Source organism: Squalius cephalus (genome assembly GCF_949319135.1).
Source record: "Squalius cephalus genome assembly, chromosome: 1".
Classification (NCBI taxonomy): domain Eukaryota; kingdom Metazoa; phylum Chordata; class Actinopteri; order Cypriniformes; family Leuciscidae; genus Squalius; species Squalius cephalus.
The window spans coordinates 69429293-69501381 of NC_137122.1; positions in this window are offsets into that span (position 1 = coordinate 69429293).

Below are 72089 nucleotides of genomic sequence, written 5' to 3' on the forward strand. Positions count from 1 at the left end.
TAAACAGAGATGCCGCGACCTGGTGTGGTGGCCAGGCATAGACAAAGACATTGAGGCCCTTGTTAAAGAATGCCCAGCATGTCTTGTAAGTGGAAAGCCACCCCTGCAACCCCTGGCCTGGCCCTCAAAACCATGGGAGCATCTGCAATTAGACATATGTGGCGAGATCCACGGTGCCCCCACTATCAGCGGTTCTTGGTCGTATGGTCTTGGTCTTGGTCTCTCTTCTCCCGCTGGGGCCTTCCACAGACCATTACCACCGACAATGGTCCACAGTTTGTATCTGTGGAGTTTACTTCATACCTGGAGAACAGGGGGATTCGACACATCCATACAGCCCTGTATCACCCACAGGCAAACGGCGGGGTGGAACGCTTCCCTCAATCCCTAAAAAATGGCATCAGAGCACATCAGGCCCAGGGCTGTTCCTTTAAACAAGCCATACGTCTAACACTGCTACACTACCGTGCTACCCAGCATTCAACCACAGAGGTTTCCCCAGCCTCGCTCATGCTTGGTATGGAGTTACACCTACCACTGGACAGGCTCCGCCCCACCGCAGTCCAGAACACACTCACACCAGTCAAAGCCTCAGTCACCCGCTGTCAGAAGCGTATGAAACAGTGTTTTGACAAGAAAAAGAGGGTCAGGATACCAGATATCGCTGTGGCAGACTGGGTGAGAGCTCGCCGACCGCACAGGGAAAACAAGATGGCATCATTTTGGTCCACTCCACAGCAAGTGGTCCGCCGACTGGGACCAGCCACATACCTCCTAGATGATGGTACCCGCTGGCACGCCAGCTGCCTTCAGAAGGTGCCAGCACCTCCTGCAATGTTAACTCAGAACAGCGGGGACATAATGCCACCCAGAGCGGAGCAGGAGGACCACAAGCAGCCGCACAGCCTGAAGATACTCCCTCGTTGTCACACCCAGTGCCCCCATCATCATTGTCGCTGCCCCTTTCCCCAGCCTCCACACCACTGTTCGCCTCACCTTCAGCTGTGTGTTCTCCACGGCCAGTGCGCGCCAGGGCACGGCCCGATTACCTTAGGGACTTTGTGTCTACTTTTCATAGTTGAACCCCCCAGAGAGGGGAAAATGTTATGTCCGCTCAGGACGAATTAATCTGTGTTCGTTTGGTAACGCCTCGCTGCATGTTTAGGTTGCAGCTGTTTTGGTCTGAAATGCTATACGTCTTCACAGGAGAAGACGTTACAAGTACCTTTAGAGGCAAAGGGAAGGTTGGGCCTCTGAAAAAGCTGCAGAGTAATCCAAAGTACCATGCAGCCTTCAAGTGAGTATTTTTAGTCAGTTATTCTGTAGCATGTAATGGCAATTAATGCTGAACATAGGTATTGATATATTGTGACTTTGTAATACTATAATTATTTATGTCCTCAGAAAACTTGGTGATCTGTGGTCTGTGGAGCCAGATGTGGTGGAGGACATCGAGGTATTTACATGTGTAATGTATGGCCAGGCCCGCGAAAAATCTGTGAACAACGTGCGCAGCATCATGCTGAAAAAAATGATTGGAGAGGATGAGACGCTTACCACCAGATTCAAGGTGGATCTGTCCCGGCTCCCGCCCTGCAGAGACAACCTGGTCCCGCACATCAACCGTGTCAACCACCGTCTGGCCAACTACTAAGAGGAGATGGATGGAGATGGTGAAGAAGACGAGGAGCAAGAGATCGATAATAAAGACCTGCTGTATGATGAATAGACATCATTGCCCTTGACCTTTTGACCTTTGATTAGAATCACTTTTTTCTATTTCAGTTTATTCTAATGGGGATTTGTTATACCCTATATATACACATATTTGACTATATGAGTGGTTTTCTGTTTTGTTTCAATAAATATAATACCAATATAACGGTTTGAATAGTAACTCCTTATTATGGGAGATGTTCATTTGGACCAACATGTGACAATATTTCAAGTAGGGATCATCAACATTTGCTTATTAGACATCATAAAGACTATAAAAATACAAAAGTTAGAAAACATATATCAATAGGGTCTATAGGGGAGGAGTTCCAGTGATCCAATGTCACAGATTTTTTAATTTTTTTTGCATTTATTTGAGTTTTAATGCACCATACATCATCTAATCATGACAGTCCTCATATCTATCAATTCCTCATGCAAAGACGAAGAGAAAATGGGGTGGATTGTGTCTGTAGGATGTATTGTTCAGATTCTATGTAGATTTAAAGTTTTAATTTTTCACAGCCGAAAATCAAGCACGGACACAAAAGATGATACAAAAAATCACATATGGGACAATAATTTGCGTGGGGAACATCAAAATTCCTTTTCTAGACACCTTAAGGATTACAAAAAACTAGGTTAAAAAAATATACCTTTCGGGTGCAGGTGAACCCCCCCCTTCCTACCAGACTATAAGTTGCGACTTCACTTCATGCATTCTATCAGCACTGCTTCCTACTGTTTCCTTCCTTTTTCTGCTGTGTAACAACAAAAGGGATATGCGCCACCCAATGGTCAAAGTTGACACAATGAACCTTAGATGGCACGAGCAGAAAAAATATATATTGTTACAACCCTGCAACTAAAAAGGGAGACTTCATGCAACAATTATAAATTAAACATTTATTTTAATGACATATGCGCATGAGCTCAAACGTTAAAATTTTTTGTATTTATTCGTTGCAATAGGAGAGGAAGAATTGTCTAAACTTGTTAAATCATCTAAATCAACAACACGTATGTTAGACCCTATGCCAAATAAGCTACTGAAAGAGATGCTTCCTGAGGTCATAGATCCTCTCCTTAATATCATTAATTCCTCTTTGTCACTAGGATATGTACCGAAAACATTTTAGCTGGCTATTATTAAAGGTGGGATCAGTCAGTCTGTCATCCGGTGACCGCTACCTATTGGAAGGGGGATCCTCGTCTCCCCTCTAAGGCCTGTAAGTTTTCGTCCGTTTAAATCAATTTGACTTCCGGTGGCGCTGCTCTGTAGCGACCCGGTCGAGTGCTGTTGTTGGTTTTAAGTGTTTGTAGTGTTTTGTTTTTAATTTGCGTCTTAAGTGTTTTGTGCTTGGGACTATATGTTGGAGCTGACAACTGCAAGCTTGCAGGATAGCGGGATTGTCAGTGGTCCAAAAAGAACTTAAACAACTCCTCACTAATGCGAGGGAAAAACACAGGCAAACAATGGAACAAAACTTCCAAACATTAAATACTAAAAAAACTTTGGGACACAATGAAATCAGTGACTGTTATCTGGAAGTGGAACCATTTAGCATCCAATGACTTTTCAGCAAAGTACATACGGGCACGGCCACGGGCCCCGATGGCCTCCCAGCCTTTCTGCTCAAAAGTTGTGCAGAAGAACTAACAATGGCATGGTGCCCTATTTTCCAACAGTTGTTATGTACTCACACTGTCCCAGCTCTGTGGAAGAAATCAGTTATAACTCCACTGCCTAAAAAAACAGGCGCCTCAGAGAATAATGACTTTCGTTCCATAGCTCTAACCTTGATTGTAATGAAATGTTTTGAAAAATTTCTTGTGTCTATACTCATTTTGGATGTAGAGTCAAAGCTAGATGTGTACTAGTTCGCCTATAAGCAAGAACGCAGCACTGATGACGCAATCCTTTGCATCTCGCACTTTATTTCTAAGCACCTTGAAAATATAAGAGCTTATGCTAGAATCTTTTTTGTCGATTTTAGTTCAGCCTTTAATACAGTGCAAACTCATGTGCTTTTAGAGAAGCTTAAAAACATGAATGTTAATAATTTCTTAAATGAAGTTTTATGTAACAAAGTTCGGGAGGAGCATGTTCAGGTAATCATCCAATCAGCACAAGAAGAAGCCAGTATAAATAAAGCCTTCACTTACCTCCTGTCTCATGACAATTTCTCAGCATCGGACTCCGCCTTCGTGCCGTCATGTCCGAGTTAGAGCTCTTCCCCTCCGACAATGAGTCTTTCATCACGGAGGTGTCTCCATCGCAAACCGCCAATCCAGCGACCTTTTCCTCTCCAGCAGCCAACAACAACACTGAGCCTCCATCCTCAAACAGGGGACGCCGGCCCTCCAGATCCTCTCCGCATTCTCCAAGACGCCGAAGACTCCCCTCACCACCGCCAGTGAGGAACTCATCATCTTCCTCATCGTCTTCCTCCGCGCCTTCCCACCTTTCAGCTCACCCAAACATCCCTCCCATAGGGAAGTGGACAGTTAAGGGGCTGAGACAAGCCTTAATTAATTCCGATGCAAATTTTTCCCACAGGATGAAAAAAGCAGAATTGTTTAATTTATATGTCACTTTACAATCTACTCACCCTTCTGTTTCAGCTCCAATCCCATCGGCTCGAATGAGCAAGGCCCGCCGGGCGTTAACCGCCTTTTCCAGGTCAACTCCTCTCCTCAGCCCCTCCCGCCGTGGTACCTCACGCTCCAGATCTCTGCAATTCCACTTTCACACACGATCCTCAAATGTTTTTCTTCCCTTCTACTTCTTTCAGTTTTCCTCCTTTCCAGGCGCCAGGTGCTCACCCTAACGTGAGGATGCCTCCGTTAGCCGGTCAATCGGCGGCGCATTTCCTTCCCCTTCCCCTTCCACACTGTGCTCATCCTATTCCTCCTCCACCTATCCCGGGGGCCGATCTCTGCGCGAGGATGCCTCAGCAAATGGCCACAGCCCCGACTTTCCCTCCCTTTAACCCTCTCCAAGTGTGATCTCCTTTCTCTCTCTTCTCAGCCACTCCTCAACCAGCCCCTCTGAACGCAGTTGCCGCAGAACCTCCTCCAGTGACGAACAACATCAGAGCTCAAATCCTCACAGGTGCAGATGTAGATTTGGGTTCTCTCCTGTCCTTGTTTCCCCCAGCTGAGTCCAATCGCCAAGTGGACTGCGGTGATATATCAGTTACTCTAAAAAATAACTCACAGGTTTCATCACGTACATTGTCACTGTCACATTGCCTTCAGCCGCTATACAGAAATCAAATGCTCGACTTTCCCCCATAGATGGCGCGAGCTGAACGATTATCTTGCTATCATAGCAGAACTCGCGTTGTCTTATGGGGGTAGTCATTTTTATATGTACCACAAGTTGTTTTCCGCAAAATGCGCCGTCCGCATTTCTCAATGGAATCAGTGTCCCTATTGGGGAGCGTTGGACACTTAATCGCATCCAATTTTAATACGTACACTGTATTAACAAAGGTCGTTCTCGCTCACCTGCGCTAATGCCACTCCTCAGACGCCTCACCTGGATCTCCGCATGTGACCAGTTCTTAATAACTGCAAAACACATCCCAGGGGCTCAAAATCAAATCTTGCCCCTGCAATAAATAACTCCCAAACGTCCCTTCTAATTAAGGGAATCCAAAGAACCCGCCCCACTCGCCCAGATACCAGACAACAGATCACAATCGATATACTCACCAGATGCATTTCATCACTCCGTCTTGGATACCACTCCACCAACACCGCCTATACATTAGAAGCAATGTTCATTCTAGCATTCTTCGGTTTCCTCCACTGCTCCAAACTGATCATCACTTCCTTATTCGACCCAAATATTCATCCTACAATTTCAGACTTACAGATCGTAGATAATGAAACCATATCATTCTTCATTAAACAAATTAAAACTGGCAGAGCTAAAAAAGGTCACTTCGTATATATTTTCAATATAAAAACTCCCATCCAACCGTACCATGCTCTTTTTAACTACCTGCAGTACAAATGTTCCACGTCCAAATCCCCACTCGACCCACTAGAGTTGAGGTACTCGAACTCGGACTCGACAATGGTGGACTCGGACCCAACACTACGACCCACTCTTCACTAACGACTCCAATCATCCAGCTACGAGATTCTGGTTCCAAAAGCACCTTAAAGCAGTCCTTAACAAATCCAGCGTCTCAGCAGATAAATTCTCTAGCCACTCATTCCGTATCGGAGCAGCTACCACAGCCGCACAAAAAGGTCTCTCCCAACAACAAATCAAAACCCTCGGTCGCTGGTCATCGAATGCCTTCAAAACCTATATCAGATCCAGCCGTTTTCACATCAGAAATGCTCACCAAGCCCTAACTAATTAGTTTGTTTATCTCTATCACCTGCTGCGCTTCATTTTTAGTTACATCCGTTACACCAAACCATTTCAGATTGCATCTGGGCTCGCCGCTTGCACGCTCGCTTAAAATTCATAGGAATCGTTTTTACAATCATATGCAGACTCCCCCATTTGCACGCTGCGATGGCTCACTCGTTCGAAGGCCGGGCTCCGTCCCCCTTCCGAAGCGCTGGTCGAGCCCTCCCGTTCGAATTGCAGTGAGAGCCTGCACGTCTTAGTCGTTGCCGGACGGCCGCGCTCGTGTCCCTAGGTGGGCTCCCCATTCGTCGGGCCGCGAGGGGTCTATTCCCTTGCCCCAGCCCCGTCGAAGCGCCGGTCAAGCCCTCCCGACTGAGTTCAGCGGGCGCCCTCCGTTCAACCTGGCGAGGCTTACCCGTCCGATGCCGTGAGCATATAAGTTCCCGTCGGACGCTGCGAGAGCCCTCCTGAGTGAACGGTTAAACTCGTTCACAAATTCACGCTTGCATAATTCTTGCGTCATCGAGTTGTCAGTTCAACTGCAGAACGGGCTCATCTGTCCGATGCTGTGAGCATCCAAGTTCCCGTTGGACGTTGCGAGAGCCTTCCCAGTCGAATAGGCAAGCTCGTTCCTTGGTAAATACATACCCTTCACTTTTGGGTGAGATAAATTCTACGCTTGCTGTCCTGCATTCATCTGGCCTTTTTGGGGGGAGTACTCTGGGGTCGGGCCAAATTCCGATCTCGGAGCCCTCCCCCCGAACAGCAAAGCCAAATATGCATTATAATATTACATCAGATTTCATTAACATGTGAAAATATCACATGTTGGTTTTTTTTTGTGTGTTTTTTTTTTTTTTTCTTGTGAAGTACAATATGTCGATGCTTCACAGGTTCTTGTCGATGTGTTTTGTGATTTGTGATGTCTTTTGTGATGTTTTTTATGAAGCAACTCTGCACTGTGCCCAAGCAGAATTTCCCCTTGGGGACAATAAAGTTAACCTACCTACCTACCTCACGGGCAAGACTTACAAAGCCTGTGGGCAAGCCACTTCCTCCCTGCATGCCATGGCGTTGCTGCAGGCCCACCAGGCCAAGGCACTCATGGACATGCACGAGGGTAGCCCAGACCGTGAGCTCATGGGTGAGCTCCGCACAGCAACCGACTGAGAGATATTTGTAGAGCTGCAGGGCGGCACCAAACACTTTCGCTAGATTCTATAGCCTACGTGTCAAGCCGGTAGCTTCCCGTGTGTTCTCTTCGCATAGAAGCCAGTCAACACTGTAAGCCCTGCTTGATGTGTCGGCTTGATTCCCCTCCTATGGACTGGATATGTGCACCATTCCTGCTCCAGTAGAGCTCCTCTTTAGCCGAACCCTGTTGAGTTCCTCCACACCCTTTGGCAACGGATGTGGCGGAGCATCCAATGCCAGGCCTAACACTCGTATGCACTGGTGGAACCTGTGCTAGGCTGAGTCCCATATGTTGTGACTCCTACGGTGATCCCATATGTGTATTCCTCCATGGTACGGCTCCCTGCGGCGAGCCTGTGCCTTTCCCTTGGCAGAGCCCACTCCACCTTCGCTGACCAGTATCCCCCCTGTTATAGGCTAGAGCCACCTCAGTGACATTTCATATGTTGTACTGCTCGGTAACGCCCAGTCCATATGTGTACGTCCACATGTTACCTCCCCACGGGCAGGGTGTGGCCTCCGCAAGCGTCTCCCTTTCCACCGAAATAGCACGCTTTCCCAGTGTTATCCAAGTCTGACTGAGTGGGTCTTGCGGAACAGCACTGACTTCCCTGGCCTGAGCCCTGTCCCATGTCCGCCTCAATAATGCTGGGGAATCAGGATGCTTTTGTCTAGGCACTGGAAGGTAGCAGTAGCACTAGCTGGCATTTTAATTGGGATTCCAATCAGTACACTACATCCGACTACATTGAACGTGACCGAACTGAAAAGGAATGTCTCGGTTACAAATGTAACCATCGTTCCCTGAAGGAGGGAACGGAGACGTAGACCCATCGCCACATTAGCTGGACCACCGCTGACTCCGGGCTCAGCTCAGCTCCACAGCGAAAAACAAATGGTGCGTCCATCCACTTCATATTTATACCCGCGCCGCAGGTCGGAGTGTGAGATGCAAATCTTGTTTTATCAATACTCAAAGATGACAGGCTCCCTAAGCGTGATACCAATCAGTATGGTACATCCAACTACATCTCTGCTCCCTCCTTCAGGGAACGAGGGTTACATACCCAACAGAGAGGTTCTTACCAGAACCAGGAAATATGATCATATTAACACTGCATTGGCTCCCTATTAAACATCGTATAAATTTGAAAATATTGCTGATTACTTACAAAGCACTAAATGGTTTAGCGCCCCAGTACATGAGCGAGCTCTTAACCCTCTGGAGTCTGAGCGGTTTTCTGGGCCCTGGAGGTGTTCTGACATGCTCTGACATTTGTGCTTTTTTCAGTTATTTATAAACATGTTAATGGCAAAGGTGTAAATTCACTCTATATAGCACAAACAGGGCTACCAAAATATGTGATCACCATGCATGTATATTTTTGAATTTTTAAGAGAATAATGTTTATGCGTGGTTATTGAAAAAAATAAAAATGAAAGTTGCTGAAATAAGACCACTAAACTCATAATAAACATGTGTCAATAAGACTTTTGACTAATGGATGTTGTCGCTTCGAGTTCTGGCTTCAAAATTATGTGAAAATAGTCTTGCTTTATCGTTCACATAAAACAATACATTGATTTAAATTGATGTAAAACAGGTTTTGCTTGAAAAGCCAATATGCGAGGGGGCGTGAACGAGGAGTGGTTTACACCTTAGAATACAATGTCCCACCCACTCTGCATAATCAGCCATTCATTCAGGTGTGACACTGACTGAGCCACAATGCAAGGACAAAAGATGTATTTAGAAGACTTATATTGACCATTTAAGATTTTGCTTACATCTATCTTGTAAATATGTTTTGCTATTTTATTAAAAAGGTTACAATTACAACAATAATTACAATTTCAACAATATTTCAAGTGTACTCTTTCTTTGTAAAAAAAAAAAAGATTATAGGCCTACATTTTATCTATGTATTCATTAGTTTGAATATAGCCAACATTGGAACAGCTAACATCTTAGTTGATGACTTTATTTTTGACAAAAATAGTATTTTATATAGAAATTGCTAAACAAAAGCTTATTTGATGTGGCAGTATATTCTACAGTAAAAACTGTACCCAAATCTAGTCAACAAAATGTTGTCTTTCATATTTCGCCTGACTGTAACGTTGTTTTTATGAAATATTAGGGCATAAATGTTCATTTGCAGTTTAATACGTTGCTTATACAAATAGCCTACATTTTATTTCAACATATTTCAGTCGATTTTTACTCATCTCAGTATAGCAATACAGTTTGCTAAAACATCATCATTCATTCACACACGCGATTTAAATTTAAACTGTCTTTTTGTGAGCTGTGGTAAACAGCGCGCATCTCTGCCGTTCATTCATTCATAAACAGAAACCTGATTCATGTGAGAAGGAAAAAAACTTACTACAGTATTCCTCAGCTCGCTCCTCGATATACCCGCACTTCTGAGGTACATTTTCCATTATTATTATTCCTCACAGCGCTGCGAGACAGTGTATACAAGTAATGATCTGAATAAACTTGTGTTTTCTCGAGCTGATATGGGGGCGTTAACAGGTTCTCTTACGAGAGGTTCTCTCGTATTGCTTAAGTAAGCTTACGCTACGGGTAAAGTCATCTTTTCTCGAGATATGAAGCCAAAAAATTATCCTTAATTTTGTATTTATTGTCAACGCAGTGCAGCAGCAAGCAGAGCTAGAGCGGGCTATCTTCTAGAATGGGAGGTGGCTTAGCGTATATAAGGAAGGCTCGGAGGCTAAATCTCTGATTTCCGTCTCTTCAGCGAAGCTCTTCGCATCGCTGCACTCTGAGAGAAGCCGCCGCCGTTGAATCCAGCGCCAGCAAGCTTAGGACAGCGCCTGAGGAAGCCGGACGAATCTTCGCCGCCTTCAGCCTGCCGTGCCTGCTTCGCTATCCGGCGACCATATCCTTTTATTGCTTCTTGGTGTGTTTGTGTGTGTTCGCTTCGTGACACTTTCTAAAAGAGGAGAGGCGTTTGTTGCAAAATGCCTCGTACTTCCTGCGGCTCGTGCCGCTCTCCTCTCAGCGACAGGGACCGCCACGTGATCTGCGCTCTCTGCCTGGGACGTGACCATGCAGCCACCGCCTTGTCTTCGGGCGGCTGCGAATTCTGTGAGGAACTGCCGATGTCGACCCTGCGGGCTCGACTCACCTTGTTCACCGTAGACACCGCTCCTTCTGTCCCTGGGCTGCGAAAGAAGAAACGCCGCTCGCAGAGACCACCGGAGCCCGAGACACAAGCCAGGTTTTCGCCGGAGCCTCTCCCGCGAACCTCGCTCTCTCCCTCTCCACCCCCGCTTCCCGACGCGCAGCCGCCGGCTACCGCCCGCGATGCTGTCGCCTCAGGGGATGAAGCGGATGACGACGCCATCCTGGACAGCTGTTCTCTACTGGCGTCAGACAGTGAAGAGTGGTCCGGTTCTCTCCGCTCCGCCTCTTCTTCAACGCGGGAGTCTGGCAGGACCCACACCAGTGTGGACGCCGAGTTTCTCCGCCTCCTCACCATGGCAGTCGAACACCTGGGCCTCGAATGGTCACCGCCTAAGGTGCCCGCACCGAACAGGCTCGACGGGTGTTTCCTGCCCAGCCGCCGTCAAACGCCAGCGTCCAGGCCAGCACCCTTTCTGCCCGAGCTCCACGCTGAACTTTCCAAGTCGTGGAACGCTCCTGTCTCCGCCAGACTCCGCTCCCCAGCCCCGTCGACTCTTTCTCATGTGGACGGAGCCGCGGAAAAGGGATATAACCATATCCCCCCGGTAGAACAGGCGGTCGCAGCTCACCTTTGCCCCCCATCCGCGAGATGGCGCTCAAAGTCTGCCCTCCCGTCTAAAGCCTGCAGGACTACCTCAGCTTTCGTCAGCCGCGCTTCTCCGCCGCTGGACAAGCTGCTTCCGCCCTGCACACAATGGCGGTTCTCCAGATTCTCCAGGCCGATCTCCTCCGCCAGCTGGACGAGAAAGGCCCGAGTCAAACCGCTCTGACAGACCTGTGCAGCGCGACAGATCTCTCCCTTTGCGCTACCAAGATCGCAGCTCAAGCTATCGGACGATCCATGGCCTCGCTTACGGTTACCGAGCGCCACCTATGGCTAACGCTAACGGACATGGGTGAATCCGAGCGGTTCGTCTTCCTCAACGCCCCGCTCTCCCCCACCGGCCTCTTCGGTCCAGCTGTGAGTGGCCTCGTGGATCGTTTCTCGGAGGTACAGAAAGCATCGCAGGCCATGAATCTCTTCCTGCCTCGCCGCTCGAGTTCCGCTGCAGGCCGCTCTCACACACAGCCTCCTGCACGCAGCTCTACTCAGCGCTCTTCTCGTCCTCTGCCTTCGCAGCAGCATCAGCGTGGCCGCCCCAGGTCGCGCTCATCCAGCCAGCACAGGCCGCTTCCCCCGCAGGGCCCCCGGCCTAAGGTCTCGTTGAAACCCGAGCCTGTGAAGTCCTCCAAGCACGCGCAGGGAGGAAAAGACGGCTGAGTCCCGCTGCGGCCGGACCACCGTCAAAGCGCACTTGTTTTCCTCTGCCAGTCCCCTTGGAAAAGGCTACTGCAGTAGTGTACACCGCAGCCAACGAGCCAGTAATTCAACTCGCTCACCTGCACTCAAACGCCGTTTTTACAGCGACCCAGAGAAATCTCAAAAAGAGCATAAAGTCTGGTTATACGGCTCACGCCGACAGTGTTATGAGTGTAGTAAACATGCCCACGCCCCAGTGTTCATTTCTACACACAAGCACGATCTCCCCTGTGTATCCCACAGAGCACACTCACTTAAAGCGTGCACACGCCGCTCGAGTGTCAGATGTAGGAAATGTGCCCACTTCCCAGTGCCCACGCCTACACATTGCCCGCTCTGTCTCACATATTCGGGGATTAGATCTCATAAGACCCCCTGCCTCCGGCCATGTTGTGAAAAAGAGTCCCGTGCCCGCTTACGAGCGCTCACACTCGCTAGTAAACACTTTCACGCCCACGCCGCCTTCACACCACGGGCTACTCATGACGAAACGCGCTCAGTCCCGAGGGACCATGTTTTCGAGCGCTGTTCAGCCGGTTGTCGCTATCAGCGAGCCCCCGTTCCCCAGCATCGACAGCGCGCGCACCGCGCTTACGCCGCCACAAGTCCCCTGTCCCGCGCAGTTCAGCGGACGGGACCGAGAGGCTATTCGACCCCTAGCCATGAGTGCAAGAGCATGGGAGGCTATTCCGGGCGTGTCGAAATGGGTGCTGGATACTGTAATACGGGGCTATTCGCTACAGTTCGCTCGCCGTCCTCTGCGCTTTCGGGCTCGGACCAAAATGAAAGTGAATGCAGAAGCAGCCCATCTGCTGCATACAGAGATAGCGAAACTGTTACGCAAAAGGGCGATAGAACGAGTTCACCCTTCCTTGACTGAGGCAGGCTTTTACATCCGTTATTTCCTCTTTCCCAAGAAGGACGGAGCGCTCAGACCTATTTTAGATCTGAGATATTTGAACAAAGCTCTCATGAGACGGCCGTTCAAAATGCTCACAACCAGACAAATCCTCGTGCAAATTCACCCGAGGGACTGGTTTATTTCTCTCGATCTGAAAGACGCATACTTTCAGATTCAGATTATACCCCGTCACAGGCCATTCTTGAGATTCGCCTTCGACGGCCAGGTATACCAATACACCGTCCTTCCGTTTGGCCTGTCTCTAGCACCCCGTACGTTTACGAAGTGCATGGACTCGGCCCTCGCTCCCCTGAGAACACAGGGGATGCAAATTCTGAACTATTTGGACGATTGGCTCATTCTAGCGCAATCAGAGGAGGAACTCATCTCCCACAGACTAGCGCTTCTCAGTCATCTGGAAAGCCTGGGTCTTTCGGTGAACTGGGCCAAGAGCTCATTAATCCCCAGCCAGTCGATCTCCTTTCTGGGAATAGAACTGGACTCGGTGGCTATGACGGCCAGACTGTCAACACAACGTGCGCGCCGTGTTCGACACCTCGCTGCGTCCTTTCAGAAAGGCAGGTGTTTCCCCCTGAAAACATTTCAGAAGTTGTTGGGCCACATGGCATCAGCTGCAGCAGTTTGTACATGCGTGGGAAATCAACGGTTACTCGATGATTTGCCAGAAGGGGTCGTTAACACGATAGCGCAGTCCAGAGCCCCCTCCACGAGGCGGCTCTACGCGTCTAAATGGACTGTGTTTAACAAATGGTGCGCGGGAAAAAATCGAAACCCTCAGTCATGTGGGGTCCCGCGGGTTTTGGGCTTCCTTCAAGAGCTGCTGGCTATTCGCCGATTCGGCACGCGGCCGCGCATTAGGAAGGAATGAACTCATTACCCGCTTCCTCCGAGGAGCCAGGAGGTTAAATCCTCCGCGGCCCCCCTCGGTCCCTATCTGGGATTTGTCTTTGGTCCTAGAGGCCCTAAAAGCTTATCCCTTTGAACCTTTGAACTCTGTGGAGCTGAAATACCTCACGTTCAAAACCGTTTTTCTGATAGCTCTGGCTTCAGTGAAACGCGTGGGTGACTTACATGCGCTATCAGTTAGCGCAGCGTGTCTTGAGTTTGGACCTAATGACTCCTTAGTCATTCTCAAACCGAAGCACGGTTACGTCCCCAAGGTATTGGGCACTCCTTTCAGAGCTCAAGTCATTTCCCTCTCAGCCCTGCCGACTTCTGGCTGATAGTAACCTCCTTTGCCCTGTTAGGGCTTTGAGGTGTTACGTCACGCGCTCCTCCGCCTTCAGGCACTCGTAGCAGCTTTTTGTTTCATTTGGAGGGCGCACCAAGGGCCTCGCCGCCTCGAAACACAGTCTGTCCAGATGGATAGTGGACGCTATTGCAGCAGCTTATGCGTCCAAAAACCTGCAGTGCCCTTTGGGCATCCGGGCTCATTCCACCAGAGGCATGGCCTCATCGTGGGCGTGGTCCAGTGGAATTTCCATTCACGACATTTGTACAGCGGCGGGCTGGGCCTCCCCGTCTACATTTGTCAGGTTCTATAACCTGGAAGTTCCCGCCCTGCAGGCTAAACTTCTATCAGTCTAAGTCGTGTTTTTGCCCTGCTCAGACTTCTGCGCGCAGGCCAGTTACTCGATTTAGCTCTCCTGGTTGAGCTGCACCAGCAAGGGTTGTGTCAGTAGATGTGTAGACCGGCAGTGCCGCCCTACTCCCCTTATGTGTGCTTATGAACATGTGTGGGCCCGCTCTGCTGGCCACCCTTTTTCCCACCTTTCAGTGCTCCCCGGGCTTCCCCGGTGGTTATGTGTGGATGCTAGGCGCGCACGGCGTGGACAAAGAGTTCCCGTAGTGTAAGCTTACTTACACAATACGAGAGAACCTCTCGTAAGAGAACGTTACTGGTTACTGAACGTAACCTCGGTTCTCTCTAGAAGAGGGAACGAGTATTGCGTAACCTGCCGTGCTCGCGCCACGAGCTCATGTCGCTTCAGTCGACGGAAACCAGAGATTTAGCCTCCGAGCCTTCCTTATATACGCTCTGACACCGCCCATTCTGGAGGGCTGTGACGCGTGAGGGCACGACGTCACGCCGAGGCTCACTGGTAGGCTAAAGCAGTTGCCGCGCAGCAACCAATGAGCGCGCAAGATAGCCCGCTCTAGCTCTGCTTGCTGCTGCACTGCGTTGACAATAAATACAAAATTAAGGATAATTTTTTGGCTTCATATCTCGAGAAAAGATGACTTTACCCGTAGCGTAAGCTTACTTACGCAATACTCGTTCCCTCTTCTAGAGAGAACCGAGGTTACGTTCAGTAACCAGTAACGTTTGCGTGGATTGCCTCAATCATCTGCATTTGAATAGCGCGCGCTCTCCGTGGGCGGGTCACATTACATTTGAATGAGCTGTAATGAGCTCGACTGGAATCGCTCTCTTTTAATACAGATTTCACAAGATGAGAATATTTGTTTTTTATATAAATTACTTCATTTAAAAGAAGAGAATTCAAGCTTCATGCCTGTGTGTCTGTATGCCTGTTTGACTGAGTATTCGCTGAGTTATTGTTCATTTTCGGACGCGTTTCAGAATGGACTTCACTGGCAGAGAGAAGGCAGAACTCGCTTCGTGTTTATTTTTCTTTATTTGGCAAAAAGCACAACACTTTGATTTTATTGTGAGTATACACAAAAATAATACACATTTAACAGAATCGATTGATGTATGAAACTCCTATGGAAAATCAAAGTCAACAGAGTATTTATGAGTTTCTTTTACACTGATAAAAAAAAAAGCGAGCTGGTATCGCCGGCGATACAGCCGACCTCAGGGGGTTAACTTAACATTATAGTCCTTCACCTCTATTGTAATCTCAAAGTTATGGCTAGTTGATAATACCTAGAATATCAAAAACGGTAGATCCTTTTTTTATTTAGCACCTAAACTCTGGAACGGTCTTCCTAACATTGTCCGGGAAGCTGAAACACTCTGTCAGTTTAAATCTAGACTAAAAACACATCTCTTTAACCTGGCATACACATAGAGCATTATACATTCCTATTATTCAAATCAGTTAAATGATTATTAGGCTGCATATCGTCGTTGTCGGGCGGAATCTTCGTATCTCCAAAACCATTATTTAGGAAATTATTTAATAGGAAATTTAAAAAACGGCATATTTTTTTGAGTTATTAAACATTGTTTTGTTAAAGTTGGTATTATACCTTATATTGCTTTCATATACTGTTGTATACCAACATTAACACAACATTTCCCCCAAATCATGTTTAATCGGAGATACAAGATTTATGACTTGGGAGCAGGGAGATACGAGGTTACGCTGTCATTGATAAGAACAGTACGGACACAGACGTTGCTGCTGCCAGCAATGTTCATCAAAGTCTGCGGTCGCATTGAGCCTTTTGACAAGAGATAAGGCTTTAAGAGCTATTCAAATCTAATGATTGTGGTTACATACATCTCCCTAAACTCCATTTTAAACGTTTAAGAGATATGAGTAACCTCAGATGACTTATTATCAGGAGTAAATGAGACACTTGCCATTGCATGTTTGACCAAAGAAATAGAAAAGTGACCAATCCTAAGTCACAACTTCACTTCATGCATTCTACTAGTGCTGCTTCCTACTGTTTCCTTCCTTTTTCTGCTGTGTAACAACAAAAGGGATATGGTCAAATTGCCACCCAATGGTCAAAGTTGACACAATGAACCTTAGATGGCACGAGCAGAAAAAACATATATATTTTTGTCCATATAATGGATGTCATTGGGAACTGAAATCTTTTATAACACATATATTAAATTCAATAGCTTTTTCACTGTAAAGTAAAAAAATTATTTCAGCATTTTTGATAATGTGTTCTGTATATGGGACAGTTATTGCCCACTTATTACATTGCAATAGTTATTTTACAGGGTAAACTGGGAGGATTATGGACAGCTCAAGCATTCTTGAGTTCCAATGGATGACATAACCCCTCTATTTCTGGACCCCATTCCTAATTCACAGAAATCATCTTAACCTCACCAAGGGACCCCTCAGATGAGTTCCAGGAGCTGCTCAAAGGAAGGGTGATCTACAGTGGCTGATTACTGATAAGAAATGAAGCAAAAAAAAAAAAAAAAAAAAAAAAAAAAAATTCCATTACGTTTTGAACAGTGTAAGAGATTTCTAATCTGGACTGAAGAAATTAATTGCATTTCATAGCTAATGTTCAACAAGAAAAAGATTTAAAATAAGAAATAATTAATAAATAAATAAAAACGTTTGTGTGTTACATCATCAGTGGGCAGTAGATGGGTGGGCCGTCTGATCCAGACACTGTATAAATTATATGACAATAAAGAGAGCAGAACAAACTCCTAACATGAGGAGACTCACTCATGGCCTATGAGACAGAGGATCATGAGACTCTTTACTGCTTTCCTGCCGTCAACTCATCATGTATCAAGACCTTTGAATTCTCTAGACATGAATCCATTATTATGTATGTGTTTTTTTCATTGCTGTCAGCATGGACTGTGTTTCTGAACCTGGTGGTGATCATCTCTATCTCTCACTTCAAGAAGCTTCACACTCCAACAAACCTGATTATTCTCTCTCTGGCTGTGGCCGACATGCTTATTGGACTTATTGTGATACCCATACAGGCCATCACACAGATTGAGGCTCAATGTTGGTACTTTGGAGAAACTTTCTGTAGACTGTATATTATAGTCTTTATATTGCTCACCACAGCAGCTCTCAGTAGTTTAGTTTTAATTGCTGTCGATCGTTATGTGGCTGTGTGTCACCCTTTACACTACCCACAGAAAATAACCACAACTAAAACTTTAATAGGCATCTGTCTGAGCTGGGCTTTTTCATTATCTTATGCTCTTTCAATTGTAATTGTGTATAAATATTTAAACATTAATTCATCCACAGTCGACGTGTGTTATGGAGATTGTACTTTTAGTGCGGGAATTCTCGTGTTTATCGCTGATGCGTTTATTACTTTTATTTTTCCATTTACCATATGCCTAACTTTATATATGAGGATTTTCTATGTAGTACTTCAGCATGTGAAAGTTATAAACTCTCTGATGAAGGGTGGTAAATGTGTAACAGAAGGTTCATTGAAGAGGAAATCTGAGAGTAAAGCTGCTCTGATATTAGGAATCATTGTGGTAGTTTATATGATTGGCTATGTTCCATACTATACCTGTTATCTATGGGTAAACTCTGAGATAGCCAAAGCTATTGTAGGATGGATGTGGTACATAAACCCATCTCTGAATCCTCTGATCTATGCTATATTTTATCCCTGGTTTAAAAAGACAGTTAAACTCATCTTAACTCTGAAAATATTTCAGCCAGCATCCTCTCTGGTCGATATGTTTACAGAATAGAATAGAATAGAATAGAATGAGGCATTTATATAGCACTTTCATATGTACTACTGTACACCCAAAGCACTTTACAATCAAATCAGGGGATCTCTCCTCAACCACTTGGATGATGTGACAGTGACAACAGCCACAGTACAACGGTGCCAGTGCGCTCACCACACACCAGCTATAGTGGAGAGGAGAGAGTGATAGAGCCAATTCAATTACAGAGCATCAATTGTAATAAAACTGGTAAAGCTGTCACTCATAAAGGATATGATTATCTTTGTAGAATTTATATTTGTAATTTACACTACATGTATCTTTGTTTTATTTCAGAGAGTATGTTTTCTGCTTTTGATGTTCAATTTGAACAATTAATTAAACTGAAATTAGTTCATAAATTGTATTAAATTAGCTCATTAAATAAACTAAATGGTAAATGTAGATATTATGTGCTTTATGTTTAATCACTTTCATCAGTCATGTTGCATCTGTGTTATCAAAAACATAATGACAAAAAAGGGTACAGTCATACAGAACTAAACTCGGTCAAACTTTCAACTGCTTTTATTTCCAGAAAATGTCTTATAGGTATGAACATAAAAAGATTCAACAACATAAACATAAAATAAACAAGTTCTGCAGACATTTTTATGAAAAGAAATGGAACAATGAGTCACTTAACAATATGAAAATAAGCAGTCATATGTGGTGTAGCCAGGAGCTGCTGTAAGTCCCACAGATCATCCTCATGGACTGTAGCAGACTGGCCTTTTCTTACTGTGAGATGTTACCCCACTCTTCCACCAGGGCTCTCAAAGTTCTCAAACATGGCTCCTGGATTAGAAATCACAGTTTGTGTGTGTGTGTGTGTGTGTGTGTGTGTGTGTGTGTGTGTGTGTGTGTGTGTGTGTCCTGGTAAACCCAAATGTCCCCACAAAGGTAGTAATATCAGAAATGTCTGACCTTGAGGAAACTTTTTTTTCACTGTAACTATAAACAATAATTTATTTTAATAATTATTTTAACAATAATATACTGTTATTACTATGGTAAATACATTTTTCAGATATATAACAAGGACACTGTAAAATAAAGTGTTACGAAATTTTGCAATGTTAATATGTTGAATATGGTGCATATTTCTATAGTAAGCATTCATAGAAAAATCTAAAGATAAAACTATAGAAGATTGGCAACTACCAATGTAGGAGTGAAATATAACATCAGATCTGTCATTTCACTCATTATTACAACAGAGGAAATAAATATTCTCTCAGTCTATGACTGAAGCTACAATGTGTTTGTGCTTTACCAACCTTAATATAAATTGAACACACAAAGCGAGTGACAAAATGACAACCAGTCAAGATTTTGACCAGAAAGGTTGCTTTGCTGAAATATCATATAGTGGGAAATCGGTGTGCGGCCACTAACACGACGCCATTTTAACAGAAGCAGAATCACTGAAGGAAAGAAGAGAACAGAAAAAGAGACAAACGGGACAAACAGGAGTGAGCCGCCAAAGAGCCATCATTCCACGCTGCATGAGGGCCAGATCATCATTCCACATGCCAGATGTGGGCTGGATCTGGGACGTCAAAACGTTGCTATGTGGGTGGTTACCAATTAGGGGTGTAAATCGGACAGTTCATCACGATACGATACGATATCGATTCTCTCAGCCAGCGATACGATATTTTCCGATCCTTTAAAAAAATTCCACGATACGATTCGATTCGATTCGATTCAGGGCTGTATCGATCGATTAATCGATATTTAGATATTATGTTCACACAACCAGTTACGTTTTTATTAACTCACAAATGCAATCAAAATATATAACATGAACGTTTAATTAAACTCTTTGAAAATTGCACACCCTCTCCCAATTGGGACATTTATAACAGAAGTGGTCATTTGCAAGTACTCCGTTCTTGTTCATTTTCATAAATCATGTTTTTTATTATTATTGTGCATCCAAGTAATATCAATCAAACTGCAGCTGGGTTGTTTTAATTAATAATAATACTAACTTAAAAAATACAGGTAAATTACAAAATTAAAGTTAATTGAAAGTATGCTTTAATATGTTAAAAGTTTTTTTTCTTTTTTTAGCAGAGATACATTTACATTTCATCTTTCTGAGTCAAACAAAACCAAGTAATTGCTATGATAAATAATACAACACTCGGTTAATCTTCATAACGTTAATCTCCTCAGCTGACATAGACGCCTGACAAACTTTGTTGTTGTGATAACGTACACGCAGTACAGTGAGCTTTTCCCTCACCACTAAACGAGCTGCTTTAGTAAGGTTCCGTGAAAATGTTTCAGCTTTTATTTTCCTTTTACGCCCTGAAGAAGATATCACGAGTTCATTGAAGTTATCCATCCTCGATCACTTTTAGTCAGCTTTGACGAAACTCCTCTTAGCCAGCGCGTCTTTTCAAAGTGACATCTGACCTGAATACTGCGCGCTGAGTCGCTAAAACGGATTTATCGTGTTGTGTTCACCAACAAGGGTGCGAGTGCTTGTCTGTTTCTGCTGTAAAACATGAACTCGCGATGCCTTGACAGCGGACAATACCGACTTTTGTGAAAAAAACTTGTTTAGGGTTTAGTCAGTCTTGTCAGGCGTCTTTTTCAGATGAGGAGATTAACGTTACACACCGGCAGGCGGTTGGTGAGTAAACGAGTGTGCGCTTTGGCGGAAGGATGTTACGTGAGAATGTGGAGAGTGTCAAAATAAAGGTGTATATCGATATTTTAAGTGTGGAATCGATGCATCGTATCGTTAGACGTTATATCGATGCATCGATCCATATCGATGTATCGTTACACCCCTATTACCAATGCAATAAAACTTTCAAACTGAGTAAAGTTGTAGAGCTGGATGAAAAAAATACAGCTAGATTCAAATTCAGGTAGTTACAGATGGAAGATGGGTCAGGCAATCAAAGACAAAATCTTGACTGTAATTGTTGGTGTGTTTGATATTGACATTTAGTCATTTAGCAGACGCTTTTGTCCAAAGCGACTTACAAATTAGGACTAAATTAAGCAAGTCATTGTGAAGAGGCATGAAACAACGCAAGACGTGCTCAAAATACGAAGTTCAGGCATTGTTCAGAGTAGCATAAGCCAGATAAGCGAGGATTTAAAGGAAGGAACCCCTTTTTTTAAGCGGTTAAGTGCTCACGGAAGAGATGAGATTTCAGCTGTCTTTTGAATGTTGCTTGCCAGGATTTCTGCATTCCGGATGAGGGTGGGGAGAGCGTTCCACCAGCATGGAACTGTGAATGAGAATGTTCTGGAAAGTGATTTTGTGGCTCTCTGTGATGGAACCACGAGACATCGCTCGTTGGCCGATCATAGGCTTCTGGTAGGGATGTAGACTTGTAGGAGTGAGTGTGTGTGTGTGTGAGAGAGTGAGGCTACTGGCAGGGATGTAGACTCGTAGGAGTGAGTGAAAGTAGGAGGGAGCTGAGCCTGTGGTAGATCTGTAAGTAAGCGTCAACGCCTTGAACTTGATGCGAGCAGCGAGAGGTAGCCAGTGCAGAGAGATGAACAGAGGAGTGACGTGGGCTCTTTTGGGCTTGTTGAAGACTGAATCATTTGTAGAGGTTTAGTTGCACATGATGAAAGTCCAGCCAGAAGAGCATTGCAGTAGTCAAGCCTAGAAATGACCAGGGCCTGGACTAGGCATACAGCCCTCCTATTTAATGTCCTTGAATGAACTACTGACTTGTTGAAACAATTTACTTTGGTAGACAGCAGGAAAAGTGATGTGTGGGAAATCAAAGCAGGCCAACAAGTTGGATGAATAAGGTGTAGAAATTGCTGTGTGCAGGCATTGATGGCTCTTCAAAGGTTGGCATTGGTCTTGATAAATTGCAGTTAAAAATATTTGTAGATGATGATGATCTGAAGCCTTCAGTGTGCAATGTGCTCTCTACTTATTTCTTTTTTCCAAAAGGTCTGAATATGTATAGAAGACAAATCTTTGCCTATACAATGTTTCTCCAAAAAGAGTTCCAGAGTGCTATACCTGGAGAAGGTGTCAGAGGCCCTGACTCATCTTCAACCTCTTCAGAAAATGAGACATTGCTTGTATCTGATGGTGCCAAACAGGGGCGGATCTAGAAAAATATTTATGGGGTGGCGAGAGGGGGGCAGGAATTTTTGAGGGGTGGCAACATATGGCAGACGTATATATACTGAATTTAACCCTCTGAGGTCGGCAAACGCGCGGGCGCGTTTTGGTGGATTTTCTTCACATTGTAGCACTTTAAACTTAAATTACTCCTTCATTTATGGTCATACAGAAAAAAGAAATATAAAAAAAGAATCTGTGATATTTCTACTTTTGTATGTGTCCACTTACAATCAAATCAAAACACTGTGCTTTTGTAAAATAAAGAAAATAAACAGGGTGTGCGTTCTGCCTCTCCGTTGCGGTGAACTTTTTTTTCTTGAGCACGTCTATAAACTGAAACAAAACTCAGCGAATACTTGTCACAGATTTATGAGCCATATACCTTTATAAACATTTAAGTGTGTACTTTTAAATGATCGGATTCAAACTGAAAACAAATATTCTCTGTTTAAGTAATTTGTATAAAACCAACAAGATGCCCAGCTTCTCAAACGCTTCCTAATTAGTTTTAATTTGAACACGCCTACTCGCGCAAAAGATATTCACATGCAAATCTCCACATGGAACGTGTCGTGAACGCGCTCATTACCTCAACAACAAAACACCAAAACACTTCACCAGTCTCTGCTTTTCGTCGAGATTGAAAGACGCGCCGTGAGCTTACATTGGCTTTACCCCAGAAGAAGAAGAACGCGATTTGAAGACAAGAAAGATGTAAGGTAAGAAATTCTTACATATTAGTTTGTTATTGTTGCATAAATTTCACATTGCAGTTGAACTGTTGCTAGATATATGGTGAATATTGTAATATTTAGACCGTGTTTACTGTTACTGTGTTTGTGGATATCTGCTCGAAGTAGATATGTATATGGTAACCATAATGTTTCATATTTGAGCGCGATCGCGTTTGATTGTATCATATTTTGGAAAAGCAAAACGCTCCAAACGGCTTCATGTTTTTACTATTATCTCATTTCATATCATCATAACGCATGGAAACATTTGAAGTAACATGATAATCAATATATTTTTCTCTAGCTTAGTTGTTACTGAAATCTTTTAGAAGATTTATAGGCTGCTATATTGTTATTATTTTATGCAGCACTGCGCATAGCCTATACCTACAAGGCACAACAAACCTGGTGTTCATTATATAATATATTGTTGGAAACATTTGTGTGAGTGTGTGTGTATTCTGTGAATTTTAAAAAGCAATTTTAACCAGAAAAATCTAAAATGTATTCCCAAAATCGTGCAGGCCTTTCTCTTGATATCAGTATGTTCACTTTTTTTTTTTTTTTCAGGGCCCAGATGCCACTCCTACTGACTTCAACATTCACATGAGTCTCTGTACATGAACATGGTAAAGTGAAAATCAAACACCTTGGAAATGAAAGGTATGTACATTGTACAATGTTTTTAGGAATGGCACAAAGGTCTCTGTCTTGGGATCATTGGTTATCTTTGGATTATGTTGTGTTGTAAATAAATCAAACAATCTAAAAGCCATTCTTTTTTAAATCTCCTCATTCTTTGTGAAAGGTTGCTCAGAATGATAGGCCCTGATAGCTCCTAATAGGGCCGTTAGGGGAGGGTCTTTGTCTTTCTCAGGTGTGGAAAGCTTACATATTAATGAGCTCCCGCATAAAGCTTTGTGGCACAAAACACGTCGTAAAATTTTTAAATCAGTATATTGTCTTCTCTGAATGAGCAGTCAGGGTGATTTTCACATCGTTTTAGAGCAAATATTCTAGGCTACGTCATACAATTTTCAAAAGTCTTGTGAAGAAATAATCAGTATGGGTTTCATGACCTTATTTCAGTGACAATTTTTTTTGTATTTTCACAAACCACGCATAAATGTCATTATCTAAAAACTACAAACTTTTACACACATGCTGCTGATATATTATTGTAGCAGAGTTTGTGCTGAATACAATGAAATCAGACTTTAGCCATTAAAATGTCACAAGTAACAGAAATAAGCACAAATGTCAGAGCATGTCAGAACACCTCCAGACCCCAGAAAACAGCTCAGACCCCAGAGGGTTAATCACAGTTAAATTGGCCATAACTTTTAATTCGTTGCTGCCAATAGGGATGGGTATCGTTAAGGTACTACTCTTACTGATACTCCTTATCAATCCGGTACGTCAACGATATTCTTATCGGTTCTTTTTGTTATATTAAAAAAAGGAAAAAAATAATTTAGAACATAATTAATATTGCTTTATATTTTGAAATGTAAAATAAATATCTATAGCAAAAGAAAAAGCAATGCTTTAACAAAACAAATAAAACATGTATGTTATGCCTTCTGCAGGCTTTTGTGTTTTATATACAGAAGACATAGGACACCAAAAACAAAGTACAAACACATGGTCAAACAAAAAAAGTATACAATTAAACCATTAAACAAATTATAGACCCAGTGCTTTAATTTCAGTAATGTCTGACATTAGCCTACTGTTCAGGAGTAATATGGGCTAAAAAGACATCTAATAAAGTCATATTTAAAATAACACTGCATAGTTTATCATAGATAGGTTAAAGCTTATAAAAGCCAAAATTATTCATTCAAGAGCTGCGACTGATTTTCTCTTTGCCTTTTGTTGTTTGATTCACATTAATGGAGCAATCGTCAGCAGGTTTATTAGACTGCTGCCTCTTTAAGACCAAATGCAGATCTAATCATTATTACGCATCATATTTTCTCCCAACTATTAACGCCCATTTAAGACATAAACTGTATTTAAATAAATAAACTGTTTAAGTGAATCTCCAAGACAGCCATTTTGACATATTTGATCGTTTAGATGCACACACGATGCCCAAAATATACGTTGCTTGTCTCGTTGCGGTGCGTTGCGGTGCTAGCCAGACTGAGCGAACGCCGCTCTGCACATTTGAATCAGGGACGTAGCTAAGTATTTGAGGGGCAGGGGGGAGGGGCTAATAATAAATTTAAAATTTAAAATTAAATTGTTCACTTTTGGTAAATGTATTGTTTATTTCACTGTTTTGAGAAGCTTGTGAACATAGTTACAAGTACAGTTTTTGGATCATCAAAGTTAGCGGGGCAGCTGGGGGGGGGGGGGGCAAGGCTCTGGAGTGATTGCCCCCCTGTAGATCCACCCGTAATGCCAAAGCCCACAATACAAAATGTGAGGTGATGCTTCACCCTCACCCAAAACGCCCGCGCGTTTTGCTCGTTTTTTTTTTTTAGCAATGAAAATTAAACACTAAATGCTCTGTTAATTTTGATCTTTCATTTTCGTGTAATACATCAATCGATCCTGTTCAGTTTCTATTTTTTTTCTGTATACTCACAATAAAAATAAAGTGTTTTGCTTTTTGACAAATAAAGAAAAATTAACATGATGTGATTTCTGCTCTCTCTCTGTCAGTAAACTCCCATTTGAAACGCGTTCGAAAATGATCTATAACTCCGCGAAAATTCAGTCAAACAGGCAAACAGACCCACGGGCATAAAGCTTGAGATCGCATCTTTTAAATGAAGTAATCTATATAAAAAACAAATATTCTTAGCTTCTGTAATCTGTATAAAAAGAGAGCGACTCCAGTCGAGCTAATTACGAGCTCATTCAAAAGTAATGTAACCACTCCCCGAAGAGCGCGTGCAATTCAAATGCAAATTCTGAGAACCATTTCAGACCTGTGAAACGCCCACATCAGCTGTAAACAAAGCGTCGCGACTGAGACATAAGATTCCTCAGAACAGTGCTGATATGAAGAGCAATATCTCCTGATATGAGGAGCAGATCCCGCTGAGAAGTGAGGTAGGCTGTTATCTTTTGTGAAATAACGTTATGGAATAACGTTAGTGTAGGCCTATGTAAACCGCAAAAAAAACGCGTTTCTATATTATGACTCGCCTTTCTGTGAGATGAATGAAGGGTACATATTTGTAAAGACTGTTTAGCCTAAATATGAATCGCGTCTGTGTGTGAAAGAATAAACTGCTTTGCTATAGCCTACTGAGATGAGTAAAAATCGTCTGGAATATGTTGAAATAAAATGTATTTGTATAAGCAACGTTTTAAACTGCAAATTAGCATTTATATGCCCTAATATTTCATAAAAACAACGTTACAGTCAGGCGAAGTATGAAAGACAACATTTTGTTGACTAGATTTGGGTACAGTTTTTAGGCTACTGTAGAATATACTGCCACATCAAATAAGCTTTTGTTTAGCAATTTCTGCTCTGTCAAAAATAAATTCATAGACTAAGATGTTAGATGTTGTTCCAATGTTGGCTATATTCAAACTAATGAATACATATGATAAAATGTAGGCCTATAATCTTTTTCTTTTTTTTTTTAACAAAGAAAGAGTACACTTGAAACATTGTTGAAATTGTAATTATTGTTGTAATTGTAACATTTTTAATAAAATAGCAAAACATATTTACAAGAGAGATGTAAGCGAAATCTTAAATGGTCAATATAAGTCTCCTTCTAAATACATCTTTTGTCCTTGCATTGTGGCTCAGTCAGTGTCACACCTGAATGAATGGCTCATTATGTAGAGTCATTATGCAGAGTGGGTGGGACAAGGTGTAAACTGCTCCTCCCCCTCGCATATTGGCTTTCCAAGCAAAACCTGTTTTACACCATTTAAATCAATGTATTTTTTTTTTTGTGAACGATAAAGCAAGACTATTTTCACATAATTTTGAAGCTAGAACTCGAAGAGAAAACATCCATTAGTCAAAAGTCTTGTGGACACATATTTAATATGTGTTTTGTGGTCTTAATTCAGCAACTTTCATTTTTATTTTTTCCAATAACCACGCATAAACATTATTCTCTTAAAAATACAAACATCTACATACACGTTGCTTGCATATTATGGTAGCCCTGTTTGTGCTATATAGAGTGAATTTACACATTAGCCATTAACATGTTTATAAATAACTGAAAAAAGCACAAATGTCAAGGCATGTCAGAACATCTCAAGGACCCCAAAAACAGCTTGGTCCCCAGAGGGTTAACCCTCTGAGGTCGGCAAACGCGCCGGTGCATTTTTCTGGATTTTCTTCACATAGTAGCACAATAGACTTAAATTTCTCCGTCATTTATGGTCATATAGAAAAAAGAAATATGAAAAAAGAATCTGTGAGATGTCTACTACTGTATGTGTCCACTTACAATCAAATAAAAACATTGTGCTTTTGTAAAATAAAGAGAATGAACAGGGTGTGCTTTCTGCCTTTCCGTCTCTGTGAACTTTTTTTTCTTGAGCACGTCTATAAACTGAAACAAAACTCAGCGAATACTTGTCACACATTTATGAGCCATATACCTTTATAAACATTTAAGTGTGTACTTTTAAATGATCGGATTCAAACTGAAAACAAATATTCTCTGTTTAAGTAATTTGTATAAAACCAACAAGATGTCCAGTTCTCTTACGAGAGGTTCGGGTAAAGTCATCTTTTATCGAGATATGAAGCCAAAAATTATCCTAATTTTAATATCTTGTCAACGCAGTGCGGCAGCAAGCAGACCTAGAGCAGGCATTCTAGCGTGCTCATTGGCTGCCCTGCGGCAACAGCAGTGAGCCTATCACCGAGCCCTGGGCGACGTCACGCCCAATGAGCGCGCTCGGCGCGCTTCACGCGTCACGGCCCGAAGAAGGGGCGTGGCTAGCGTATAAAGGAAGGCTCGGAGGCTGCTAACTCTGATTTTTGTCTCTTCAGCGAAGCTCTCCGCATCGCTGGACTCTGAGGAAGCCGCCGTCGAATCAAGCGACCTGCAAGCCGAGGATTCTGCCTGAGGAAGCCAGCCGTCTTCGCCGCATTCAGCCATCCCTGCCTGCTTCGCTATCCGGCGATTATATCCTTTCAATTCTCTGCTTTTCAGGTACAAAATGCCTTGCATTTCCTGCAAAGCTCCGCTCAGCGACAGGGACCGCCATGTGATTTGTGCTCTCTGCCTGGGCCCGGACCACGCAGCCCTCGCCCTCTCTTCGGGCGGCTGCGAACTGTGCGAAGAACTGCCGATGTCGACCCTACGGGCTCGACTCGCCTTGTTCGATGCTCCCGCTGTCTCTCCGTCTGCCTCCACCGAGCCGCGTAAGAAGAAACGCCGCTCTCAGAGGCCACCGGAACCCGTAGCAGCAGCTGAGCGCTCGCCGGAGCCCCTCCCGCGAGCCTCGCTATCTCCTTCTCCTCCCCCCTTTCCCGACGCGCAGCGGCCGTCCTTCGCCCGCACTGCCGTCGCCCCAGGGGATGATGCGGACGACGCTGCTATCTCAGACAGCTGCTCTCTCATGGCCTCGGACAGTGAGGAGTGGTCTGGATCTCACCGCTCCGCCTCCTCTACACAGGAGTCTAGCCGGTCCCGCGCTGGTGTCGACGCGGAACTTCTACGCCTCCTCACCAAAGCGGTCGACCAACTGGGTCTTGACTGGTCCCCACCGAAGGCGCCCGCATCCAACAGGCTCGACGGGTGTTTTCTGCCTAGCCGCCGCCAAGCGCCTGCCTCTAGGTCAGCACCCTTCCTGCCTGAGCTCCACTCTGAGCTCTCAAAGTCGTGGAACACACCGTTCTCTGCAAGACTCCGCTCACCGGTCTCCTCGACTCTCTCCCAAGTTGACGGGGCCGCCGAGAAGGGTTATACACAAATCCCCCCGGTTGAGGAAGCCGTGGCAACGCACCTTTGCCCGCCATCCGCCAGATGGCGCTCAAAGTCTGCCCTGCCGTCCAAGGCCTGCAGGACCACATCAGCGCTCGTCGGCCGCGCCTTCTCTGCCGCCGGCCAGGCTGCTTCCGCCCTGCATTCCATGGCTGTGCTCCAGATCCTCCAAGCCGATCTCCTCCGCGAGATGTACGAGAAAGGCCCGGATCGAGCCGTACTGACGGACCTGCGCAGCGCGACGGACCTCTCGCTTTGCGCCACAAAGTCCGCTGCACAAGCCATCGGAAGATCCATGGCCTCACTCACCGTCACCGAAAGGCACCTTTTTGGTTGACGCTGGCGGATATGAGTGAAACTGAGCGTTCTGTTTTCCTCAACGCCCCGCTCTCCCCCACCGGTCTGTTTGGCCCAGCGGTGAGCAGGATTGTGGATCGTTTTTTCGGAGGTACAGAAGGCGTCGCAGGCTATGAACCTCTTCCTGCCCCGACGCTCGAGCTCTTCTGCAGGCCGCTCTCAGAATCAGCCTCCTTCACGCAGCTCGTCACAGCGCTCTGCTCGGCCTCCGTCTTCGCAGCGACGCCAGGGCGGCCGCCCTAGATCGCGCTCAGCCAGCCGTCACGGACCGCCTCCCCCCCGGGGAATCCGGCCCAAGATAGCGCTGAACCTGAGTCCCGCCGCGGCCGGACCGCCATTAAAGCGCCCAGCTCTGTCAGTCCCCTTAGAAAAGGCTACTGCAGCAGCTCACATCGCAGCCAACGAGCCAGTAACACAACTCGCTCGCCTGCACACATACGCCGTTTTCACGGCGACCCAGAGAAATCTCATAAAGAGTATTGTTTCGGGTTTTCCGGCTCACGCCGAAGGTGTCATGAGTGTAGAAAATGTGCCCACACCCCTGTGCTCAACACTACACGCAAACACTATCTCCCCGGTAACGCTCACAGAGCGCACTCTCATAAAGCGGGCACGCGCCGCTCGAGTGCTAAGTGTAGAGAATGTGCCCACAATTCTGTGCCCACACCTACCCACTGCCCGCTCTGTCATACAGTTATCCCGGGATGCAGATCCTTTAAAGCTCTCAAACACTGGCCGTGTTGCGAATGTAAGCCCTGTGTCCGCTCACGAGCGCGCGCACTTACTAACAAACACGTTAACCCCCATGCCGCTCTCGCGCCACGGGTTTCTAGCATCAGAATGTGCTCCGTCCACAGCGACCGAGCCGTTATGTGCTGTACAGCCAGTCACCATTGTGTGCGAGCCCCCGTATTCGAGCACCGGCAGCGCGCCGCCGCCCCATCCTCTCTGATACAGGTTCCCCATCCCGCGCAGTGCGGCGATCTGAATCCAGAGACCATTTGACCCCTAGCGATGTGTGCGAAAGCATGGCAAGCTATCCAGGGCGTGTCAGAATGGGTGCTGAATACTGTAATGCACGGATATTCGCTTCAATTCGCTCGCCGTCCACCGTGCTTTCGAGCACGAACCGAGACGAGAGTGAACACAGAAGCGGCGCATCTGCTTCGGGCAGAAATAGCAAAGCTGCTGCACAAGGGGGCTATAGAACAGGTGCATCCTTCTCTGAGCGAGTCGGGCTTTTACAGCTGCTATTTCCTCATACCCAAGAAGGACGGAGCGCTAAGACCTATTTTAGATCTGAGACATTTGAACAAAGCTCTCATGAGACGGCTGTTCAAAATGATCACAACCAGGCAAATCCTCGCGCAAATTCGCCCGGGAGACTGGTTTATCTCTCTCGACCTGAAGGGCGCATATTCTCAGATCCAGATAACACCTCGTCACAGGCCATTCTTGAGATTCGCCTTCGACGGTCGGGTATATCAGTACACCGTCCTGCCGTTCGGTCTATCTTTGGCACCCCATACATTCATAAAGTGCATGGACGCGGCTCTCGCTCCCCTGAGAACACAGGGGATGCGGATACTGAACTATCTGGACGACTGGCTAATTCTGGCGCAGTCAGAGACAGAGCTTTTGTCTCACAGAACAGCGCTTCTCAGCCATTTGGAAAGATTGGGTCTCTCAGTCAACTGGACCAAGAGCTCATTACTGCCCCGTCAGTCAATTTCCTTTCTCGGAATAGAACTGGACTCGGCGGCTATGACGGCCAGATTGTCGGAGCAGCGCACGCGCCGCATTCGACATCTTGCCGCGTCTTTCCAGACGGGCAGCCAGACTCCGCTGAGGACATTCCAGCGAATACTGGGGCATATGGCGTCAGCTGCAGTGGTGCTCCAGCTGGGCTTACTGCGCATGCGCCCGCTTCAACGCTGGCTGTCTCGACAGACGCGTCCAACCGAGGTTGGGGAGCGCTCGGCAGTGTTGTAATGTAACGGAGTACAAATACTTCGTTACTGTACTTAAGTAGAAATTTCACGTATCTGTACTTTACTTCGCTATTTAAATTTATTTCAACTTTCACTTTTACTCCACTACATTTCTTAGATAAAATGTATACTTTTACTCCGATATATTTCCACAAAGCATCTTCGTTACTCGTTACTACAAAATAAAATCAGAAGAAATGTGTGCGACTGCAATAAGGGAGGTTTGGCGAATCACTGCTCCTAGATTGCATTACGCACGCACCGCACGGCGCGCGCTCTATTTCAGCGTAATGGTTGTTTGTTGCCATGCCAAAGGAGGAGGAAGCACAACTGAAACCGCCATGGAAGCACAAGCACCTACTGGAGGACCTCCCGTTATCGTAGACGACCACCCTGACACAGAGCTGCCAACTCTCACGCATTCACCGTGAGACACACGCAATTGACACTTTTCACACGCTTTCACGCCACACATCCATTTTCTCACGCACAGAAAAATCGCGAAGCAAAGAGGACACGGAGACCGACAGACTAGACAGAGCAGGTTAGTTATGATAGAAAAAAAATCTCAGCTTTTTATTACGAAATTCAAACAATAAATACCGTTTTGGCGCTTGTAAATGTGATGTGACAGATCCCTAGCGCACGTGAACCGATCATCTATACTCTATACATCTATACATCTATACTAATGAACTAACATTGTTCATTCGTAAATAAACACGAATGAACAATGTTAAAAGAAACAGTACAACTTACCGAAATGTATATTCATCATACATAATATCGACCAATCAGTGTTTTTCAACCACGGAAAGGGTCAGTAAAACACCTGGAGAACAATTATATGTCACATAACATTTACCTCAGGAAAGCCATTTGATGACCATAATATAGGCTATAGCACGTTAGTTGGCTAGAAAAAAAGAGCTATATAGAGTATTTAGCTAAATATGTGTATTATGTGTATACTATATTACATATTTATTATATTTTTACTTATATCATTAAATAAAGTTGTTATTATGATAAAAAACGCATTATATTTATATCTGATAGGGCTCTCTGTATGTTTACAGCATTAGGTGAGATTTTTTTTCTTGAGAAAAATTAATGCCTATCTTGTGTACCTAATATTTATTCAAATTAGTCAATATTGCATATTGTGATGCAAGATTATTTTTTTTTACATCCCAACAACTTCCCCACCCACCCCACAATAAAGCCACAATAAAGTTCAGGTCTTCGTCGTCGGTTAGGAACCTGGGTGTGCTCTTTGATACCAATCTTTCATTTGAAAGTCACGTGTCTAGTATCTGTAAAACTGCATTTTTCCATCTTAAAAATATATCTAAATTACGCCATATGCTCTCATTGACAAATGCGGAACAATTAGTTCATGCGTTCATGACCTCAAGGCTAGATTATTGTAATGCTCTACTGGGTGGTTGCCCTGCACGCTTAATAAACAAACTACAGCTGGTTCAAAACGCAGCAGCTCGAGTTCTTACCAGAACCAGGAAGTATGACCATATTAGCCCGGTTCTGTCAAAACTGCACTGGCTCCCTATTAAACATCGCATCAATTTTAAAATATTGCTGATCACTTACAAAGCACTAAATGGTTTAGCTCCGCAGTACTTGAGCGAGCTCTTAACGCATTATAGTCCGTCACGTCTATTGCGATCTCAAAATTCCGGCCAGTTGATAATACCTAGAATATCAAAATCGACTGCTGGCGGTAGATCCTTTTCCTATTTAGCACCAAAACTCTGGAACAGTCTTCCTACCATTGTCCGGGAAGCAGACACACTCTGTCAGTTCAAAGCCAGATTAAAGACACATCTCTTTGACCTAGCTTTCACATAATACATTATAGACTTCTATAATTTAATGTTAGGCTGCATATATTAGGTCAGCCGGAGCCGGGAACACTTCCCAAAAATCCTGATGTACTCGTTACATCATGAGAAGAATGGCATCTACGCTAATTTTAGTGTCTGTGTTTATCCCGAGGTTTTCCTGCAGCCTGCCGGATCCAGGCCGTATCCAGATCTGACGAAGGACCTTCGCCTGGACCGATGACAACGCAGTGCTGAAGTGCCAACTAGTCTCTCCCTATGGAGGATCCCACTACCACTCTACAGATAAGGCGTTGTCAGGAAAATTCGTTTCGCGTTCCTACCCCAAAGCAACAAAATAAAATAAAATTCTTTATCAAAATTTATAAGGAAAGACAAGTACTTTGTTTAGGCTTGGCTTGTAGGGAATTCCAAACCTGCGTTTATTCAAACGCACATAACTATAGAACCCGTTCTTAATGCGCATGTGAACGCCATCAGTGTTTCTCACAGGTTCGCGTTTAAAGTCTGTGTAGAGGGAATGGTGTCGTCTTAGCGGCCCCTAATTTAATAATAAATGATCATTGCGACGGAAGCAAATCAATCAAAACTAACTTTAGATGGAAATAACTTAACTCTGCTGTAAAGCCGAAACAATCTCTGTTACCTTAAATTATACGCTTATCTCTGTAAAGCTGCTTTGAAACAATCTACATTGTTAAAAGCGCTATATAAATGAAGATGACTTGACTTGACTTGAGAGCCGCGCATGTGCCGGGTCGCCTGAACGAAGGTCCAGACAGACTGTCCAGGGACAATGTTCCCCCCGGGGAGTGGTCTTTGCATCCCCAAACAGTCCAGTCACTGTGGCGCCTTTTCGGCAGAGCGAAAGTCGACCTCTTTGCGTCAAAAGACAACGCGCACTGCCCAAGGTTCTTTTCAAAGAGCGAGGACGCGCTGGCCCAGACCTGGCCCAGCGGCCTGCTTTATTCTTTTCCCCCGGTCTCCCTGTTGCCACAAGTCATCGGGAGAATCAGGGAAGCGTGCCACACGGTGCTCCTCATAGCCCCGTATTGGGAGAATCAGATGTGGTTCCCGGATTTAATGCGGCTGGCAGACACAGCCCCCTGGCCGATACCGGTGAGAAGAGACCTTCTCTCTCAAGCCCGCGGCTCGATCTGGCATCCTCATCCAGAGCGCTGGTCTCTGCATGCATGGATTCTCAACGGATACCCGTTGACTTGCCAACAGGGGTTGTGAACACGATCACACAGTCTAGAGCTCCCTCCACGAGACGGCACTACACATCTAAATGGTCTGTGTTTAGCAAATGGTGCACCGCCAAAGCGCTGGACCCACAAACATGTGGAGTTTGTTTCCTCCAAGAGCTGCTGGACATGGGCAGGTCCCCCTCCACGCTCAAAGTATATGTTGCGGCCATCTCAGCTTTCGCCGACTCGGCGCTGGGCCGCGCATTGGGGAGGAACGAGTTCATCATCCGCTTCCTTAGAGGAGCTAGGAGAATGAACCCCTCGCGACCTCCTTCGGTTCCTATTTGGGATCTTTCCCTGGTCTTAGAGGCCATGAAAGCGCATCCCTTTGAACCCATGGAAACTGTGGATATGAAATACCTCACGCTCAAAACCGTTTTTCTGATAGCTCTGTCTTCAGTCAAACGTGTGGGTGACCTTCATGCGTTATCAGTTAACGCCGCATGCCTCGAGTTCGGACCTAATGACTCAAAAGTCATTCTCAAACCGAGGCACGGTTATGTCCCGAAAGTTTTGGGCACACCCTTCAGAGCACAGGTTATTTCTCTCTCAGCTTTGCCGGCAACCGGCAGCGAGGTTGACAGTAATCTCCTTTGCCCTGTCAGAGCGCTGAGAAATTATATTACGCGCGCCGCCGCCGTCAGGCACTCGGAGCAGCTTTTCGTTTCGTTTGGTGGGCGCACCAAGGGTCTCGCCCGCCTCGAAACACAGTCTATCCAGATGGATAGTGGACGCTATTGCAGCTGCTTATGCGTCTAAAGACCTGCAATGCCCATTGGGCGTCAGAGCCCACTCCACTAGAGGCATGGCCTCGTCGTGGGCTTGGTCTAGCGGAATTTCCATTCATGACATTTGTACAGCGACAGGCTGGGCCTCCCCCTCTACATTTGTTAGATTTTACAATCTAGAAGTTCCCGCCCTGCAGGCTAAACTTTTATCAGTCTAAGTCTCGCGTAGACCGGCCCACTTCGGTGCGCGGGCTACTGCTGTTTGATTTAGCTCTCCTGGTTGAGCTGTACTATACAGGGGTTTGTCTGTCAGACCGGCCGCGCCGCTCTGTACGCCCTAATGTGTGCTTATGTACTTGCGCTAGCCATCCTATTGGCCGCCTGGCTCACACTCTTGTGTTCCCCGGGCTTTCCCTGGGACTCATTCAGTGGATGCTGGGACGTTGACATGGGAGTTCCCACAGCGTAAGCTACTTACGCAATACGAGAGAACCTCTTGTAAAAGAATGTATCGGTTACCTAACGTAACCTCTGTTCTCTCTAGAAGAGGGAACGAGTATTGCGTAACCCACCGTGCTCGCGCCACGAGCTCACTCGCTTCAAGCGACAAAAACCAGAGTTAGCAGCCTCCGAGCCTTCCTTTATACGCTAGCCACGGCCCTTTTTCGGGCCGTGACGCGTGAAGCGCGCCGAGCGCGCTTATTGGGCGTGACGTCGCCCAGGGTTTGGTGATAGGCTCGCTGCAGTTGCCGCAGGGCAGCCAATGAGCACGCTAGAATGCCTGCTCTAGGTCTGCTTGCTGCCGCACTGCGTTGACAAGATATTAAAATTAGGATAATATTTGGCTTCATATCTCAAGAAAAGATGACTTTACCCGCAGCGTAAGCTACTTACGCAATACTCGTTCCCTCTTCTAGAGAGAACAGAGGTTACGTTAGGTAACCGATACGTTTCTCAAACCCTTGCTCATTATTTTTAATTTGACCACGCCCACACGCACAAAAGAGATTGACATGCAAACAGTGTTCGGGAAGTTACTTTTAAAAAGTAGTGTTTGCTCGTTACTCGTTACTTTTTTAAAAAGTAATCCGTTACTTTACTTAGTTACCCCCTTTGGAAAGTAACTTTTTACGTTACTCGTTACTTTTACGTTACTTTTATGTTGCTTGACTTTGGGCAGAACCCAATATCTGTAGACAATATCTGTATCCTAAATATGTAGACATAAAGTTATACTATGGAGGACATAACAGGTATTTCTTTTGTGCTCTTTATTATAAAAAATAGTATCAATTTCAAAAGAAAAAAGTCCTTCTCATTGGCGCTGCTGTGTGCGGCAACTTCTCTGTTTTTATTCTCAGCCGGCTCTGCATCATGGGGTAGAGTGCGACACTCCGCGATGAGCAGAGCGCCTGAGTTGCTTCTCTCCGCTCCGCTCCCCCTATCCACCGAACTTTACATTTCGGCAACAGCCAATAAAGCTTCCCTGCTCTCCAACACCGGTGCGAATCGCGTCTTGATAGCGTATGACAAAATGATATAGAAGACATAAGCTTAGTTTTCAGACATACGACTCACTCTATCAAGGGAGTAGGAGGAAAAAAAAGAGATTTTGAGAGAAAAAAAAATATTTTGTGTAAAAGTACACATATTCAAGCTTTCTATATATTTATCAGGTCTGTGAGACAAGTAGCTTATCTGAGTTTCGGTTCATTTACAGTATGGAGACGAGCTTCAGTTCACGCGCTGGTGCCTCCATGTCATGATTATTTTGCATGCTATATTTACTTATTTATTAAATTCAGGCAATTGGTTGGTAAAACATTGATTAAAATTAAGATACAATTAATACAAAACGAAATTCACTTTAAAAAAATGCTTTCTACAAAAACAAACTTAATAAAGTGGTCAAAATCATGTCTGCCCACTCCATTTGTCTCCCGATATATTGCGCAAAATTATGATCTTACTCATGCTTTTCACTTTTCATATAATCAACATAGATTAAATAATTTTTTTATTTATTTTATTTAAACATAAATATAAAACCGAATAGTTTTCTTTAATTTACTTCTTATTTATTAAATTCAGGCAATTGGTTGATAAAACATTGATTCAAATTAAGATACAATTAATACAAAACGAAATTCACTTTAAAGAAATGCTTTCTACAAAAACAAACTTAAAGGTGGGGTATGTAATTCTCTTTTTTGGCCATTTTTTCAAAATCACTTGAAATCCTATTCCTAACCCACTTTCAGCCACTGAGTTAGAAGCACTGAAATGAAAATTAAACAATTTAATCATCTGTGGAACGGGCAGGACTCGAAAAACTCCAGCCAATCATTTCCAAGACCACCTAGAATCATTGGACAGTAAGTGCGTCAATCAAACGGTCGTACCATACCCCCCTCCCCCATCCATGTCCATGTTCTTCGAATGGGTGGAGTCAAAGGAAAGAAGGTAGGACCATTTGAGTTGTGTATTTTCAAAATCTGCCGGCCGTTTTGCAAATCACATACCCCACCTTTAATAAAGTGGTCAAAATCATGTCTGCCCACTCCATTTGTCTCCTTATATTGCGCAAAAAATTTAATTTAATTTAATTTAAACATATGAAACTATGAAACATATGAAACTAAATCATTCTCTTCAGTTCTCAACAGTTCTCTTGTCTCAAGCGCGCAGCTGAGGCAGTGTCGCTGTCAAATATATCCATGGGAAAAGTAACGTTGCACCGAATTGAAAAAGGAACTACGTTTCGTTACCAAATTTTTAGTAGTAGCGCGTTACACTACTTTTTACCCGAAAAAGTAGTTACGTTACTGTAACGCGTTACTTTGTAACGCGTTACACACAACACTGCATGCAAATCATCCACACCTCACACGAACGCGCTTGTTACCTCAAAAACAAAGCATCAAACTTCAACAAAGTCTCTGCTTTTCGTCGAGTTTGAAAGACACGCCGTGAGCTTACATTGGATTTACCTCAGAAGAAGAAGAACGCGATTTGAAGACAAGAAAGGTAAGACATTTATTCTGAATTATATTAGTTAATGTTATTGTTGCATAAACTTCACATTGCAGTTGAACTGTTACTAGATATATGCTGAATATTATAATGTTTAGACCCGTGTTTACTGTTACTGTGTTTGTGGATATCTGCTCAAACGTAGATATGTATAATATGGTAACCATGTTTCATATTCAAAAGGCTTTGTGCGTTTGAAAAGCAAAACGCACCAAACAATAGGCTTCATGTTTTTACTCCCATCTCATTTCATAACATCATAACGAATGGAAACATTTAAAGTAAAATCAATTTATTTTTCTCTAGCGTAGTTGTTACTGAAGTGCTCCTTTTTTACGATTTATAGGCTGCTATTGTAACGGTGTGTTTTGTCATGTTTCTGGTTTGTGTTTTCTCTGTCTTTGTTTTTTTACATTCAGTTTCTTGTTCCTGTTCATTGTATTCAGTTAGTCCTAGGCTGCGTTCGAAACCGCATACTCAGTGAGTAGGTACTTAATCTCAATAAGTACTTACTTAATTATATTTTATTTACTGACAACAATGAGAAATATTAATAAATTAGTAAAAGAATGAAAAGTGAAAGTCACCATCACACAATAAACAAATGCATATACAAGTCAACACATGAAACAAGGCTTTATTCAAACTATAGTCATGTGTTATAGAACCTGGTTATCTGAGGTTCTTCGTGAACAACGGACCAAACTCAGGGCAGCGGAGAGGAAATGGAACAAATCAAAAGACGCATCTGACCTGAGTATGTATAAATCTCTCCTCTCTTCCTTTTCTGTTGATGTTCATGCTGCAAATTCTTCATACTTCCACAACAAGATCAACAGCTCCTCTAACACACGATCACTCTTCAAGACATTCAACTCTCTCCTCTGTCCACCTCCACCGCCACCCGCCTCCTCCTTAACTGCCGACGATTTTGCGAACTTCTTCACCAACAAAACAACAGCTATCAGCAGTCAATTCTCAGCACCACACACACAGGAACCCAGACCGACCCCTTCCACAGCCAATATCCCTCTGTCCTCCTTCTCTTCGCTAACCGAGGAAGAAGTATCTACACTTCTCCTCTCCAGTCACCCTACCACCTGCCCTCTAGACCCCATCCCCTCACACCTTCTACAAGCCATCTCTCCCACACTTCTACCATCACTCACACACATCATCAACTCATCCCTCCATACTGGCACTTTCCCCACAGCATTCAAGCAGGCTCGGGTTACTCCACTGCTTAAAAAACCAACGCTAAACACATCCTTTGTAAAGAATTACAGACCTGTCTCTCTCCTACCATTTATTGCGAAGACACTTGAAAGAGCTGTTTTAAAACAAGTAACATCCTTTTTGTCTCTAAACAACCAGCTGGATGTCAACCAATCCGGCTTCAAGAAAGGGCATTCAAATGAGACTGCACTACTGTCAGTCACAGAAGCTCTACGGATCGCAAAGGCTGCTTCCAAATCGTCAGTCCTCATTCTCCTGGATCTGTCTGCTGCCTTCGACACTGTGAATCATCAGATCCTTATGTCCAGCCTCTCATCACTGGGCATCACAGGTACTCCTCTCCACTGGTTTGAGTCCTATCTCACAGGTAGGTCCTACAAGGTCGCATGGAGAGGCGAGGTATCCAGAGCACACCAACTGACCACAGGGGTTCCCCAGGGTTCAGTTCTTGGTCCCCTCCTCTTCTCCATCTACACCACATCACTGGGTCATATCATACAGGCACACGGCTTCTCCTACCACTGCTATGCTGATGACACACAGCTCTTCCTCTCGTTTCAACCAGATGATCCCACAGTAGCTGCACGGGTCTCAAGCTGTCTGGCGGACATCTCCACATGGATGAAGGAACATCACCTGCAGCTCAACCTGGCAAAGACTGAGCTTCTCGTCCTCCCTGCCAATCCGTCTCTACAGCACGACTTCACCATCCAGCTAGATTCATCATCAATCACCCCATCAAGGTCAGTCAGAAATATTGGAGTAACGTTTGATGACCAGCTGACCTTCACAGATCACATCTCAAAGACAGCCCGATCATGCAGGTTTGCACTGCACAACATCAGGAAGATCAGGCCTTTCCTTACTGAGCATGCAACACAACTTCTCGTCCAGGCCCTGGTCATTTCTAGGCTTGACTACTGTAATGCTCTTCTGGCCGGACTTCCAGCACGTGCAACCAAACCCCTACAGATGATCCAGAATGCTGCAGCTCGTCTTGTCTTCAACGAGTCCAAGAGGGCCCACGTCACTCCTCTGTTCATCTCTCTGCACTGGCTACCTCTCGCTGCTCGCATCAAGTTCAAGGCATTGACGCTTGCTTACAGATCTATCACAGGCTCAGCTCCCTCCTACTTTCACTCACTCCTACGAGTCTACATCCCTACCAGACGCCTACGATCAGTCAACGAGCGTCGTCTCGTGGTTCCATCACAGAGAGCCACAAAATCACTTTCCAGAACATTCTCATTCACAGTTCCATGCTGGTGGAACGCTCTCCCCACCGTCATTCGGAATGCAGAATCCCTGACAACATTCAAAAGACAGCTGAAAACCTATCTATTCCGTGAGCACTTAACCTCATAAAAAAAATCCTTTCCCTTTGAAACATCACTTATCAGGCTTACGCTACTCTGAATAATGCCTGAACTTCGTATTTTGAGCACTTCTTGCGTTGTTGTTGTTTTTGCCTCTTCATGATGACTCGCTTAATTTAGTCCTAATTTGTAAGTCGCTTTGGATAAAAGCGTCTGCTAAATGACTAAAAATGTAAATGTAAAATGTCATGTATGTAGATTACAGGCGCTGAACCCCACATCCTTCTGCCATCTCAACACAGCGGTTCCCCTTCTGCGGCTTTATTCTGATGAATCAGCTGACCGCCAGAGGTGAGCCGTGCCGGAGGTTGTTGCGTGATGTGTTGTGCTTCACAATCTGAGGCAATAAGGGCAGGTGGAGTGATGGAGGGTCTCGTAAGGGCAGGTGTAGTGATGGAGGGCAGGAGCAGTGATGGAGGGTCTCATCCATGGCAACATCTCCAGGATTCAGCTCTGGGCTCCTCATCCTCAGTGCTCACACCAGCCTGCTGACATTTCAGATCCTACAAAAATGCACAAACATAACACAAAAGCAGTCATTCTAACCACACAATGCCATTTGATTTCAGTATTATTTAGAAGACAAAAATGCTTTTTTTTCCACAAATGGAAATCATCTTTCATCTCCATCATCTTTCCTTGCAGGTTCTGCTCCACCACAAAAGCTGTGCAGCAAATGCACAGAAATCAAGAATCAGAAAAGTGCTGTAATAGCTCTATTTGAAATTACAATAATTAAAATAAACTACAACTTAGTATTTAAATAGTTGTTGTTATTCATTTCTGTTGTATACTCACTCAAAGCCTTTGATGGCACCATTCAGCTTCATGAGCCACTCTCCACCGGATAAACACACACATGTTCATCTGACCCTGTAACATCCAGACAAGATTTACAATACCTCTGTGATTTCACTACATTTCATGTACACTACACTACAACACTACATTTACATGTTGAGGTTGAACTTTTTTTAAACTCATTTTAAACTTTTTATCCAACATAAATGTCCCTCAATTTATCAAATACTAATGGACAAATAAAATAGATAAATTATGTTTAGTTACTTTATAGATTTGTTCTACATAATAGAACACATACATCACTCAGATGTCTATTTCATGTTGTGATGTGCTCTTCTGCAATACTTACTGAAGATTTTCCTGTCTGATGTAAATAGACATTTAAAATGAGCGTCTTTAAGTAACGTTATATGGGTTATGTAAATCCGCTTAGAGATGTAACTTACTTGTCCTTACTGGAGCTCCCCTGTTAGCTATACACAATAAAACGTGTTTTCTCAGCAACATCACAACTATACTATACTGTGTATCGTCGTTACACCTTCAACAATTCAACAGTTTACTCTACAGTAGTTCTCTACGTGTTTACTCACATTTGAAAGCATCCGCGTCACTGATCTCTGCGATGTTTGATAATGACGTATCCTCTCGCGTGGCCTCCTGGGATAGAAGAGTATCCATCGGTTGAGCACTCAAAAATCTGGCCGAAAGCAGTAAGCCATCCGGGAACTTCTCGCCTACTCTTTTATGAATACTGATGTTTCGAACGTACTGCTTCCTTCACGTACTGTTTTCGCCTACTATATAGTAGGAAAGTAAGCATATTCGAACGCACTTAAGTCCGAATCTCGCGATATTTAGTACGTCACCCAGGTAATTCTCGCCTACTCTTTTGGATTCGTACATACTTTTTCGCTCGCCTACTATTTTTCCCATACTAAATAGTAGGGAAGTATGCGGTTTCGAACGCAGCCCTAGTCTGCTAGTCATGTTAATTATTAGTTCCCTTGTTTCAGGGGTGTTGTCTTGTTAGTTTGTATGGTCCTGATTATTGTGCTCATTTGCCCCAGCTGTGTCTCGTTCCCTCATCCCGCTGTGTATTTAAACCCTGTGTGCTCTCTTGTTCGGGGTCAGTTATTGAATGTATGAATGTATGTATCTTCTGTCAGTTTTCCCTGTTCTAGTTCTGAGTTTTACCAAGTCTTTGTTAATTAAATTCTATCGCTACATTTAGATCCGACTACCGTCTCTGCTTCCATGCAGTTCATGACAGAATAACTGACCATACAAGGATCTAGCAGTTAGTACCCGGAGCAGTCGATCTAACCCAAGAAGATGAGCTGTGTCCAGATCGCAGCATTAGCTCAGGAGAGCCGTTACCTGTTCGACTCAGCTTCGGATATATTCGACTGGTCGAGAACTGCCACCTGGGGAATGAAATTATAAAGGCGTGCTATCAAACTGGGGCTAAATATGTCGATCCACGACAGCTCCCCGATATCTCTGGTCTGGGATGGAGAGAGGCTATTTCCATCTGCCTGGACAGCTTAATCCCACGCCTTCCTGATCTCCCCGAGCCCGCTCGTCGCCTCTGCACAAGCGGTCCCGCGAGTGAACCGAGCGGCCCCGCGAGTCAAGTGAGTGAACCAAGCCCAGTGAGTCAAGTGAGTGAACCAAGCCCAGTGAGTCAAGTGAGTGAACCAAGCCCAGTGAGTCAAGTCAAGTGAGTGAACCAAGCCCAGTGAGTCAAGTGAGTGAACCAAACCTAGTGAATAAATCAAGCCCAGTGACTCGCCGTCGGAGGAGGAAGAGGAGGAGGACTCGCTCGGTTCGCCAGGCTCCGGTGGGCGTACCCAGATGCCTCGCCCTGCCGGCCCCGCCTCTGCGCCTCGCCCTGCCGGCTCCGCCTCTGCTCCTCACCTCGCCTGCGCCTATCAAGCTCCAGGAGCCTTTTCCAGAGGCTGTTTCCAGCCCGGAGGCTTTAGCCTTGAATTTCCCCAAGTATTTTTTTGGGGGGGGGCAGTAGGTACCCTGAGAGGGCCATGGAGGTGGCGCCTACATGGGCCATTGCAGTGCTTTACACGCCTAAGCTTCCCATGCTGCTGGTCCCGTCCAGCCCTGTGCGCTACACGCTCTGGTCCCTGTCCGAGTCTGCTCCGCCCTGGTGTCCGTCCGAGTCTGCTCCGCCCTGGTGTCCGTCCGAGTCTGCTCCGCCCTGGTGTCCGTCCGAGCCCTGGTGTCCGTCCGAGTCTGCTCCGCCCTGGTGTCCGTCCGAGTCTGCTCCGCCCTGGTGTCTGTTCGAGTCTGCTCCGCCCTGGTGTCCGTCCAAGCGTGCTCCGCCGTTGCCACCCGCACGACCCGCTCCGCCGTGGCCACCTGCACCGGTGACTTCCTGGAGTCTATGGTCCCCGGCTACCCTGTCTGGGACTCCAGGACGGAGTAGATCCGACAACCGTCTCTGCTTCCATGCAGTTCGTGACAGCTATAGGTTATTGTTGTTATTATTATTATTATTTTATGCAGCACTGCACGTATGCCTACAAGGCACAACAGACCTGGTGTTCATTATATATTGTTGGAAACATTTGTGTGTGTGTGTGTGTATTCTGTGAATTTAAAAAAAACAATTTTAACCAGAAAAATATAAAATCTATTCCCAAAACCGTGCAGCCCTATAGTTTCTCTTGATATCAGATGTTCACTGGTGTTTATTATTATTTTTTTTTTTTTTCAGGGACCAGATGCCCCACTGATGAGTCCTGCTGACTTCAACATTCACATGAGTCTCTGTACATGAACATGGTAAAGTGGAAATCAAACACCTTGGAAATGAAAGGTATGTACAATGTTTTTAGGAATGGCACAAAGATCTCTGTCTTTGGATCAGTGTGTTCAATAATGTACTTTTTGTCATTTGTTGTGTATCTTTGGATTATGTTGTGTTGTAAATAAATCCAAACACTCAAAAAGCCATTGTTTTTTAAATCTCCTCATTCTTTGTGCAAGATTGCTCAGAATGACAGGGCCTGATCACTCCTAATAGGGCCATTATGGGGAGGGTCTTTGTCTTTCTCAAGCCTTCAATATTCAGGTTGTGTTTACGCCTCTTCAATGTATTGTCTTATCTGAATGAGTTGTCAGGATGATTTTCACATAGTTTTGGAGCAAATATTCTAGTCTACATGATACAATTTCCAAAAGTCTTGTGAGGAAATAATCAGTATGGGTTTCATGACCTTATTTCAGTGACAATTTTTTTTTTGTATTTTCACAAGCCACGCATAAATATCATTTGTGCTCAATACAGTGTAATCAGACTTTAGCCATGAAAATGTCACAAGTAACAGAAATAAGCACAAATGTCAGAGCATGTCAGAACACCTCCAGGGCCCAGAAAACACTTAAGACCCCAGAGGGTTAACTACTTGATTTTTACATTTCTCAGTGTATGATGTAGCCAACAATTAACGTAGAGTGCCACAATGAATGACATTGTGACCCAAACAACAACAACCCACGAGTGTGTTTTGAGTTGTACATGAGCCCTTACGTGCTGTCCTCTACAGCTGGTGACCTCGGGATATGTATCAATCTTGATCACCCTGCTGTCCACACTGTTTAACAAGTCCACTGCTTCCTGTAGATTCTGTGGAATGCAAGGAACCAGGAAGGTGCTGGAACCACTCTGGGTGAAGAAGTCAACAGTCTTCTCTCTAGCTGTGCCCTGACCACAAAGTATTTGGCCAAGTCAGGTTTGTAATCATCTTTGCCCCTTGCCTAGGCTTGCCAATGTACACATTAACATTTTACAATTTATTGTGATTTTCTATTGTTCTTTACAGTAAGAACTGATATGCTTACTGTCCAGGCTATTGGGTGGAATCAGCGGAAGGAGAATGGCACGTTGCCTTGTCTTCCAGATTCAAAAAGGTTCATGCATTGAAAAAGGATGACCTATTGTAAAAAGTTAAATTTGAACTTAAAGTCCACCCAAAATTCATCACACTGTTACCCCCCATGTAGACATTGTAGGGGTGCAGGACCTCAGCTATGTATTTGTAGTTTGTTAGGGAATTTACAGACCAAGATTCAGAATTATAATAAATTAAAGATTTTTTTACTTAACCTGTTAACCTGCAACCCCACTTTTGAAAAATCCCCAGAAATGACATACCCAAACTGAAACAGATAGTTCATGAACCCTTTCCACTAAAAGCACAAGTATGATCTCATTTGAAAGCTGACACCTGGCAGTTTATTGTAAATGTAGAATTAATTATTGTCATAATGAATTTTTTTTTTATAAATAGCTTCAAAGTTTTGTAAAGTTATTAGAAATTTATTTTTATGAAACATCCTCATGGAAATAAAATTGAAGTTGGCACTGTAGCAATCTAGAAATGCACTGCAGCTAAAGCCACATGTCTAAACATTTTATATTTAAAATCTGAAGAATATAAGTCTAAAACTCTGTATGTAGTTAAATGTTTTACAAGGTCATGTCATATGACGTTTATTTTGATTAGACTCTAAAATGCTACTGATGTTTAGTCATCATCTATTCAGTCTTTTGTCTCTATTGTTTTGTGCTGCAAACGAGCCCCATTCAGTCTCAGTCTCCCCATGCACACATTCACACCTCTCCAGCCTGGTTATGGCTCTAAATATGCATTTCTTTTGACTGCATTATAGTTACTAACGACTGGCTATACACCGGCTATTCATAGGGTTTCAATCCCTAATTTCTTTTATCAAAGTTCTCAAATTTTTTCTCAAATGCCCTTATTGAATAAAGAAACATTTCAGTAAGCATTCCTATTTAGAAAAAATCATAAAAGAATAACAGTTAGGTGGCAGGTGCACCCAGTGATAGCTAGCATGTTAGCTTAGCACACCATCAATACACGACAATTTATGAGATTAACCCCCTGGGGTCGGCGGTATCGCCGGCGATACCAGCTCGCTTTTTTTTTTATCAGTTCAAAAGAGATTCGTTTTTGCTCTGTTGACTTTGATATTACAAACAAGTTTCATACATCAATCGATCCTGTTAAATGTGTATTATTTTTGTGTATACTCACAATAAAAACAAAGTGTTGTGCTTTTTGCCAAATAAAGAAAAATAAACATGATGTGACTTCTGCTTTCTGTCTGTCAGTGAAGTCCATTCTGAAACGCTTCCGAAAATGAACAATAACTCAGCGAATACTCAGTCAAACAGGCATACAGACACACAGGCATGAAGCTTGAATTCTCTTCTTTTAAATTAAGTAATTTTTATAAAAAACAAATATTCTCAGTTCATGTAATCTGTAAGAAAAGAGCGAGATGTCAGTCGTTCTCATCTCATCTAATTATTTTTAATGTGACCCCGCCCACGGAGAGCGCGTGCTATTCAAACACAAATGACTGAGGTAATCCACGCATACCTGTGAACGCCCCCATATCAGCTCGAGAAAACACAAGTTTATTCAGATCATTACTTGTTTACACCGTCTCGCAGCTCTGTGAGGAATAATAATAATGAAAAATATACCTCAGAATTTCGAGGAGCAAGGATCCGACTGAGCTGAGGAATACTGTAGTAAGTTTTTTTCCTTCTCAAGTGAATCGCGTTTCTGTTTGTGAATGAATGAACGGCAGAGATGCGCGATGTTTACCACAGCTCGCAAAAAGACAGTTTAAATTTAAATCGCGTTTCTGTGTGTGAATGAATGATGATGTTTTAGCAAACTGTATTGCTATACTGAGATGAGTAAAAATCGACTGAAATATGTTGAAATAAAATGTAGGCTATTTGTATAAGCAACGTATTAAACTGCAAATTAACATTTATATGCCCTAATATTTCATAAAAACAACGTTACAGTCAGGCGAAATATGAAAGACAACATTTTGTTGACTAGATTTGGGTACAGTTTTTACTGTAGAATATACTGCCACATCAAATAAGCTTTTGTTTAGCAATTTCTGCTCATGTTATATATATAAAATACTATTTTTGTCAAAAATAAAGTCATCCACTAAGATGTTAGCTGTTCCAATGTTGGCTATATTCAAACTAATGAATGCATATGATAAAATGTAGGCCTATAATCTTTTTTTTTTTACAAAGAAAGAGTACACTTGAAATATTGTTGAAATTGTAATTATTGTTGTAATTGTAACCTTTTTAATAAAATAGCAAAACATATTTACAAGAAAGATGTAAGCAAAATCTTAAATGGTCAATATAAGTCTTCTTCTAAATATATCTTTTGTCCTTGCATTCATTCTTGTGGCTGAAGTGTCACACCTGAATGAATGGCTCATTATGCAGAGTGGGTGGGACATTGTATTCTCAGGTGTAAACCACTCCTCGTTCACGCCCCCCTCGCATATTGGCTTTCCAAGCAAAACCTGTTTTACACAATTTAAATCAATGTATTGTTTTATGCGAACGATAAAGCAAGACTATTTTCACATAATTTTGAAGCCAGAACTCGAAGCGACAACATCCATTAGTCAAAAGTCTTGTGGACACATATTTAGTATGTGTTTTGTGGTCTTATTTCAGCAACTTTCATTTTTATTTTTTTCAATAACCATGCATAAACATTATTCTCTTTAAAATTCAAACATATACATGCATGTTGATCACATATTATGGTAGCCCTGTTTGTGCTATATAGAGTGAATTTACACCTTTGCCATTAACATGTTTATAAATAACTGAAAAAAGCACAAATGTCAGAGCATGTCAGAACACCTCCAGGGCCCAGAAAACCCCTCAGACCCCAGAGGGTTAATATCAGTGACCCAGCCCTCAACTTCAACCTGTGTCACTGCCAGTTGGATTCTCGTGCTTTCCAGGTCCTGAAGTTGGCTTTCCAGGCGTTTTGTGGCCTTCAAATAACAAAAAAAGGAAACGAAAGAAGAAAAATGTTATACCTACAAAAATATACAATAGAAAGTATTTACAATATATGAAAATAACAATACTCATTCAAGATTCAAGATTCAAGATTTCAAGTTTTATTGTCGTTCATTCATATACAATTACAGTATACTACAAAACGAGATGACGTTTCTCCAGGACCTTAGTGCTACATTAAGAAAACAATAAAAACAATCACAAATCACAATAAGCTACACAGACTAGATAAAAATTGCACATAAAAACGTGCAATATAATAATTTACTAAAAGACAAGACAAAAGGCACAATAAAAAGACAAAGCAGCGCCAAACAGTTCATGGTAGTGCCAAGATGTTGTTGTGCTTACTAAAGTGTAAAATGTAAACATGCCACTCTCTGAATTAAAATTAATAGACAAAGTTCTCTTAAGTGCAATTCCGGTCATGTGCAAAAAGTTCAATACCACATAGTAAACACACAGAATGTGTGTTTATTTTATCAGTTCTTGGGTATTTAAAAGTCTAACTGCTTCAGGGTAGAAGCTGTTACCCAGTCTGGTAGTGCGGGCCCGAATGCTCCGGTACCTCCTGCCAGATGGTAAGAGATTGAAGAAACTATATGAGGGGTGAGTGGGGTCTCCCACAATGCTGGTTGCTCTGCGGATGCTCATCTCTACCTTCTGATATCGGCAGGCAAGTGAAGTAGCCAAGTTATTAAACTTTTGCTGATTCCAGCGCATGGCCATCAGTGTAAGCATGTCTGTACGTCCTGCAAAAAAAAGGAAAAAAAATACACTAATCTGTGTTGTACCACATGTCCCTCACTGGCTACACTTTTCTTGTAACACTTTCAATCTAAGTAGTGCAGTGTGTGGTTACCTTACCTGCTTTGGACATGTGCTTCGTGTTCACAGCAATCCTAGAGAGGAAGGCGTTACACTGCTCAACCTCCTCCCCAAGTGTCAATCCAGCCCCTTGCTGGTAAGCTCCAATCCATTTAACCTATTAAAGAAAATACTTAAAAGCTGCCAACATACCTTTGCAGCTGTTCAGGGACAGTCAATGACATAGTAATGTTTTCTTACCTCGCATTTAAAATCATGGGCTTTGGCATGAAACACTGAGAGGAATGGTTTCATGCCAAGAAGGTGCTGGAGCTCCGGGCAGCTTTTTGCTTTGTTGAGGTAGGGCCAGTACTTGCAGGTTACATCGATGGCAAAAAATCTTATTGGCTTATTTGCCAGCTTGTTCTGCAGGTAGAGGGGATAAGCATAGATTTCTCCCCTGAACATGTTGAGAGCGCTGAGAAAAACTCCACATCTACAGACCGCAAGCTCAAGTCCCTCCTCAGCAATTTTACTTGAGGATCTCTGAGACGTTTCCCTGGCAGCTGACCACTCCCCTCCACAGACACCTCCTCCAGAGACCTACAACATTGTAACAGCTTTAACTCTGTTACCTTAGCGGTTATATTTTTCACACCATTAGGGGGCGCTAATCATCTTCATAGATGAGTATTTAGCCAGGTACTATACCTGAAGAAGAGGCAAGCATGTGGATAGAGGAAGCAATGGCTTCCTTGGGCTATTCCATTTGACTTTTTAAGGTCCTATGATTGAGGAATGTGTTTCCTTTTTGGTCAATCAATGGACCTTTTTATTCCTGTGCTTTCTTACATGGATGAAAGTACTTGCTTCAGCTAACTTTCTGCTTTATGGTTGGGTGCTTGGATTATGACGCCTGGCCGCTTAACGTGAGCACTAGAGGGTTTGGATTGCACTTGTGGAAGACAGGAGGACACTTTTACTAGCTGCAACCTTGGGACTATCAAGTTAAAAGTGTGGACTTTTGCAAGGACATTTCACCCATTACCAAGCTATGTCAGCTTCACCATCAGCTAAGTTTAGTAATTCACTTTTCCAGTCAAGATTCCCAAACGCTTAGCTTTTCTTGTTTGATGTCTGATGTAACTGATGTTTTCCTGTTTTCTACCTTGTTTATTATTTTGTTTTGTTTGATTTGTGTATAATGTAAAAGTTTGAGATTTGGGGTTGGTGAATACATTATATGCGTGAAGCTTGGGTCTGATTTTTCAGAAGTATTGCTGAGTAAACCAGAGCAAACTAGTCTTTATCTTTACCTAAGTTAATATCAAGCCTTGCCATCTCTACTCTGATATATAACTTAAGTCCAAAAAGGGGTAAGGGTTATATAAATGGCGCCCGAACAGGGACTGGGAAGGCTTTAAGGTACTTGTTTGCTACTGATTGGTTTCAATTAAATCATGTCTAGTTCAAAGGCTTTCGAAGGGGATGTTCCTGTACCCGACCTAGACTTTTCAGCATCATCGTTTAGAGCACATCGAGAGCCTTTAAAGGAGCTGATCAATACTTTTAGCGATTTATATATTTCAGATGAGGAAGATGGAGCTAATGTGGAAGATCCTGATGAAGTTTGTCAACTACCACCTCCTCCAACCCCAGAGGTCTATGAAGATCCTGAGACTACAGAACCAGAGTCTAACTCAACCATAATTAAGGAGCTTAGTAATCGCATTGATGCTTTGGAAAGAAATGTCAGTAACCTTCAACAACAGGTGAGAGAACAAATATCTGTACAGGATTGTGAGGAACGGTTTAGATCTACTGAAGAAAAAGTGTCCTATCATGTTGATCGTGAATGTGGAAGGGTGAAAAAATACCTAGAGATGCTTGTGCAAGATCTGGGTAAGTCTATGGTGGATTGTCTAAAAAGGCGAGACAAGCAGATAGATCGTAAACTACAGTTGTACCATCCAACAAGTTCAACCCCTCATCAATCTACGAGTAGACCTGTTATACACAAGCCTTCCAAAGACATTCATTCTCACTACTGTACTGCTGATAGTATATCAGGAAGCCAGTTTAATCTGCCTGTCAAGCTTGAATTCCCTAAATTCAGCAATCACCCCGAGGAAGACCCACTTGCTTTCATTGAACGCTGTGAGGAGTATTTTGCTGTCCGCCCATTAACAGATGAAGAAATAATAGCTTCCCTTACTGCTGTTTTGAGTCACACAGCCAAAGATTGGTGGACTGCGGAGAAGAAAAGTGTCCATGATTGGCAGCAGTTTAAAGAGTCTTTTCTTCAAGCCTTCTTAAATGAAGATTATGAAGTAGTGGCCATGAGAAAGCTCATGGAAAGGAGGCAAGGTGTGAATGAAAGTTTTAGAGACTACGCTTTCCATTTCCGTGCCTTGTGTTTAACCCTCTGAGGTCTGAGCTGTTTTCTGGGCCCTGGAGGTGTTCTGACATGCTCTGACATTTGTGGTTATTTCTGTTACTTGTGACATTTTCATGACTAAAGTCTAATTACACTGTATTCAGCACAAACTCTGCTACAATAATATATCAGCAGCATGTATGTAAAAGTTTGTAGTTTTGAGATAATGACATTTATGCGTGGTTTGTGAAAATACAAAAATAAATTCTCACTGAAATAAGGTCATGAAACCCATACTGATTATTTCTTCACAAGACTTTTGAAAATTGTATGACGTAGCCTAGAATATTTGCTCTAAAACTATGTGAGAATCACCCTGACTGCTCATTCAGAGAAGACAATATATTGATTTAAAAATTTTACGACGTGTTTTGTGTTAGAAAGCAATATGCGAAGGGGCGGATCATCTCATTAATATGAAAGCTTTCCACACCTGAGAAAGACAAAGAACCTCCCTAATGGCCCTATTAGGAGCTTATCAGGGCCCATCATTCTGACCAACCTTGCACAAAGAATGAGGAGATTTAAAAAATAATGGCTTTTAAAATTGTTTGGATTTATTTACAACACAACATAATCCAAAGATACACAACAAAAAAGCACTTATTGAAGAAAGATACCTTTGTGCCATTCCTAAAAACATTGTACATACCTTTCATTTTCTAAGGTGTTTGATTTTCACTTTACCATGTTCATGTACAGAGACATGTACTGTGAATGTTGAAGTCAGCAGGACTCAGTGGCATCTGGGCCCTGAAAAAAAAAAGAAAAAAAAGTGAACATACTGATATCAAGAGAAAGGCCTGCACGATTTTGGGAATACATTTTAGATTTTTCTTGTTAAAATTGCTTTTTAAAATTCACAGAATACACACACTCACACAAATGTTTCCAACAATATATTATATAATGAACACTAGTTTTGTTGTGCCTTGTAGGTATAGGCTATGCGCAGTGCTGCATAAAATAATAACAATATAGCAGCCTATATATATTTTCAAAAAGATTTCAGTAACAACTAAGCTAGAGAAAAATATATTGATTATCATGTTACTTCAAATGTTTCCATTCGTTATGATGATATGAAATGAGATAATAGTAAAAACATGAAGCCGTTTGGAGCGTTTTGCTTTTCCAAAATATGATACATTCAAACGCGATCGCGATCAAAAATATGATACATTAAAACGCGATCGCGATCAAAAATATGATACATTCAAACGCGATCGCGCTCAAATATAAAACATTATGGTTAGGCCTACCATATACATATCTACGTTTGAGCAGATATCCACAAACACAGTAACAGTAAACACGGGTCTAAATATTATAATATTCACCATATATCTAGCAACAGTTCAACTGCAATGTGACATTTATGCAACAATAACAAACTAATATGTAAGAATTTCTTACCTTATCTTTCTTGTCTTCAAATATTGTTCTTCTTCTTCTGATGTAAATCCAATGTAAGCTCAGGCACGTCTTTCAAACTCGACGAAAAGTGAAGTGAAGTGTTTTGTTGTTGAGGTAATGAGCGAGACGCGGCCCATGTGGAGATTTGCATGTGAATATCTTTTGCGCGAGTGGGCGTGGTAAATTAAAAAATAATTAGGAAGCGTTTGAGAAGCTGGACATCTTGTTGGTTTTATACAAATTACTTAAACAGAGAATATTTGTTTTCGTTTTGAATCCGATCATTTAAAAGTACACACTTAAGTGTTTATAAAGGTGTATGGCTCATAAATGTGTGACAAGTATTCGCTGAGTTTTGTTTCAGTTTATAGACGTGCTCAAGAAAAAAAAGTTCACCGCGACGGAGAGGCAGAACGCACACCCTGTTTATTTTCTTTATTTTACAAAAGCACAATGTTTTGATTTGATTGGAAGTGGACACATACAAAAGTAGAAATACCACAGATTCTTTTTTTATTTTTATTTTTTCTGTATGACCATAAATGACGGAGAAATTTAAGTTTATAGTGCTACAATGTGGAGAAAATCCAGCAAAACGCGCCGGCGCGTTTGCCGACCTCAGAGGGTTAAGGTGGAAAAAGGGAATGGCTGAAAAGGAGATGATTCAGGCCATATTGAGAAACTGCAACCCTCGGCTTGCCAGTCTTCTAAGAGGGAACCTGCAGTCAGTCCACGAACTGGTTCGGGTTGGAATGCAAGTTGAAAGAGACATTGGTGAATCAAAGAAGTACTGGAACATGATGAACGCTGATGAGCAGCGGAAGAAGAATGTTGTGAGTCAGGAGTCACAAAGAAGAAACACTCCATCCTATACTAGAGTTGTGCAAAACATTAAAGAGGATTTGCAATCTAATCCCAGAAATCTCACCATACCGCTTAATATTCAAGGTAAACGGATAGCGGCACTTGTTGATACTGGAAGTACTTTGTCTTTAATGCAAATGTCCCTTTGGAAGCAGTTGTGTAAGGAGGAAGTTTTGTTATCAAGTGGAGGGCAAACTTTTCTTCTGGCCAACGGCCATCATCAAGCTGCAGTAGGGAAAGTACTCTGGATAACAAAATTGCATGATGTTCCAGTAGAGGTTGAATTATACATAATGAACGATTCTGACCTGGCAGTACCTGTTATATTGGGAATGGACTTTTTGTTGAAGTCAGGAATGGTGATAGATTTTCAGCTTGTTCAGTATACCTTACCCACAGATGGAGACGAGGTGGTTACCCATCCCTTTATCTGGCAGGATACCATTCCGACGACCCATACTGTCCATTTCTACCTTGCCTTGTCTTTACCGTCACGCAATGAAGAGGATCTTCAGGCTATCCATAGGCTGACTGCACAAGCAGACACTGGCATACAGGGGCAGATTCAATTGGAAGGTTTGATGTTGGGTTGGCCTACAGTTTGTACTCATGACATCGGTCATACAACATTGGTTAAACATCGAATCCTTACCACTGATGAGGTGCCTGTAAGAAAAAGAGCTTATCGAGTGTCAAAGGAGAAGCAAGCTTTCATTGATGAACAGGTAAAAGAGATGTTAGATAAACATATCGTACGTCCATCTACCTCATCTTGGGCTTCACCGGTAGTTGTGGTACCAAAGAAAGACGGGGGGACACGTTTTTGTGTGGACTATCGGGGTCTTAATGCCAAGACACCTTTGGATGCGTACCCAATGCCACAGATTCAAGACATTTTGGAGTCTATGCATGGTGCCTCCGTGTTCAGTACCCTTGATCTGAAAAGTGGGTATTGGCAACTAGACATGGATCATGACAGCATTCATAAAACAGCCTTTGTGACTTCATCAGGGTTCTATGAATTCCAACGTTTACCTTTCGGCCTGAAAAATGCGGCAGCATCTTTCCAAAGATTAATGGAGCATGTGCTTAGAGATCTGAAGGGGAAGTGCTGTATGATATACATTGACGATGTGGTGATCTACTCCAAAGACGAACAAGAGCACTTCAAGCACATCCAACAGGTATTCCATTGCCTATCTAAAGCTGGTCTTACCCTCAATATGAAAAAATGCAATTTTATTCAGAAATCTCTTAAGTTTCTCGGTCACCTAGTTTCAGGAGACGGAATAAGAACTGATCCGGACAAAGTTTCAGCTATTCGATCGTTTCCCACGCCTCAATCCCTGAAAGAAGTACAAAGATTCTTAGGATTAGCCGGTTGGTATCATAGATTCATTCCCAACTTCTCAGAAAAAGCAGCACCCCTTCATGCACTAAAACAAAAAAATACAACCTGGATTTGGTCAGAGCAGTGTCAGCAATCGTTGGATATACTCAAGATGGATTTAACTAAAGCACCCATTCTGGCAGCACCTGATCTCGAGAAACCTTTTAGAGTCCAGACGGATGCGAGTGAAGTAGGTTTAGGAGCTGTACTTACCCAGGAAGTAGAGGGAAGTGAGCGTGTTATTGCCTATGCATCACGGTTATTGAGGGGGGCAGAAAAAGCCTATTCAGTGTCAGAAAAAGAGTGCTTGGCAGTTGTGTGGGCTGTTGAAAAGTGGCGACCCTATTTAGAGGGAAACCTATTTGAAATTATAACTGATCATGCAGCTTTGACGTGGGCCTTTAACCATCCCAAGCCATCATCACGTCTGATTAGGTGGACTATTCGGCTCCAAGGGTTCCACTTTGTTGTCAAGTACAGGAAGGGCCAGTGTAATCGGGATTGTTGGATCGCTGATCGATTGCTCCTGTCTGCCTCGCTGCCTGCTGTGAGTGTGTTTGTGTGCTTCGGTGCTGTAAGCTCCGTCTTAGCCTTATATTTCTTTGTTTTGAACCATCATTTTACTACCATTTCTAGTTGTTTATACTACTACATTTTACCCAACATCTCAGATTAACCTGACATCGCTAGCTTTTGTTATTAGTACTACTAGCACAAAACGCTAGTAATTCGCTAGCCTGTTAACGCGCCACCCGTGCGCTCAGCTATTTTTATTTATTTATTTTTCTCTCGCGCGTCCGCGCCTTTGAGTTCATAAAAAGCTCAGGTGAGTAAGAATCAGTCAACAAACACGGTGAGTAATGTCTTGTCCTGTTATTGTCACCTGCACTTCATGTCACATGTTTAGTATAGCCTTCTCTGTCGACAATATAGGATTTATATGTGATAAATGTAAGGAGACAGTTAGGTTGACAGAGAAGATTTCAGAATTAGAAACACGCATCCAAACTTTAATTGAGGATAGTAAGAGTGCTAGTGCTTTAGATGTTTTGGATGCGCATAGTATAGTGAACACTTTACATGAGTCGGTTCCGGCTGAAGTAGAGCCTGCGCAGCCGGGCAAATGGGTGACAGTGAGGGATCGCTCTAGTCGCGGATCTAAAAACCACTCTTCCGTTCCGATTACCATAACAAATCGATTTGCCCCGCTCAGTGAAACACCCACTGAGAATGATTGTGCCCTAGTTATTGGTGATTCTATTACACGGAACGTGAAAATAGAGACACCAACCACCATAGTCACATGTTTGCCGGGAGCCAGAGCGCCTGACATCAAAGCAAATTTAAAAGTGCTGGCTAATGCTAATCGTAAATTCTCTAAGATCATTATTCATGTCGGCACTAATGATGTTCGACTCCGCCAGTCGGAGATCACCAAAATTAATATTAAAGAGGTGTGTGAACATTGCAAGTACGATGTCAAGGACTGTAATTTGCTCTGGCCCCCTTCCTGTTCGCAGGAGTGATGAGATAGTTAGTAGATTGTGTTCGCTTAACGGTTGGCTGTCTAGGTGGTGTCCGCTTAATAATATAGAATTCATAGACAATTGGAAAAGTTTTTGGGGCAAACCTGACCTGTTGAAAAGAGATGGTATTCATCCCTCCTGGGATGGTGCTGCTCTTCTCTCTAGTAATATGGCTCATAGTCTTAGAGCTCAAACATGACAATCTGGGGCTCAGGTCAGGAAGCAGACAGACTGGCTAAACCGACCGTCTGCTAGCGGCCTCGCGTCACCAAGGTCAGATAAATCCTATCACATAGAGCCTCTTTCACCTAGCTATCATCATATAGAGACTGTGTCTGTTCCCCGAATTTGGAAATCCAAAAAACGTTTAAACCCATCTAAGGTTAAAAATTTAATTGATGTTCAACAAATAAAAAACAGCTATATTACAGATGAGCAAATGCTAAAGCTTGGGTTGCTGAATATTCGATCGCTTACTTCAAAAGCACTCGTTGTTAACGATATGATTTCAGATAATAACCTAGATGTGCTGTGTTTGACAGAAACCTGGCTAAAACCAAACGATTACATTACTTTAAATGAATCAACCCCGCAATATTACTGTTATAAATGTGCTGCTCCTTTAAGAAAGTGTGCTGCTCCTTTAAGAAAGCAGGTAGAAGAATTACTCACCGTGCTGTTTGTCTCTTTAGACTTGCCGTAGTTCTCAATGCATGCAACAACCCTGAAGCACAGCTGAGCACTTTTCATCATCTTTTACACGTTTTGTCTTCATAACTCTGAAGAACTTATGTCTGTAAGTGATGGTTAAAGTTGCATTTTCATGACAACCTTAAGTAAAGACCGTTTGAATTACATATTTGTGTGAAAAGTGTTAAAAATGGTAAAGATGCTAATCGCGTTAGCCTGTCTATGGCGTTTTCCATGTTAAGTTAGCATTCATGCTAATCGCTATATAACCATGTGTGGTTAATGGGTAAATTTAGTGTTACTGTATTTTGTGCTTTCAAAGTAGTATTTAATCCAGTGTTAATAAGAATTTAACCTATTCAAGTTTATTAATATGTACATTTGTATTTCTGTATTGCAGTTTCACAGTGTTTCTGATAAAACATCCTAAACGTCCTACTGCTTCCTGGGTGTTTATTGAAGAACCTGTTAGCTGTCTGCCAAGCTAGAAGTCCTACCCAAATTTTAGTAAGGGCAGAACAGTGAAAAGACACTAATTCGACGGGTTACATCTGGAACGTGTTGCCACGTGGAAATGCACAGCAATCTTCAATAAAGCTGCCTTCACTATGGAAGATCTCGAGATACGATCCCAATGCTCTAACACTTCACGTAGCAGCCGGTCTTCTTCAGCAAGTGTTATAGCAGCCAGAGCACGTGCGAAGGCAGAGGCTGCTCGCACTCAAGCATCATTTGCTCAAAAAGAAGCAGACATGCTAAAAGCACAAGCATATATCGAGGAAGAACAACAGAAAGCTGCAGCTGTGGCTGCTAGGAAGAAAGCAGAGCTTGAAGCAAACCTCCACACTCTGCGACTAGAGAGTGCTGCTGCAGCTGCCAATGCTGAAGCTGAAGTTTTAGAGGCAGCTGCTGAGAACGAAGTAGGGGATCCTGATCGCATAAGCTTAAAGAGTGAATGCGTTGAGCAGGGTTTTGCAACTAATCCAAAATCTGACCACTCTCACCATGACTCGCAACCCCAAGAACCGGTGCCAACACCAACACGCCAGCTAGCAATGGAAGTTGGTGAGCCAGTTAAAAGATGCATGGAGAAGGGTACCACGCAGTCAAATGAAATCAGCCTCCACGAGTTTCAGGAATTACCCGCTCAATACACATTCATTCAAGAACAAGCTCCTTCGAGTTGCCACCATCAAAGTCCATATAAGTCCGCTCTGTACGACTTTGAGCGTCCATATCATTCATCTCCACTACGAGGAAGTTCTAGCCACAGAGATCACTCACACATGGCTACACTATCAGGCAACCATGACCAACCTTCTCAGCCTTATTCAACCTTTGCTTCCAGAGAGCCCGAGTCTGGTTCAGCAGTTATGTCAGACTTAGCCAAGTATTTGGTACGCCGCGAAATGGTGAGCTCAGGGCTACTAAAGTACGACGACCAACCAGAGAACTATAGGGCCTGGAAGGCATCCTTCTACAGCTCTATAGAGAGCCTACACCTAGCACCAAGAGAGGAGTTAGATCTCCTTTGCAAATGGCTGGGACCAAAATCTTCCGAGCAGGCAAGGAGGATAAGAGCGGTTCATATCCATGATGCAGCAGCGGGTGTGAATATGGTGTGGCAAAGGCTGGAGGACTGCTTTGGATCGCCGGAAGCCATAGAAAATGCTCTCTTCAAGAAAATAGAGGATTTTCCAAAAATCAGCAACAGAGACAATCAAAAGCTGAGAGAATTTGGAGACATTCTTTTGGAGCTAGAGGCCGCCAGAGCAGATGGCTTCTTAACTGGGCTCAGTTACTTGGATACATCTCGTGGCATCACTCCAATTGTTCAGAAACTGCCATACTCCCTGCATGACAAGTGGGTCTCTCTAGCATCTCGTTACAAAGAAGCCTACAGAGCTCCATACCCACCATTCTCTATATTTGCAAAGTTTGTCTGTGACCAGGCCAAGATTCTGAACGACCCGAGTTTCGCATTACTTACTGGTCCAAGCATGAACAAAACTGAAAGACCCTTTAAACAAAACTTGAAAACACCTGTTTCTGTCAGGAGGACGGACATCTCAGTAGACACTGACAACCATCAAGACAATTCGGGAGAAAAAGCACCGATCGACCTAGACAAGCAGTGTCCCCTACACCTCAAACCACATCCCCTGAGGAAGTGCCGTGGTTTCCGAAGCAAACCTTTGGATGAGAGAAAAACCTACCTTAGGGACAAGAACATCTGTTACAGGTGTTGTGCTTCATCCAGTCACCTAGCCAAGAACTGCGACAAAAACATTCAATGCAGAGAGTGCAATAGTGATAGTCACCCAACAGCACTTCATCCGGGACCAGCTCCGTGGACTTCTGGAGCCCCTGTAATGGCGAAAGATCAAGGCGGGGAGCAAAGGGAAGGAGCCTCTTTAGCTATCACATCCAAATGCACAGACATATGTGGGACTGCTTCCAGGTCAAGGTCATGTGCAAAAATCTGTCTTGTCAGTGTTTACCCAGTAGGCCATAGAGAAAGAGCCGTGAGAACCTACGCTGTTGTCGACGAACAGAGTAACAGATCTTTGGCAAGAAGTGAGTTTTTTGAGCTCTTTGACATCAAGGAAGGTTCAGCTTCATACACATTGAAGACATGCTCAGGAGTCATTGATACCATAGGGCGACGAGCTAACAACTTCGTCATGGAATCTTTAGATGGTAAGAATCAGATCCCACTCCCATCTCTGATTGAATGTGATATGTTGCCGGATGATAGGTCAGAAATTCCCACGCCAGAGATCGCCAAACACTATTCTCATCTCAAAAGCGTTGTGGGCAAGATCCCTCCACTCGATCCCACAGCAGCCATCCTTATCCTACTCGGACGTGATGTACCAAGAGTGCATAAAGTCCGAGAGCAGTGCAACGGACCTCATAACGCACCCTATGCCCAACGCCTCGATCTGGGCTGGGTTATCATAGGAGAAGTGTGTTTGGGGTCAGCTCACAAACCAGACTCCATCAGTGTCTACAAGACTAACATACTGAGTAACGGCCGTCCATCTCTTTTTGATCCTTGTCCAAGTAAGCTTCACATCAAAGAGAAGGTGGATGTTCAAGTACTTCAACCTGGAGTTGCACATCTCGCAGATGTTGACAACCTGTTTAGTGAAACGGATTGTCTTGGTAAAGGAGTCTTCCAGCAAACGGCCCAGGATGACAAGCCTGCTATGTCTGTGGAAGATAAGATCTTTCTGGAAATCATGGACAAAAAGATGTTTATGGACGACTCAAACAGTTGGGTGGCTCCATTGCCCTTCAGAGAACCAAGGCGCAAACTTCCCAACAATAGAGTACAAGCAGAAAACCGTTTCAAGACACTACGCCGTAGGATGGAAAGAAGTCAGGAAATGAGAGAACACATGCTTGCATTCATGCAGAGAATCTTTGAATCAGGACATGCAGAACCAGCTCCCCTGCTCCCCCGAGACCAAGAACGCTGGTATTTGCCAATTTTTGGGGTTTACCATCCACGCAAGCCAGGTCAGATTCGAGCTGTATTCGACTCCAGTGCTAAGCATGATGGTATTTCCCTGAATGACATCCTTTTGAGCGGCCCTGATTTAAACAACTCACTCCTTGGGGTACTTACTCGCTTCCGTAAAGAACCGGTTGCTGTAGTAGCAGACATAGAGCAGATGTTCTACTGCTTCAGGGTCTGCGAGGAGCATCGTGATTTCCTGCGGTTCCTCTGGTTTCAGAACAACGACCCTGCCAGAGAGGTTGCAGAGTACCGCATGACTGTCCATGTTTTTGGAAATAGCCCCTCACCAGCCGTTGCCATATATGGTTTAAGAAGAGCTGCTCTACAAGAGGAAGACGAATATGGCCTGGAGGCAAAACAGTTTGTCTTGAGAGATTTTTACGTGGATGACGGTTTGGCCTCATTTCCTACCAGTGATCTCGCCATTCATGTTCTAAAAAAGACTAAAGAAATGTTAGCAGTATCAAACATTCGACTACACAAAATAGCATCCAATCACAAGGCTGTGATGGAGGCATTCCCACCCGAAGAACGGGCTAAAGAGCTAAAGGGTTTAGCACTGGGAGTAGACCCTCTACCTGTGCAGAGAAGCTTAGGGCTCAACTGGAACCTTCAGAGCGACAGCTTCACTTTCTTCGTCTCCAGAGAAGAGAAACCATTTACGCGCAGGGGTGTTCTCTCAACAGTCAACAGTCTGTTCGACCCACTTGGTTTTGTGGCTCCAATAACAATACAAGGGAAGTCACTTGTCAGAGAACTTTCATCAGAGTATTGTGAATGGGATGCCCCATTGCCTGCCGAAAAAAAGACAAGGTGGAAGACCTGGAAAGATTCGCTCATTGCACTCGAGCAGCTTCAGATTCCACGGTCATACTTACCCGTTTCTTTGGTCTCTACACAATCCAGGGAACTTTGTGTCTTTTCTGACGCCTCTACCACAGCTATCTCTGCAGTAGCTTACATCAGAACAGTTGACAATCAGGGAAACATTCAGGTTGGATTCTGCATGGGGAAGTCCAAATTGGCTCCAAAACAGTGCCACACTGTACCACGTCTGGAGCTTTGTGCAGCCGTACTCGCGGTAGAGCTTGCAGACACGTTGGTGGAAGAGTTGGACATGAAGGTGCACACAGTTAAGTTCTACACAGATAGTAGAGTAGTGCTTGGTTATATATACAACACTAACAGAAGGTTTTACGTATATGTTGCCAACAGAGTAGCACGCATCCGAAAGTCAACACGCTCCGAACAATGGCATTTTATCAACACAGGACACAATCCTGCAGATCACGGCACACGAGACATACCAGCTACTCTCTTGAAGGAAACCAACTGGTTTTGTGGACCCCCCTTTCTCAAAAAGAAAGATAACGCTGCTTTGTCTCAGCAGGAAGTCTTCGAGCTTGTGGAACCAGACTTGGACGCAGATGTGCGTCCCCTGATTACAACCCTGGCTACTAATGTTTCCAAAGCTCACCTTGGCTCGCACAGATTCAAGCGCTTTTCCAGCTGGAAGAAACTGACCCTTGGAGTAGCTAGACTTATTCAGAAAGTCAGATCTTGCTTTAAGACCTTGGACGAAACAAAGATGGACAATCTCTCACAGGCAAGGACTGTAATAATCCGTTGTGTACAACACGAAATCTTCAAAGAGGAAATTAAAAATTTGTCCAAAGGAGAGAGTGTGTCAAAACACAGCCATCTCAGAAAACTTGATCCCATCATGGACACTGACGGTTTGTTGAGAATAGGTGGTCGCCTGTCCTCCGCCGCAATTTCATGGGAAGAGAAACATCCAATAATCATCCCTAAACTCCATCACATTGCAACACTGTTGGTGCGTTATTACCATGAACGAGTCGCACACCAAGGCAGACACATTACCGAAGGCGCCATTCGGTCTGCCGGTTTATGGATATTGGGAGGAAAGAGACTGGTTTCAAGTGTCCTACACAAATGTGTTACTTGTTTGAAGTTAAGAGGCGAGACAGAAACGCAAAAAATGTCCAACCTACCTGTCGATCGAGTTACCCAAGTTCCTCCATTTACTCATGTCGGGATGGACGTGTTTGGCCCGTGGACAGTTTGTGCTCGTCGCACCAGAGGAGGTCTTTCTGAAGGAAAACGCTGGGCAGTGTTGTTTACCTGTCTAGTCACAAGAGCAGTGCACATAGAGGTAGTGGAGTCTCTATCAACATCGAGCTTCATAAATGCTCTAAGGAGATTCACCGCTATCAGAGGACCAGCAAAGCTCTTTCGTTCCGATCGCGGAACAAACTTTGTCGGTGCCTGTAGAGAACTAGGTATAACACCACAAGAGGCAGAGCTTCAGTCTTATCTCAAGGAACAAGGCTGTATTTGGGACTTCAATGTACCCCACTCTTCTCACATGGGTGGGGCATGGGAAAGAATGATAGGTGTTGCTCGCCGCATTCTGGATGCCATGCTACTCAAGGTGCATTCCCCCAAACTCTCACATGAGGTCTTAGTCACGCTATTGGCCGAAGTTGTTGCTATAATGAACGCAAGGCCAATAGTCCCAGTGTCATCAGATCCACACAGTCCTGCTGTCCTCACGCCTGCCATGCTTTTGACACAGAAAACAGATTCACTGACCGCTCCTTTGGGATACTTTGACTTAAAGGATCTTTACCGGAGTCAATGGAAGCAGGTCCAAAACCTTGCGGATCACTTCTGGAAACAATGGCGTCAGGAATACCTTGCCACACTACAACCAAGACGGAAATGGCAGATAAGTCAACCCAACTTACAATTTGGAGATGTTGTGCTTCTTAAAGACAAGGGAGCCAGGCGGAATGAATGGCCTATGGGACTGATAGTCAATACGTTTCCTGGCCGAGATGGTAGAGTTCGCCAAGTGGAGGTTAGGGTAGTTCAAGGAGGTTCTGCTAGAGTTTATTCAAGACCCATCTCGGAAGTCGTTCTTTTATTCAGGGAGACATAGTGGTATACCATATTATACCAGGCGGGGAGTGTGCTGCTCCTTTAAGAAAGTGTGCTGCTCCTTTAAGAAAGCAGGTAGAAGAATTACTCACCGTGCTGTTTGTCTCTTTAGACTTGCCGTAGTTCTCAATGCATGCAACAACCCTGAAGCACAGCTGAGCACTTTTCATCATCTTTTACACGTTTTGTCTTCATAACTCTGAAGAACTTATGTCTGTAAGTGATGGTTAAAGTTGCATTTTCATGACAACCTTAAGTAAAGACCGTTTGAATTACATATTTGTGTGAAAAGTGTTAAAAATGGTAAAGATGCTAATCGCGTTAGCCTGTCTATGGCGTTTTCCATGTTAAGTTAGCATTCATGCTAATCGCTATATAACCATGTGTGGTTAATGGGTAAATTTAGTGTTACTGTATTTTGTGCTTTCAAAGTAGTATTTAATCCAGTGTTAATAAGAATTTAACCTATTCAAGTTTATTAATATGTACATTTGTATTTCTGTATTGCAGTTTCACAGTGTTTCTGATAAAACATCCTAAACGTCCTACTGCTTCCTGGGTGTTTATTGAAGAACCTGTTAGCTGTCTGCCAAGCTAGAAGTCCTACCCAAATTTTAGTAAGGGCAGAACAATAAACATGAGCCTCGTCTGAAACGCAAAGGGGGTGGTGTTGCTGTAATTTATAGTAATAGTTTCAAAACCACTAAGAAATCAAGTTTTAAATATAATTCTTTTGAAGCATTGGTGCTTAATGTAAAAATATATAGAGTAAACGATAAATCACGTTTGAGATTTGTGCTGGCTACTGTATACAGACCACCAGGGCACCATACAGACTTTATCAAAGAATTTGCGGACTTTCTATCAGAATTAATATTGACTGCAGATAAAGTACTAATTGTTGGTGATTTTAATATACACATCGATAATGAAAAAGATGCATTGGGATTGGCATTTAAAGACATTGTAAATTCAATTGGAGTTAGACAACACGTGTCAGGACCTACTCATCGTCGTAATCATACTCTAGATCTAATATTATCACACGGAATAGATGTTGATGCCGTTGAAATTCTGCAGCAGAGCGATGACATCTCAGATCATTACCTAGTCTCGTGTAATTTGCATTTAGCCAAGGCTGCAAAGCCGACTCCGTGTTTCAAATATGTGAGACCTATCACTTCTGCTACTAAAGATTGCTTTATTAATAATCTTCCTAATCAGTTTCATCATCTCAGCATCTCAGATAGCTTAGAAGAACTAGATATTACAACAGAAACGTTTAACTCTCTCTTTTCCAGCACTTTAGACACAGTTGCTCCGTTGCGCTTAAAGAAGATTAAAGAAAATAGTCCAACGCCGTGGTACAATGAGCACACTCAGGCCCTTAAGAGAGCAGCTAGAAAAATGGAGCGCAACTGGAAGAAAACAAAACTAGAGGTATTTCGCATTTCATGGAAGGAGAGCTCTATTGCTTACAGAGAGGCTTTAAAAGCTGCTAGATCTGCTTATTTTTCAACCCTATTAGAAGAAAATAAACATAATCCTAGGTATTTATTTGAAACGGTGGCTAAACTAACGAAAAATAAAGCTTCAAGCCCAGAAGTTTCCAAGCAACACAGCAGTAATGACTTTATGAACTTCTTCAATTATAAGATTGATAATATCAGGGACAAAATTATAACTATGCAGCCGTCTACTACAGTATCACATCAGGCAGTGCATTGTAGTCTTCCTGAGGAAAAATTTGATTCATTCGTTGCTATAGGAGAGGAAGAATTTACTAAACTCATTAAATCATCTAAATCTACAACATGTATGTTAGACCCTATACCGACTAAGCTACTGAAAGAAATACTTCCAGAGGTCATAGATCCTCTTCTTAATATCATTAATTCGTCTTTGTCTCTAGGATACGTACCAAAAAACTTTAAGCTGGCTATGATTAAACCGCTTGTTAAAAAAACGCAACTTGATCCTACAGAATTAGTCAATTACAGGCCGATCTCGAATCTACCTTTTCTGTCAAAGATATTAGAAAAGGCAGTATCTTCACAACTGTGTTCCTTTCTTGAAAGAAATGATATCTGCGAGGATTTCCAGTCAGGATTTAGACCGTACCATAGTACCGAGACAGCTCTCGTTAGAGTCACAAATGATTTGCTCTTATCATCCGATCGTGGTTGTATCTCTCTATTAGTGTTACTCGATCTTAGTGCTGCATTTGACACCATTGACCACAACGTTCTTTTAAATAGATTAGAACATTATGTTGGCATTACGGGAAATGCACTAGCATGGTTTAAATCATACTTATCTGACCGTTATCAGTTTGTAGCAGTAAATGATGAGATGTCTCATCGATCACAAGTTCAGTATGGCGTACCACAAGGCTCAGTACTAGGACCGTTGCTGTTCACTCTGTACATGCTACCCTTAGGAGATATCATTAGGAAACATGGCATTAGCTTTCACTGTTATGCTGACGATACTCAGCTCTATATTTCTTCAAAACCTAACGAAACTTATCAATTCACAAAATTAACGGAATGCATAGCGGATATAAAAAATTGGATGACTTGTAATTTCCTACTTCTAAATTCTGAAAAAACAGAGTTTCTAATTATTGGACAAAAAACTTCCTCACGTAATAATCTAGAATACTGTCTAACACTCGATGGCTGCTCTGTTAAGTCTTCGTCGTCGGTTAGGAACCTGGGTGTGCTCTTTGATACCAATCTTTCATTCGAAAGTCACGTGTCTAGTATCTGTAAAACTGCATTTTTCCATCTTAAAAATATATCTAAATTACGCCATATGCTCTCATTGACAAATGCGGAACAATTAGTTCATGCGTTCATGACCTCAAGGCTAGATTATTGTAATGCTCTACTGGGTGGTTGCCCTGCACGCTTAATAAACAAACTACAGCTGGTTCAAAACGCAGCAGCTCGAGTTCTTACCAGAACCAGGAAGTATGACCATATTAGCCCGGTTCTGTCAAAACTGCACTGGCTCCCTATTAAACATCGCATCAATTTTAAAATATTGCTGATCACTTACAAAGCACTAAATGGTTTAGCTCCGCAGTACTTGAGCGAGCTCTTAACGCATTATAGTCCGTCACGTCTATTGCGATCTCAAAATTCCGGCCAGTTGATAATACCTAGAATATCAAAATCGACTGCTGGCGGTAGATCCTTTTCCTATTTAGCACCAAAACTCTGGAACAGTCTTCCTACCATTGTCCGGGAAGCAGACACACTCTGTCAGTTCAAAGCCAGATTAAAGACACATCTCTTTGACCTAGCTTTCACATAATACATTATAGACTTCTATAATTTAATGTTAGGCTGCATATATTAGGTCAGCCGGAACCGGGAACACTTCCCAAAAATCCTGATGTACTCGTTACATCATGAGAAGAATGGCATCTACGCTAATTTTAGTGTCTGTGTTTATCCCGATGTTTTCCTGAAGCCTGCCGGATCCAGGCCGTATCCAGATCTGACGAAGGACCTTCGCCTGGACCGATGACAACGCAGTGCTGAAGTGCCAACTAGTCTCTCCCTATGGAGGATCCTACCCCAAAGCAACAAAATAAAATAAAATTCTTTATCAAAATTTATAAGTAAAGACAAGTACTTTGTTTAGGCTTGGCTTGTAGGGAATTCCAAACCTGCGTATTTTCAAACGCACATAACTATAGAACCCATTCTAAATGCTCATGTGAACGCCATCAGTGTTTCTCACAGGTTCGCGTTTAAAGTCTGTGTAGAGGGAATGGTGTCGTCTTAGCGGCCCCTAATTTAATAACAAATGATCATTGCGACGGAAGCAAATCAATCAAAACTAACTGTAGATGGAAATAACTTAACTCTGCTGTAAAGCCGAAACAATCTCTGTTACCTTAAATTATACGCTTATCTCTGTAAAGCTGCTTTGAAACAATCTACATTGTAGACTAATGCTGGACACACGACTAGCTGACACAGAGTTAGTAACGGAGGTTTGAGCCGCTGATAGCAGACTAATGCTGGGACACACGACTAGCTGACACAGAGTTAGTAACGGAGGTTTGAGCCACTGATAGCAGACTAATGCTGGACACACGACTAGCTGACACAGAGTTAGTAACGGAGGTTTGAGCCGCTGATAGCAGACTAATGCTGGGACACACGACTAGCTGACACAGAGTTAGTAACGGAGGTTTGAGCCACTGATAGCAGACTAATGCTGGGACACACGACTAGCTGACACAGAGTTAGTAACGGGGGTTTGAGCCGCTGATAGCAGACTAATGCTGGGACACACGACTAGCTGACACAGAGTTAGTAACGGAGGTTTGAGCCGCTGATAGCAGACTAATGCTGGGACACACGACTAGCTGACACAGAGTTAGTAACGGAGGTTTGAGCCACTGATAGCAGACTAATGCTGGACACACGACTAGCTGACACAGAGTTAGTAACGGAGGTTTGAGCCACTGATAGCAGACTAATGCTGGACACACGACTAGCTGACACAGAGTTAGTAACGGAGGTTTGAGCCACTGATAGCAGACTAATGCTGGACACACGACTAGCTGACACAGAGTTAGTAACGGAGGTTTGAGCCACTGATAGCAGACTAATGCTGGGACACACCACTAGCTGACACAGAGTTAGTAACGGAGGTTTGAGCCACTGATAGCAGACTAATGCTGGACACACGACTAGCTGACACAGAGTTAGTAACGGAGGTTTGAGCCACTGATAGCAGACTAATGCTGGGACACACCACTAGCTGACACAGAGTTAGTAACGGAGGTTTGAGCCACTGATAGCAGACTAATGCTGGGACACACCACTAGCTGACACAGAGTTAGTAACGGAGGTTTGAGCCACTGATAGCAGACTAATGCTGGGACACACGACTAGCTGACACAGAGTTAGTAACGGAGGTTTGAGCCACTGATAGCAGACTAATGCTGGGACACACCACTAGCTGACACAGAGTTAGTAACGGAGGTTTGAGCCACTGATAGCAGACTAATGCTGGACACACCACTAGCTGACACAGAGTTAGTAACGGAGGTTTGAGCCACTGATAGCAGACTAATGCTGGGACACACGACTAGCTGACACAGAGTTAGTAACGGAGGTTTGAGCCACTGATAGCAGACTAATGCTGGACACACGACTAGCTGACACAGAGTTAGTAACGGAGGTTTGAGCCACTGATAGCAGACTAATGCTGGGACACACGACTAGCTGACACAGAGTTAGTAACGGAGGTTTGAGCCACTGATAGCAGACTAATGCTGGGACACACGACTAGCTGACACAGAGTTAGTAACGGGGGTTTGAGCCACTGATAGCAGACTAATGCTGGGACACACCACTAGCTGACACAGAGTTAGTAACGGGGGTTTGAGCCACTGATAGCAGACTAATGCTGGACACACGACTAGCTGACACAGAGTTAGTAACGGAGGTTTGAGCCACTGATAGCAGACTAATGCTGGGACACACGACTAGCTGACACAGAGTTAGTAACGGAGGTTTGAGCCACTGATAGCAGACTAATGCTGGGACACACGACTAGCTGACACAGAGTTAGTAACGGAGGTTTGAGCCACTGATAGCAGACTAATGCTGGACACACGACTAGCTGACACAGAGTTAGTAACGGGGGTTTGAGCCACTGATAGCAGACTAATGCTGGACACACGACTAGCTGACACAGAGTTAGTAACGGGGGTTTGAGCCACTGATAGCAGACTAATGCTGGGACACACGACTAGCTGACACAGAGTTAGTAACGGAGGTTTGAGCCACTGATAGCAGACTAATGCTGGGACACACCACTAGCTGACACAGAGTTAGTAACGGAGGTTTGAGCCACTGATAGCAGACTAATGCTGGGACACACCACTAGCTGACACAGAGTTAGTAACGGAGGTTTGAGCCGCTGATAGCAGACTAATGCTGGACACACCACTAGCTGACACAGAGTTAGTAACGGGGGTTTGAGCCACTGATAGCAGACTAATGCTGGGACACACCACTAGCTGACACAGAGTTAGTAACGGAGGTTTGAGCCACTGATAGCAGACTAATGCTGGACACACGACTAGCTGACACAGAGTTAGTAACGGGGGTTTGAGCCACTGATAGCAGACTAATGCTGGGACACACGACTAGCTGACACAGAGTTAGTAACGGAGGTTTGAGCCGCTGATAGCAGACTAATGCTGGGACACACGACTAGCTGACACAGAGTTAGTAACGGGGGTTTGAGCCACTGATAGCAGACTAATGCTGGACACACGACTAGCTGACACAGAGTTAGTAACGGAGGTTTGAGCCACTGATAGCAGACTAATGCTGGGACACACGACTAGCTGACACAGAGTTAGTAACGGAGGTTTGAGCCACTGATAGCAGACTAATGCTGGGACACACGACTAGCTGACACAGAGTTAGTAACGGGGGTTTGAGCCACTGATAGCAGACTAATGCTGGGACACACCACTAGCTGACACAGAGTTAGTAACGGAGGTTTGAGCCACTGATAGCAGACTAATGCTGGGACACACGACTAGCTGACACAGAGTTAGTAACGGGGGTTTGAGCCACTGATAGCAGACTAATGCTGGGACACACCACTAGCTGACACAGAGTTAGTAACGGAGGTTTGAGCCACTGATAGCAGACTAATGCTGGGACACACGACTAGCTGACACAGAGTTAATAACGGAGGTTTGAGCCACTGATAGCAGACTAATGCTGGGACACACCACTAGCTGACACAGAGTTAGTAACGGAGGTTTGAGCCACTGATAGCAGACTAATGCTGGGACACACCACTAGCTGACACAGAGTTAGTAACGGAGGTTTGAGCCACTGATAGCAGACTAATGCTGGGACACACGACTAGCTGACACAGAGTTAGTAACGGAGGTTTGAGCCACTGATAGCAGACTAATGCTGGGACACACCACTAGCTGACACAGAGTTAGTAACGGAGGTTTGAGCCACTGATAGCAGACTAATGCTGGGACACACCACTAGCTGACACAGAGTTAGTAACGGAGGTTTGAGCCACTGATAGCAGACTAATGCTGGGACACACCACTAGCTGACACAGAGTTAGTAACGGCGGTTTGAGCCGCTGATAGCAGACTAATGCTGGACACACGACTAGCTGACACAGAGTTAGTAACGGAGGTTTGAGCCGCTGATAGCAGACTAATGCTGGGACACACGACTAGCTGACACAGAGTTAGTAACGGAGGTTTGAGCCACTGATAGCAGACTAATGCTGGGACACACCACTAGCTGACACAGAGTTAGTAACAGAGGTTTGAGCCACTGATAGCAGACTAATGCTGGGACACACGACTAGCTGACACAGAGTTAGTAACGGAGGTTTGAGCCACTGATAGCAGACTAATGCTGGACACACGACTAGCTGACACAGAGTTAGTAACGGGGGTTTGAGCCACTGATAGCAGACTAATGCTGGGACACACGACTAGCTGACACAGAGTTAGTAACGGAGGTTTGAGCCACTGATAGCAGACTAATGCTGGGACACACGACTAGCTGACACAGAGTTAGTAACGGGGGTTTGAGCCGCTGATAGCAGACTAATGCTGGGACACACCACTAGCTGACACAGAGTTAGTAACGGAGGTTTGAGCCGCTGATAGCAGACTAATGCTGGACACACGACTAGCTGACACAGAGTTAGTAACGGAGGTTTGAGCCGCTGATAGCAGACTAATGCTGGGACACACGACTAGCTGACACAGAGTTAGTAACGGAGGTTTGAGCCACTGATAGCAGACTAATGCTGGGACACACCACTAGCTGACACAGAGTTAGTAACGGGGGTTTGAGCCACTGATAGCAGACTAATGCTGGGACACACGACTAGCTGACACAGAGTTAGTAACGGAGGTTTGAGCCACTGATAGCAGACTAATGCTGGACACACGAC